We start from the raw sequence: 72,089 nt of genomic DNA on the forward strand, positions 1-72,089 counted from the left end.
CCAAACTGGTTCACAGCCCAGGAGGTAGGGACACCTCATCTAACTCATTGCCTCTCTGGCTTCAGACATTTGCATAACCTTTGCCATACTCACATTGTCCTTTCGCCATTGTTCACTCAAGTAGTTTTAGGTTAACTTTAAAATTTTAGTCATCCTAAAAAATGTCCACTAAATTATAGTCTTGATGCATTATTTTCTAAAAATGTACATTAGAACACATAACTATTTAAAAAATCCATCGCAGACTAACTGAAGGCAGCAACGGCTCCATTCCATGGATTCCAAGCTGTAAGTCTAGAAAGAATGAGTTCAGCTGCTTTCAGGCCCATGTGATTCAAACTTTGGCCCTCTTCTTTCAGGAGCGTCCTTCCTAGGCCTGGGCGCCCTCACACAGTGCTTTGAAAAGCCCCTCGATGCCAGGTCCACCCCCTTCCTTACCCTAGGTACCCTCTCCTGTCACCCCAACCAAACTGGATTTTTATATCTGAACTTAGAACAGTATCACCAAGCAGGTTAATAAATGTTAAAATGTAATCTGCAGGTTTAACTCTTGATAGCAAAAGGCTTTGATTTCCAAAATGGGGTTCTCCTCAAACAGATACATTCATACAGCCCTTTGCATCAGCGCCTGAAACGGCGCACGATTCTCCTGCTTCATTTCTTTTCAATCTTCCTCATTGACTCTGCCTCAGCCACACTAGAACACACCTCACTTTCTCCCTCTGAATAAACACGCTCTTCCTACCTCAGCACCTTTGCACTTGCTGGATTTCTTCCCTCAGCGGCCAGCTACACATTTCTTGGGTTTCACTCAAAGACCCTACTTTCTGAGAGGCAGCTCCTGACCAACACAGCTAAAGCTACACCAGTTCCCCACACCCCCACACCCTCCAGGCATCCTCTATCCAGCGTTTTTAAACCAAGGCTGACACGGCCTCACAGGAGACATAGGTGAGGTCTGCAGACATTTGCAGTTGTCACTACCTGGGGTGACACAAGTGCCCCCTAGTGGGCAGAGGCCAGGAATGCTAATAATAGTCCAGTGTGCACAGCACAGCCCTCCTACCATGGGTGGGGTGTGTGTGTGTGCTTAGTCGCTCAGTTGTGTCTGACCCTCTGTGTCCCCATGGACTGTAGCTTGCCAGGCTCCTCTGTCCGTAGAATTTTCCAGGCAAGAATACTGTAATGGGTTGCCATTACCTACTCCAGGGGATATTCCCAACCCAGGGATTGAATCCAAATCTCTCGAATCTCCTGCATTGGCGGGCAGATTTTTCACCACTAGCACCACTTGGCTGCTGCTGCTGCTGCTGCTAAGTCGCTTCAGTCGTGTCCGACTCTGTGCGACCCCATAGACGGCAGCCCACCAGGCTCCGCCGTCCCTGGGATTCTCCAGGCAATTGGCAATCCCCCACAAATGGTTAGCTGGCCCCAAATGCTATGTTTGAAGAGTTCCGCTCGGTCAGTGTACCTGTTCTTCCCTTAGCATCGTCAGCACCAGAACTGATAGTGCCACAGTTTGCCTCCTACTGAATGGAGTTTCTCGGGAACTGGAGGTCAGGGTTGTTCCCTGCTCCATCCCCAGCACCTGGAGGAGTTCCAGGCACCTTGACTCTCATCTCTGGTCCCACTTGCCCTTGTCCTGTGAAGCCCAGAGCTTCACAGAGAGTTGAAGATGCCTGGCCTCAAGTAAATGATGAAAATAAGAATACAAGTCAGTTTCCAAAATGAAAACAAAAGTGTGTTTAATTAATGAGTGTACATATGAATGAAAGTCGTGACGAGGAGTCTCTCACACTTTCATGTACTCATAAATTATCTTCATAGCCATTAGTGAAAGCTTGGTTCATCTACTTTTTAAAGATACACAAAATTTTCTAAGTTCAAATATATGATTTTAATTATTAATATACCAGTTTCCTAGTGCCCCAAGATCAACTGTATAAAATATAAGCTCATCATCTCAAAAGATCAAAAGCAAGTCTATATGATTGGTATATATACAGAAAATAATTTAGTATTAACTAAATACCTCCCTTCCCTCCTTATAAATCATTCTTCCCCTTAGTTACAAACAAATTTTTCCACAGTATAAGATAATAGCCAAATTACCCAGTATAGACTTTTCCAAAACAGAAATGTAATTCAAAAAATAATAAAAAGGGACCATATACCAAGAGATTTGCAACACTATTGAAATTATTTACTGAACACTGATGGTAGATCTCCTTCCTATCACTACAGACTTCACACAAACACACACAAAACCTTGCATTTCTATAGTGTTTTTCACTTTTATCTTTCTCCCCGAAAGAAATGTCACTGGAATTACCACTGAATACCAATGTGTGTGTGTAAATAATTGTAATATGTGTAAAAAAAAAAATCAGCACAACACTGTAAATTCACTATACTTTGTTTAAAAATATATTAAAAATTTAGGCATAAGGAAGGATTTACCATAATGTTACCCAAATATTACTGGTGTGAGTTAGGATTAGAACTCAAGTTCTGTCTCTAATTCTGAGTACCACCTGCTTTCTCCCACGCCCCAGGTCTTGTTCCACTGAATGCTACTGGGTATGCCAGGAGTCTCTATGCTCAGGGGTTTCAAACAAATTTTGGAAATGCTGGATGAAACAACATTAAGAAGATTTCCAAACCTGTAAAGTGCCATCATAAAAGTCCAGGAAGGAAAGGGAGAATAGAGCATGAATCATAAGTTCAAAGGTCCACAAGACACAAAGCAGGTACCAACATGAGGCTGTAGGTGAGGCAAGGGCTGAAGGATGCTGAGCATCTGATGGGCCCTGGCTGCATAGGGATGCCACCCAGTGTTGCTAGGGCTTTCCTGACAAGTTACAATTTGGGGCATTAATTTCAGATCTCTATGGTTATGCATATTCTCTTGAATTAAAGAAACAAACATCGTAGTTGGAACATAATTTTTTAAACTCTATCAGTCCTGTCCCATTTGTGAAAGCTAGTATACAATGTTTATCAATCTTCTTTGCCCAAACAATGTTTATTCATAGTCATATTAATTTCTGAGAATTCCACAGAAGTGTGAAAGCCATTGCCTTCAAAAACAACCATCCAGCCCTCATGGACCACTTTGGTGTCAGTAACTCTGAACACCCCCTAAATAACTCAAGCATGAGTTATGTCAGGGTTTATTCAAAGCGAAGTTCTTTTCCAGCCTTCTTAACTGTTCATGTAGAAATGCTTCATAGTGACTAAAACATCCTTACTTTTAGTCTTTGGCTAACTTTTCTGGAAAAAAAAAAATTTAATTGAGATGTGAAAAAGATACAACATGGGAATTAATTCAATACAGAAAAGACCCCTTATCCTTCCAAAAGAATTTTAAGAATAAAAGTGGTCTGAGGACAATTTAGCCTTTTGGTGGAAACTGGTTAGCACTCTCAAACAACACTACTATATTTGCAAACTCGCTTTTCTAAGGCAAAAAGCCTTTTTTGCTACTCTGCCCCTCTCCTTTTCCCTTATATTTATTTCTGCTCTGCCACATTCTTAAGATTCCATCAGAGCCTACCAGTTGTCTACATAAACACCTAGAACTGTAGTACCAATGTAGCAGAAATAGCGTGAATCACATGGCAATGGATTTTCTTCCCCTGCTGTCTCCATGGACCACTCACTTCCTTATCTTCTTCTAACTGCTAAAATACCATTCTGGTCCCAGGGAAAGCACTTAATGCCTTCTATTTCCAGAGCCCTGAGAAACAAGATCTATCTATAATGGCAAAATCACACTCACTTCTATTTTCCCAATGGGTAAATAAAAATCAGTACAATCCCATGATTTGAAACCCTTGAGGTCCTCAGGAATCTAACATTTGGAGTCACTTAAATAGAAAAAAGAATCATGAGATGCTTTCATGTTAAGTCCTTTAGTCCCAAGCTGGGTTTGCTGATTTTAAGCTGTATTCATTTCTTGACAGTTTGTTAACCAAGGTAGAAGTGTGTTATCTGTCTTCTCAATGAGAATTCTTGATGGGATAACAGGATTCATAGGGTCTAAAGAGAATGTACAATTCTAAAGAGTACATTTCATGTTTTGGAGAGGGATCTCCAATGACCAGAAAGATTGAGCCACTTTTAGTATAAAAAATTAGGACTGTGTGACAGAGGTTGACTGTGCACAGATGAGCTAGCCCCACTCTACCCAATATCCCTGACTCCTTGGAATGCCATGGGAAACTGACCAAAAAACTGTCCTGCTGCTTGAAAGGACTCTGACATGGTGATATCTGGTCACTATCTTCTACAGTGAAGGACATAAGACCTTAGAAGGCCACCAGATCTCAACCCGTGACTTAGAGAACTTCATCCATAACGTAGATGTTGTCTTCTGCTCGGACCGGCTTCATGGCTGCATTTTTCAAAGCTCCAATGTGAGAATCTTTCAATGGAATCATACTGCAGAAAGAATAACACGAGTAAGAGAAAAGCACCACTTCTCAAGCATGAGCTGCACAGTTGTTTATGTTCAGGCAAGACTAGGTATTTGCATTTCCCAGATGCCAATTCCATAGCCTATGGAATGAAAGCTTTCAGAGTTGTGAATATGAAGTTACAGGAAAGTCTTAATAATGAGGTGGGAAACCTCAGCAGTCATTAAAATAAATAAAAAAAAAAACCCTGAAATTGGTATCTGTCAAGAGACTCATATCACAGAATAAAAAAATGAAAAATCTAAGAAGACTAGTATCAGGCCTCAAATTAAAGTATTAAACTAGGATGCACATTCTCAAAAGATGGTCAGGAACTGGTTTGGCTGGTGTTTTTCCAACTGCAGACTGAGAATATTTAGTGAGGGTTAAATTAAATCTATTCAGTCATCTATATCTTATACTTAAGGTGAATATATATATATATATATATATATATATATCTAAGTATAAAAAATATTAGAGCTACTGGATATAATAAAACAGTATTGTTCCACATAAATCTGCACTGGATCATGGAGTCAAAAATCTTACCATGTCTTATGTGGAAAATTAGAAAGTCATGGGTTACTTGATTTTGTAACATGTACACTCACATACCAAGTACATGAAAAGGTCATTTGTGGAGGTTTGATATCGCTGCATTTTTAGGATGTATATATAGTCACAATTTTTATTACCTAAGCCTTCCCAGAAATAATATGTAAGGCGCTGAATTTTCATTAAACTCTGATCTTTAAATGAATTACTTATACATTTGTGGAAACAGTTTAAGTGTTGGTAGCTCAAAATAAGTCAATGTGATATAGCTCCTCCAAAAATAAAATTATGAGGAAATTTTCCTTTTTGTTTTGTGTTGCTTGTCTATATTATACATTATTTTCTGCAATAAATATTTTCTTTTCTAATTATGAGATAAAAAGTGAACCTTAAAAAAAACCTTAACAGTGAAAGGACAAAAATGAACTAAGAGGACGCTATTTTTCATACTTTTCGGTCCATAGGGAGTATTTCTTTTCTCCATTCTTGGAAGCAGATAGTCAAAAACTCCTCAAAGTCTGGGTTTTGGACTCTAAGAGACCTAAGATGGAATCTTTTACCTGCTGTGTGATGTGACCTTGGGTGCCACTTAACATCTCTAAACTTATTTTCCAATTTGTAACCTGAGATTAATACAAGTGCCTGTCTCACAGGTTTATTGCTGTGAAGGGCATGCCTGCAATAAAAAGCCAGCATTTATGGAACACTTGCAATATGCTGGGGACTGTTCAAGGCATGTTCTATGGACTGGATCATGTGATTAACTCATACATAAAGAAGGCTGTGTACAAACATCCAAAGAAGGAAAACTAGGAGTAATGGATGGCAGCCTAAGAGGGATGGATTTTATCAAAGACCTTGCTTAAAGCCTAAACTGGACCAGACGAAGCAGGAAGTAGGAAGTGGGTTGGAAGTTGGAAGTAGGTAGTGGGTTCCCACCTTTACAGGTGTTTGGGAAAATGACTACAGGGATGTATACAAAGAGGATTTAACTTTTCATTGGCCAGAGGGATAGATTTGCACAACTGTAAATTCTAAGGCCTATGAGGCCACACAGCTAATGTAATTGAGCAGAGCAGGCTGGGTATGGAACAAAGGGCAAGGCTGCGAACTATGTTTTGGAGGCTGCTGCCTTTGTGCATCTTCAGCCTGGAGCTGTCTTCCTCCAGATCTTTGCAGAGCTGCCTTCTGCTCCCTTGGGGCCACTCACATAGTCTCTTGTCTGTCTCTGTATTCCCCATGGTATTTCTCTGGAAGTTCTGTAAGTTTCCTGCTTATTCATTTATATGTTTCTGTCTGTTCTTCTCATCTCTTCAGAGAATATAATAAGAATTCAATAAACAAAGCACTGAATGAAGTCAAATAACAAACCAAACAACTCATTCAAATGGTCCATCAAACAAAATGCAATGTAGTCTCTTGTTTTAACAGGTACGGTGAGAAGTGCTTTTCTGTAGCAATTCTGGCACAATTTCAGGGAAATAGAGAGGCTAAAATCATTACTGGAAGGTCGGACAGCTGTGGAGGTACTCAATAAACTAGATTTTTCAGAATCCTAGAGTATAAAATGGAGAGCTCAAAAGAAAAAGAGGAAAGGAACAAAGAAATTTTCCACATTTTTATCAGAGTAAGAACATCAAAAAGCATTGACAAAAAATCTTTCAATCTTACCATAGTAGCCTCATCTTGTTACCCAGGCAAAGAGATCCTAAATTGTGGGAAAATGAAGAGAAAATTAAACTTGTAAGCCAAAGAGTTCACAAGATTTCTTTTTTAATCAAACAAGCATATTATTTCTGTTATTACTTTAATATGAACAAAATCTGTATGGACATCAGAGCCTAAAAAAGTTAACAGAAAGAATGTTTTAAAAAAGGGAAAACAAATCAATCTGGACCATTCTCTGATAACTCCAGGTTAACTTTTCTTGAATCTCTAGGAGTCAAATAAGCCCCTTGGTGTAAAGTATCTTGTGTTTATTATAATTAGTATATTCATCCATATGCCCTAGCTTACTTTAATATGATCATATTTCAGTGTAATTAAAATGGGGCATTGTTTTCTCCCATAGATGACAGGTTTTATACACACACACACAACTGGTGGAAGGAGACCAGGAGGCACCGGAGGACTCTTGTGAAACCCTTTGCTCTCCTCCTAGCTCTGAAATCAGGTGCCCTCCTAAAGTCTCATGAGCTTCTTCTGTTAAGTGGGTGCTGTAAAACCCTCAACAATTTTACCTCCTATAAGGACAGAAGTTGGTTCTAGAGAGAATGAGAAAAAGAGGAGTGAAAAGATCTTATATATTATACTGGTTTATTGACTTCCAAATCCCAACTCTACCCAACCAGTGCTAATTCCCCATATTTAATTTCTCCTATGGAGAATTCAAATATAATGTTTCTCTTTATGGGAAAATAGTTTTAAGATTAAAAAGGAACAAGGAAATAATCAAGGAAGTTGTGTGAAATTGAAATCGTGTGAGATGTAGGACTACAGGCAGCTTATCTCAAGAATACCCCCGTAGGCACAGTCCTGAGGTGACTTACTTTTGCTAATCATGAATACCAAAACCATGAGCAATAATACCACGACAATAACAGAGATTCCAATGTAGATTCCCTTATTGGCGATCATCCATGGATCATGTGCCAGCACCACAGGTTAATGAAACATCAGCAGATAAAAAAAAAAAAAAAAATCTTGTTAGAATTATGGACAGAAAACCTTTCTGAAAATAATGTACCCAGACACATTTATCTTTTTAATATTTGGTTAGTTCTGGATCATGAGGGGTGAGACCAAAATGATCTGAATTTATAACCATATGGGGAAATTCTAAGACAATTTAAAATTCAAAATGTATTTGGAAATGGTAGAAATGTTGTATATCTTTCTTGGTGTAGTATTTACAGATGTGTATACATTTGACAAAATTCAAACTATAAGCTTCAAATGAGTCTGCTTTACTATATGTAAATTACACATTTTTTTTAAATTAATAAGGTATTTTCATATATAATTGTCTTATGATATTAGAAAAGAAAACAATTTTTGTTTGTATATAAGTTAATATGGTGGTATTACATTTATGTGCTCAGTTACTGAATTTGGCCTTTTGTTAGAGAACTCTTTTTTTTTTTTAACCTAGAATTCAAGATTCTGTACATTTTTTTATAAGTAGACTTGAAGTAGCTGCTCATATACATGGTTCTGCTTAACAATTAAAATTCTGCACAACTGGAAAAAAATACAGTTTTATTTAAGCCTCCTGGTGTGGCTTATAAGGAATCACCTCTTGTGGTAAACCCCAAAATACACCAGGCATCATGTTCGACCCTTTATATAACTTAATCCTAATCCTAAAGATGTCCTGCAGGGAAGGTATCTTAACAGAAAAAGAGTGGAAGACCAGAGAAAAAGATTAAGTCCAAAGTCTCTTCCTGTGTTAGAGTTTAAACTCTGGAGCCAGAATTTCAGCTTAACTTTTACTTAGTTGCTAAAGCTATTTAACCCCTTTGAACCTCTGTTTCTCTGTCATTAGCAGATTAAATAAGGTTCTTGGGAAAGGTACATTATGTAGTTCCTGATGAACAAAATGAGGAATACAGATGAGGGTGATTTAGCCTCTGAGCTATCCTTGCTTAAAGGGGGAATGACCAGTGTCTTGGAAGGAAAAAGCTGTGTTATCACCTTACTTGTTGGGGGTAAAGTGGTTGGATGGAATATGGGATGACAGGAAGCAGGCTTTGCTTCATTTTAAAAAAATATTATGTTATATAAACTTTTCAGGTTCATTTTAGAATATGCGGCTCAGAGAGAAAAACAAAAATCAATCATAATTCCAACATCCAGAAAAGCCACTATCATCATTTTTCATTAAATATACTCCTCTAGAATTTTATTTCTCCAATATTTCTACTAACAGAAATAGTGACCATATTCAATATATACTACAGCATATACAGAATTTCATTTATTTTTGTATATATATATATATATAGCCATATCACACAGCATGTGGGAATTAAGTACCCCAACCAGGGATCAAACCTGTGACGTCTGTATAAAAAGTGTGAAGTCTTAACCACTGGACCGTCAAAGAAGTCCCTACACTATTTTAAAAGTTAGTTCTTTCACTTAACAATTGATACTATTTTCTCATGTCAGTAAATACACTGCAGTGACAACATTGTTAATGGGCATAAGAGGGCATGCTTAATTGACTAAGGAATTAATCTCATTATTGAACATTTAGGTTGTTTATAACATTTCATGATTATAAATAGCAGCAATGAACATCTTTTCTTATGCATCTTCGCATACTGGCTCAGTTCCCTGCTTAAGGTAGAGTGCAGGAAGCTGATTTAGTACTGGGACAGAATATATGCTGTGTGGTTTTCAGGACACCTGGGAGACACTGTGACACCTTCAAGTCAAGACACGAAAAAGCCCATGATTTTGCTACTGCCTATTGATGTTCAAGCTGGTTTTAGAAAAGGCAGAGAACCAGAGATCAAATTGCCAACATCCGCTGGATCATTGGGAAAAGCAAGAGAGTTCCAGAAAAACATCTATTTCTGCTTTATTGACTATGCCAAAGCCTTTGACTGTGTGGATCACAATAAACTGTGGAAAATTCTTCAAGAGATGGGGATACCAGACCACCTGATCTGCCTCTTGAGAAATTTGTATGCAGGTCAGGAAGCAACAGTTAGAACTGGACATGGAACAACAGACTGGTTCCAAATAGGAAAAGGAGTTTGTCAAAGCTGTATATCGTCACCCTGTTTATTTAACTTATATGCAGAGTACATCATGAGAAATGCTGGACTGGAAGAAACACAAGCTGGAATCAAGATTGCCGGGAGAAATATCAATAACCTCAGATATGCAGATGACACCACCCTTATGGCAGAAAGTGAAGAGGATCTCAAAAGCCTCTTGATGAAAGTGAAAGTGGAGAGTGAAAAAGTTGGCTCAAAGCTCAACATTCAGAAAACAAAGATCATGGCATCCGGTCCCACCACTTCATGGGAAATAGATGGGGAAACAGTGGAAACAGTGTCAGACTTTATTTTTCTGGGCTCCAAAATCACTACAGATGGTGACTGCAGCCATGAAATTAAAAGACGCTTGCTCCTTGGAAGGAAAGTTATAACCAACCTAGATAGCATATTCAAAAGCAGAGACATTACTTTGCCAACAAAGGTCTGTCTAGTCAAGGCTATGGTTTTTCCTGTTGTCCTGTATGGATGTGAGAGTTGGACTGTGAAGAAGGCTGAGCACCAAAGAACTGATGCTTTTGAACTGTGGTGTTGGAGAAGACTCTTGAGAGTCCCTTGGACTGCAAGGAGATCCAACCAGTCCATTCTGAAGGAGATCAGCCCTGGGATTTCTTTGGAAGGAATGATGCTAAAGCTGAAACTGCAGTACTTTGGCCACCTCATGCGAAGAGTTGACTCACTGGAAAAGACTCTGATGCTGGGAGGGATTGGGGGCAGGAGGAGAATGGGACGACAGAGGATGAGATGGCTAGATGGCATCACTGACTCGATGGACATGAGTCTGAGTGAACTCCGGGAGTTGGTGATGGACAGGGAGGCCTGGCGTGCTGTGATTCATGGGGTCGCAAAGAGTCAGACATGACTGAGCGACTGATCTGATCTGATCTGATTGCAACTTGCTTCTATATTGCTTGTGGGTTGTTGTGGTTTAGTTACTAAGTTGAGTCCAAGTCTTTTGCAACCTCATGGAGTATACCTGCCAGGCTCTTCTGTCCAAGGGATTTCCCAGGCAAGAATAATGGAGTGGGTTGCCTTTTCCTTCTCTAGCAGATCTTCCCATGTCAAAGCCATGTCTCCCACATTGGCAGGTGGATTCTTTACCACTGAGCCACCAGGGAAGCCCAGATATAGCTTTTACTTTCTGCTACACATACCTGTCTGGCAGGCAAAAACAATCTCATCATTTAGTATACTTGTTTCTTTTTTAAATCCAGCATAATCTGACTATGTAACAACAGTCACTTACATGGTGGCAGTTCTGCTATTTAACAGGCATAAACAAATTCTGTCCATATCCATCAGATCAATCAGTGCCCATACCATGAAAGTGATTAAAATCTTGTCGTGGTGTTCATATTGTCACTAAGGTATGCAGCATAGGCCATTTGATCTCATACTAAATAACCCCATTTTCTTGAGCTGGACTTTTACAATGGCCATGCTGCAATTACTCACCACTTATGATCAGGGTTACTTCATATCTAAACTCTTTTTGTTTATTGCTTCTAAGAGTTATTTGCACACAATAAAAGGAAAGTTGTTTCACCCAAAGGAGCCAAAAGAAAACAACCTATTAATAAATTCTTCAAAGAATTCTTCAAAGATGAGGCTTTGATGAACTTCATGAGACTAGAACTCCTTAGATTTTTCTCTCAAGCTAACTGTGAAAATGTATGAGAACATCCTACAGAATCACAAAGTTGTTCAAGACCTTAGGACCTTAATAAGTCATCATACGGGGAGGATTATACATAGAAAGACTTAGCCGTGGCCTCAAAATTTCTGTCTAGAAGGACAAATAACTTGGAAAAAGATATTAGGGGCATATATTTAAGCAAGCACATTTTCATTGGCATAAAATTTTGGGTTGGGATTGGTCCCATTCCACCACATCACTTCAAGGCATGTTATTTCTCTAACAAGGATCACAGTCTTCCTTGGTAGTAATGTTACTCACTATCCTTGAATTAATTCTTTCTTTTTTCCCTGATTTTCTGGCCAGGAGAAAGTCTGTAGTGGGTGTGTATACGTGTTTGTGTCATGTGTGTGTGTATGTAGAGTATACCATTTTTCAGGTGTTTCTAACAAACTAGTGCATCTATATAAAACTTTTTAAATTAATTAAAGCATCTCTGGGCTTCCCAGGTGGCTCAGTGCTAAAGAACCTGCCTGCCAATGCAGGAGACTCAAAATTTGCGGGTTTAATCTCTGGGTCAGAAAAATCCCCTCGAGGAGGAAATGGCAACCCACTCCAGTATTCTTGCCTGAATAATCCTATTGACAGAGGAGCCTGGAAAGTTACAGTCCATAGGGTTGCAAAGAGTCAGACATGACCCAGTAACTGAGCACAAAGTATCCCTATTTAAGAGTCAGATTCATTTCTTACTTTGTTTTATGGATTACAAAGAATCAATCTGTGGACTAGTCTAGCTTTACAAATAATAATCTCTAAATGTAACTTGCTTCCAGGGAGACATACAAGTGAACCCAGATAAAAAAATAGAAAGGAATATGCTTACAGTTTGAATGCTACAACAAACAGCACTTGGAAACTTTATCACAGTGTGATTCCCACCTGCTAAACAAGAAGGAAAATTAATTAGAATTATAAAGAAATATTAAATTTTCACCGCAAACACCAATGTATTCACATTGTCATCTGGTAATGAATGAGAAAAGTTGAATAATCATATGGCCAGATACTGTAGGCACTGCAAGAGTTATACCAAGTCAATGACTTTTATTAATTTAACCTGCAACCTGTGCGTCTTAACCATTTTATCATGCTGCTGCTGCTGCTGCTAAGTCGCTTCAGTTGTGTCCAACTCTGTGTGACCCCATAGACGGCAGCCCATCAGGCTCCCCCGTTCCTGGGATTCTCCAGGCAAGAACACTGGAGTGGGTTGCCATTTCCTTCTCCAATGCAGGAAAGTAAAAGTGAAAGTGAAGTCGCTCAGTCGTGTCTGACTCTTAGCGACCTCATGGACTGCAGCCTACCAGGCTCCTCCGTCCATGGGATTTTCCAGGCAAGAGTACTGGAGTGGGGTGCCATTGCCTTCTCCGCATTTTATCATGGTCCCTTCCAAAATGAAACCCTTTTTTGTCTCTATGGAAAAAGGTGCAGGTTCACAGAAAGTTTACCTACAATTTCAAGGAGACATAGTGGCCCATTCTCAGAGCTAGGTTAAAAATTACCATTTAAGGTAGGTAGTCAGATTTTTCACAACTGCCAATGAAGTGCTCAGAAGCCATTGCATACCAAAGAGCAGAACTACCCTGTGCAAAATGGATGTTACATTGGTTTTACATTTAAAATATGAGTGAAATGCACTAAGATATCCCAAACAGGTGGTATCCAACTCCTACATTATGTGCCAGTATGCCCAGATATTGATCCAAAAGTGCTATAAAAAACATGTTATGTCAGCCCCCAAGACAAATATAGTGTATATAGTGTGTATATATTTATATATATACTATATATATATGTATATAGTTATCCTATGTTGGCCTTGGGGCTGAGATAACATATATCATAAATATAACAATATCCTGTAATATAATGTGTTTGTATATTAAAGTTTTAAGTAGTATCCATATACATATTATGTCTTAAAGTTTTGAATATTCAGATTTTAATAGTGTTTTGAAATATCTCTTTTGTCACACAGAACATATACTGTTGACCCTCCTAAGCAACTACAGGTCAAATACAGAATTCTCTCTTTACTGAGTATCTATTCTATACTAAGCACTCTACAGAATGGGTGATGTTTTAAACACCAAGGATTTGAGTCAGATAAAATTTGACTTCAGTGTTGACAATGTCCCTTACCAATGTGACCTTGATTAAGGTCCTTTACATGTACATTACATATGTATGCATGCAAATGTATAATTTTCTAACTTGGGTAACCTTGAACTGCAAGCTGTTGATAGTACCTGTTTCAGAAAGTAGTCACATTAGATGATGAATGTAAGGTGCTTAATAGCATATTAGAAAAATATCAACTATACTATCTATACTATTATGTTGTTATATAATGATAGGAGCAATGGAGGGGTGGGGTGGACACCATGCAATGGACTTTCAAATATCCTGTCCTTCATTCCTTACAAAATTGCAGTGAGGAATGAAACAACTTGCCCATGGGTGTGCAGCTTGAAACTGCCATGGACGGGCAGTTGAATTGGAAGCTGCTTGGCTCCAAAGCAGAACTAAAGGTCCTTCCCAGTCTGGCAATGGCAAGAAGTAAACCTGCCCTGAAAGAATTAAGTGAAATAACGTACAACAGTTTATTGGCACATTTGTCTGAAAAGGTAGGTGGCAGGCCATATGGTGACCAAAATTCCTTCCAGACTAACACTGCTTGCTTTGTGAGGCTTTAATTCACTGAAGTGTGACTCGGGCACTGTGAGGATTTGCCTGAAGGGCTTCAGAGATGCTGTCAAGACAGCAGCAGTCACAGAAGTCGTGGGGACACAGCTGCTGCAATGTCTGTTCCATGCTGCCAAGTCTACTTGACCAGGTGGTAGTGCCATATTTTAGAGAATGATTTCCCATTTCCTACTTTGTTCTTCCTCTTAGCCTAAAAGTGTGGGGTGCAATTGCTCCAACTGCTCTTATCTGTATTTTAATCTGCTTTCTTTTTGATTTTGAGTTCACACCAAGGATTCCACTTTCAAAACCAAATGTAACTATTAGCTAATCCCAATTTAAATTGGTCCCATTCTGAGTCCCTGGAGAAGGCAATGGCAACCCACTCCAGTACTCTTGCCTGGAAAATCCCATGGACGGAGGAGCCTAGAAGGCTGCACTCCATGGGGTCGCTAGGAATCAGACATGACTGAGCAACTTCACTTTCTCTTTTCACTTTCATGCACTGGAGAAGGAAATGGCAACCCACTCCCGTGTTCTTGTCTGGAGAATCCCAGGGACAGTGGAGCCTGGTGGGCTGCCGTCTATGGGGTCACACAAAGTTGGACACGACTGAAGCGACTTGGCGGCGGCGGCAGCATTCTGGATTCCACTGCATGTTCATTTTCAATTAAGAGTTTCCTTGAATGATTGGCAAAAGGTAGGCCATACTTGGTGTCTGCTACAGATTAGCAACTCCTGATGAGTCATATGCATGAGGAGTCTTGCAAAGCCTAACCTTGCTTGGATGCTTCACAGGTGCAAGGACACACAAGCCAATTCTGCATTACAAAGGGGTTCACATGTGACACTCCCCAAATTTACCACTATGGGTAACAGAGTTAGCTGGGAAAGATGACAGGACTCAGCATTATCTTTCTCCATCACAGGAAAGACAGACAAATCTTACATCCCAAAGAATATAGAGCTGCCCAAATTAGGGAGAATAGGGAATACTTAAGGGGTGGAATAGCAGAATCTCAGTGGGGCATGCCTCTGTGATGCTGGTGTCCATGTCCTCAACCCATCTCAAAGGGCCCACATGGAATGAAAGCTCGACAAGGCAGCAGAGGAGCCTCATGGCTCTGTGTAGTTTCTGGAGGAAACATAAACAGGTGACTAATTTGGTCTGGACCAGCTTACTTTGTATTTAATACTTTTAAGGCTCTGTCCAGGGAAGTGAGCCAAGTAATAAGTTGAAAACAAAGCTGGTCCATTTAATTTAGAAAAATATGGATATGCATGTGAACATTTTCAGGTCAGATAAGTTTCCTATGTATTCAGTTAAACATACTTCTAGACATTCTAAGTAATAATCATAATTGCCACTCTATCACTTACATTTTAACTGTGCCCTAAGATTTTTATCTCAGTTAATCCTTGTAAGAGTAAGTAACATTCAATCCATTTTCCAAAAGGGTAAACACAGATTCAAAGATGGTAAGATATTTGTTCTAGTTGCATAGCTAATTGGAGTAATCAGTACTGGCACTCAATTCAGACTTGTCTTAATTCAGAATATGTGCTCTTAACAATGGCTAATATCTATCAAAATTTAAAAGCTCCCAGCTGTTCTGAAAAGACACTGAAGTTACCTGTTGTGGAAGAGTGCCATGGTGAGTGCGTTACATTTGTTTTATGTGGGCGGGTAGACTGGGTTCCTGTAGTCTGCATGGGAGAAGATGAAGAAGCTACAAGAATGACAAGAATGGGAAAATGGGATTCAATTTTATGGAGGAAAATTTCCACCACCAAGAAAAATAACAGAACTAAAATCAGGAATTACCCTTTTACACTTTCTTAGAGAAAAATTCAAGGATGGGCATGAGGGATTGCCCTGCCGTATAGATATTTCATTATCACGGAGAAATCTGTTCTAGATAATGAACTAGGGAACTTAACAAAAGACAGAATTATTTCACTTTATATACACTTAAAATTCCGCTAAAGCCTACAATCGTGCATGTTCAGAAGGACACCCAGTTATCTTGGGTTCATCCAGTGCTAGTAAAAGTTTGTGGAGCAGGGCCTTGGAGCTGGCACTAATACACTCCCTTCACAAGAACCCCAATCTGGATTTCCTGACCTTATTCAAGTTCCTAATTATCCATCTACACATCCTTCCAGGGAGATGCACATATTAACCAGCACAGAAAATAAACTAAGAATATCCAAGTTCTTGAGGTTACATTAAGGCAAAGTACTGCCCAAAGTCTGAGTCTTGGTAAAGAGCCACAAAGCAATGTTCCTGGTACGCTGGTTCCTTCTGCAGTTGTGCTCCAGTCACTCCTTTCATAGGACTGATATCCTGTGTTATTAACTCATCTTTCATTTCTCACCAAAAAACCTCACTGGGATTTCTCAGGGCTATGTTTCCTTTTTCCTTCCTTGAAATCTCTCCTTTATTTTCTATCAGACATCTCAGCTGATCTGCAGAGTTGACCATTTGTCTCTTAATAAGATTCTTATATCTCTTCCTCCAAGAGCACTGAAGAATTTACAGGCAAATTAGTAGTGCTGCCTGAACAAGAGTTCCCAAACCTGAACTTTCCTTATTGCTTCTCATTGGTCTTCTTTTCACTTGCTCACCGTGGACTTCACATTTCAACACCTTTACTCTTGTTCTTAGTAGTCTTTGTTTTTTGTGGAATTTTTCATTTCTTTGTTTAGTCATTGCTTCTGGTAGTAGCATTTTGGTTTTCTCTTTTGTTTGCTTTGCTTCCCCCAATGCTCAAATCTACAACAGGATGTGGCTCACTTTAGGAACTAAAACAGGGCAAGAAGAAATTCAGGTGATCAGAGTCTTTATTCAACTTAAATCTGCGAAAGACCTTTTTTGCTTAACTTCTTTCTCTAGTTTGGGTCTTTGTGGGTATCTTCCTTTTCTCCACTGCTCCTATGACTTAATTTTTGTTTATTTAAAAAAATACATTTCTTTTTAATCAGAAGATAATGTAGAAAAATGGCTTTGATGAACCTATTTGTAGGCCAGCAATGGTTTTTCCAATGGTCATGTATGGATGTGAGAGTTGGACTGTGAAGAAAGCTGAGTGCCGAAGAATTGATGCTTTTGAACTGTGGTGTTGGAGAAGACTCTTGAGAGTCCCTTGGACTGCAAGGAGATCCAACCAGTCCATTCTGAAGGAGATCAGCCCTGGGTGTTCTTTGGAAGGAATGATGCTAAAGCTGAAACTCCAGTACTTTGGCCACCTCAGTGAAGAGTTGACTCATTGGAAAAGACTGTGATGCCAGGAGGGATTGGGGGCAGGAGGAGAATGGGACGACAGAGGATGAGATGGGTGGATGGCATCACTGACTTGATGGACATGAGTCTGAGTGAACTCCTGGAGTTGGTGATGGACAGGGAGGCCTGGCGTGCTGCGATTCATGGTGTCGCAAATAGTCAGACACGACTGAGCAACTGAACTGAACTGAACTGAATAAAGACACAGACATAGAGAAGAGATTTGTGGACACAGTAGGGGGAAGGAGCAGGTGGGCTCGTGTGATTTTACATCCAACCAGTGCAGGAGTATTTTAGGTGACCAGCATGGACAGGGTCGCAGCATAGAGAGAGAATGGATGTAAGGACAAATACCCCTGCAATGGATCTTCTTCAGTGTTCTCCTCCTTTCTACCCTGTAAAGCTCAACTGTAATCTCAGACTTGGAGGGAAATTATCAGGATACACGTAATACTCAGTGAGTTCTATTCACGCAGAGGTCCGATGGACAAATACACCAAGACTTTCTTTCTGAACCTCTGCTTTAAACAAAGGCCATAACTTACACGTGTTCCCCAAACCAGGAGCACTAATCCATGCACCTCAGCAGACACAAACTATTAAGAAGTAAATCAATATTGAGAAAGTCAACAGATGCTCTAATGTGTTTGCTGCCTGGAAGAAAACTTTTTTTTTTTTTTTAATAAACTTTCATGACTCTAAATTCACAGTTTTAACCTAAAGTCCTCGGTTACAAACTCAGATCAAAGTCTAGTCCTTCAGATCCTTCCTAGTTGAATACACACATGGTTCAATGTGAGTGAGTTGAAATCAGTGTGTTCCATCAGACGTTTTTGGCTAAGAGGTTGTGGTATTTCTGTTACTTCTCATATTCCAGAGTCACTTCAAAGTGTCAAAGAGTTGCAGAGGCTTTGGGAATCTTCAAAGGTAAAAGCTATCATTTTAATCCAAAAATAAATGGGTCCTCTGAATGGCAAGCTATTTCCCCACCCATAAGTCAAATTATTCTCCATTTGTATTAAACCTAAACTTTTATCTAACAGAAATCTGAAGTATAAACTCTGGACCCTGAATTGAAAAAACAAAGGTGTGCATTTTAAATCTCTTCAGTCCTTAAATCTGATGTTTACTTTATTACAGTATGAGTACATTTCCTGCTACATAAATATATTAAAGGGTGCTAGAAGCAAAACTGTGTAAGTCATTGACACCCTGGAAAGACAGGGCAATTGTATAAAGGGGCTTCCAGTGAAGATGTCAGATCAGGCCAAACTCATCCAAATACATGCTCTATGATCAGGATAGAATGCAGAGAGGCCCCAAATTCAAATTAATGGGACAATCTAGACTCAACCATTTTCTATTCATGTGATTCCCAATGATGAACTTAGACACTGTGTCTCAGTCTTCACAAATATAAAGTAGGCTTCAGTCACACCTACAGTGCATAGCGTTATCATAAGAATTCAGTGGATTAATACTTCAGAAGTGGTTAGGCTGGTTCCTGACTCAGGAAACAGAATAAATATTATCTTCACAATAAATATAATCCTCAAGTGTTGGATTAGGCCTCAGAATGGATTCAGTGATCTCTATTCACAGCTCATTGTAAGGACAGATTCTCATTTACCTGACCTTGTTTTGGCATTTCTACTTTTCCCTCATAACAACATGTCAACTCAGCCAAGTCTGCCTTCCTTAGATGTCCAAGATCAGTGGTCTGACTTGTTTTGTATTAATGAATTCCTTTGAGAATGAGATAGTCACAAGTCCCCTTCATTCTGATATGCTTGTACTTCCAAAAGGTGAATGTAACAAGGTATAGTGAAAGTGAAAGTTGTTAAGTGGTGTCTGACTCTTTGTGACCCTATGGACTATACAGTTCATGGAATTCTCCAAGCCAGAATACTGGGGTAGGTAGCCTTTCCCTTCCCCAGGGCATCTTCCCAAACCAGAGATCGAACCCAGGTCTCTTGCAATGCAGGTGGATTCTTCACAGCTGAGCCATAAGGGAAGCCCAAGAAAACTGGAGTGGCAAGCCTAGCCCTTCTCCATCAGATCTTCCCAACCAAGGAACTGAACCAGGGTCTCCTGCATTGCAGGCAGATTCTTTACCAACTGAGCTATCAGGGATAGGAGTTCACAAAGTCTAAAGTCAGATATGGAAGCCTGTTAAGAATCCTTACCCTGAACTATACCTCAGCCTTAACACTGTGCCCAGGATGGTCTATATCCAATGCTTTAAGGGCTTCTGGGCTCAGAAGCACAACCGTTTACCTGGCTTGTCGTCGTCTGTGGGTGTTGGCATTGGAAGAGCAGAGGTAGAGGCCCCCGTTGTCATGTGAGTATCCGTGACTACTGTGGTAGTGCTGTCCCCTTCTGGAATGGTGGTGCTCCTTGTTGGAGGAGTGGTGTAGGTTGTGCTTGGAATATCGGTAGTACTGGTCCTTGTGCTTTCAGAAGTGATATTGGGGCTCACTGTTGTCATAGGTGGAGCTAGAAATCAACATGAAAGCAAGGGTTCATCACACTGCAGGAAAGAAGGGCCTGGGAATCAATACAACCAAGGAGACTGTCCTCAGGCAGAAATGAACACTTATCTCCCATGAACCCGGACTTCACATCATTGGTCAACTAGAATCTCTGACTGAGAAGTGAGTGAAGACATGGTCACAACAAGAAAACAGCTGCATTGAAAGGATAAATATTGGGGACGTATGGACATAAAAACAATGATACCTGGGATTTGTGCTGAACACTTTGTAAAAACTAGCTATGTATATTATATTTATGTATCTAAATAAACATCTGTGAGTAAGGGGAAGATGTCTAGATCCTGAAGCTGCATTTGTTTTTTCAGTGGTAGGACCTAAATAGTAGCTCCTAAGAAACAGACTATTTACCAAAGAAATGCCATTCAGTCAGTCAGCATTATGAGTACCCTTCCAAAAGACCTGCATCCTAAATGCAGATTAACTCACACCAAGGGCATATGCTAGATAACACAGATGCATTATGCACTTGGTTAGAAGGTGGACTAGATGTTTTAAGGTTCCTTTCTACATGAAAGATAATAACCACAGATAATAACGTTGGCACTTTCCAGAATCAGAAATCCTGTGGGATTCCAAACCACTTATTGAAGTCCTCAGAGATACCCAGAGGAAGAACTGAAATTAGAAGTGAGCCAAAACACAGTGCCTGGCACAAGAGCCAAAGCTATAGGGTAGACTCAAGAATGTGGACTTTCTCCCTCAAGGGACATCTATTTTGCCCACAAGCAGTATTCTCAGTTTTCAACTCTACAAAATATAAATTAGAACATCAAGTCTCTTTAATACGAGACAACTGCCATTAAAATTCATTTGTGGGATTCAAGTCAGCTTAATTTAGAAACTAGCCAATTTTTCCCTTAAGAACAAAAATTTTTTTCAACGAGTATTTATGTACAAGGTATTAGTAAATATTTTAGTCTTTGGGAGTCCTGTGATCTCAGTGATAACTGCTCTGATCTCTCAGTGTGAAAATATCCATTGATAGTATATACGTGAATAGCTGAGTCTGCGTTTCAATAAAACTTTATCAAACTTTTGATGAGCCTGTTTTACAATCTGATCTGGTCCTAGAGCTACAATTTGCCTCAGTTCAGTTCAGTTGCTCAGTCATGTCCGACACTGCAACCCCATGAATCACAGCACGCCAGGCCTCCCTGTCCACCACCAATTCCTGGAGTTCACCCAGACTCACGTCCGTCGAGTCAGTGATGTCATCCAGCCATCTCATCCTCTTCCGTGCCTACCCAAGTCTAAAAGTGTAGTCAGAGGTTTTGATGAAAAGCACACCCAAATCCCCTCCTTTTTTTTTTGAAATTTAATCTAGACAAAAAGAGGAAGCAAGCAAAAAAAATCTGACCAAAGGATTATAACAAGGAAGAAGTCTACTTGGCTTTTTTAACTAACTGTCTTCCTTGGTGGTAAATATTTCCTGAGGAAGAAGCTAGGAAGCTAAGGGTAGAAGAAGATGCTGAGGAAGAGCCTTAACAGAAGGTTGAAAAGTTCATCCTGTCAAAAGTGCAAGAAAACTTAAGCAAAGAATTGGATTGGAGGCAGAGAGTCACTTTGGCTCAGTTATGGACTGGTTTCCCTCTGGACAGGGCAGTGAATTTGTAAATATTCATGTATTAAAGATTTCTGAGCACTAAAAAGTTTCCCTAATTTCCTTCTATGTCATTTAAAAATATATTCAGCTAGACCAATCATATAATATCACAACCCCAAAAATGATCTCTTCACAAGCTGTCTCTTTTCCACACATCTCTATGGTCAGCCTCTTTGGCTTCCGTTAATTGACTCCTAGAGGCAGTTTCCCTAGAGTCAGTGTCTTCTGCATCAGAATTGACCTTATTTTACTTGCCTTCATCAAGGACACAGAGTACAAAGTTGGAAGACTGCAATATCAAATTCATTTAAAGTAAAAAAGAGACATAACTTATGACATCCTGGGTACAGTGTTCTATTTTCAATAGAAGACTTTTGTGGGAGAACATTCATTAGGAAAGAGTACCAGAAACCAGGAAATCCTGAAGAACCTTGTCCTTTCATCAAGAGGTAAGAAAAAGTAGGATGTCTACACCAAGATAGAAAAATGTAAACTTCCCTGATTTTTTTATTTCACAGTATTCTTAAAAAGTACCAGTGAACATTTATTGATATGCAAGTGTTTTCATATTGCAATAAGCCCGTTTTAATTTTAAAGAAGTAATTTAGTGATATGGTGTGAAATGTGCTTCAAAAAATCCAAGACAAGGCAGAAGGAAGAGGTGAAACTATATAGTATAAAGGCCCATACAATGTATTTGCAACAAGACTGAACTGGCCCCTGTTAAAGCCAAATTATACAAATACTTGACCAGACATTATATCGCCTATTGTATACATGTGAAATTCTCTGTAAGTCCTAAAATGTTAGAAAAGGATATTTAAATTTTCTATTAAGAAATAATCTCAGAGAAAAGGACAGTTCAAGTGGAATAAATTCAGCTCCATAAAAATGTTTGCTATATCTCATTGTGGAACAGTGAATGCTTTTTCATGAACCAGCTAGCACTACTGAAGGACTGCTTTAGGAGATAGCAGTCTTTTCTGACGGGGAAGTTCCTCTAGCTTAAGGTCTTGAATCAAGTTTAGTGTTAACACCTCATTCTACACAAATACAGTTATTTGTGTAGATAAAGTTATTTTATCCCAAGAGTGATTAGAAAACAAGATTATAGGAACCTCTTCTTTCCTTATTAATGAATTAAGAAGTTATATCAAACAAAAAACCATGGAAGCTCACAGCAAGTGATCAAAGTAAGTAGAAATACAAGCTCACGTGTCTTGATACACAACTCTAGGATGTTTTTTATGTCATTGAACTACCCTCTCTTCTCAATACGGCAGCAATGCAAGCCACTGTCAAGAGGAACTGCACTCTCTGTGCTCAAAGAAACATTAATTTCACAAATATTTCCTTTTAGCTCATAATGTTTGGAACAAGAAAAGTTTTGGGCATAACGAGGGACAAGAAAGGAAGATTCATGTGTAATTTGCATAGGAAAATTTCCACTGCCAACAAAAATAACAAAACAAAAATCAGGAATTACTCTTTGACACTTTCTTAGAGAAAAATTCAAGGATGGCCATGATATATTACCCTGCCATATAGATATTTTATTATTATTAATAAATCTGCTCTAAATGATGATGTGGAGAGCTTAACAATAGACAGAATTATTTCACTTTTTATACTCTGAGAAATCCCCTAAAGCCTACAACCCTGCATGTTAAGAAGGACACCCAGTTAAACTTGGGTTCATACCAGTGCTATTTCATGTTTGTGGTGCAGGGCCTTGGAGCTGGCACTAATACACTCCCTTCACAAGAACCCCAATCTGGATTTCCTGACCTTATTCAAGTTCCTAATTATCCATCTACACATCTTTCCAGAGAGATGCACATATTAACCAGCACAGAAAATAAACTAAGAATATCCAAGTTCTTGAGGTTACATTAAGGCAAAGTACTGTCCAAAGTCTGAGTCTTGGTAAAGAGTCACAAACCAATGTTCCTGATACCCTGGTTCCTTCTGCAGTTGTGCTCCGGTCACTCCTTTCATAGCACTGATATCCTGTGTTATTTAACTCATCTTTCATTTCTCACCAAAAAACTTCACTGGGATTTCTCAGGGCTATGTTTCCTTTCTCCTTCCTTGAAATCTCTCCTTTATTTTCTATCAGACATCTCATCTGATCTGCAGAGTTGACCATTTGTCTCTTAATAAGATTCTTATATCCCTTCCTCTGAGAGCACTGCAGAATTTCCAGGCAAGTTAGTGGTGCTGCCTGAACAAGAGTTCCCAAACCTGGATGCCAAGGTCCAGCCCCTGCTGATCCAGGGTATTCGAAGGAGAGACAGCGTCAGTGATTTATTTATATATTAATTAGAGATATAAAGAGTAATAGCATGAGGATAGCTCAGTAGGAAAATTCAGTGGAGAAAAGAGGCTGAGTAGCTTGGTTTACGTGGAAAATCAATATAACCTGTGACACCAGGCTAGCTCTGACCACGGAGGCTGCAGGTGCCCTCTCAAATAGCGGAAGGCGTCCCACCTTAGACACCTTCTCGAGTGGGTCTTAGAAGCCCAGGCAAATAAATGGTCACAGAGGACCTCCATGCTCCAGATGGAGACTTAGCTGGAATGTGAAAAGAAACAATGACATGGGGAGACCAAACTTTGGTAAGCAAGGCCCGTAGCTTTATTTTCAACAGGGGCTTTTATACCCTAAGTTACACATAGAGGATAATAGGGGATGTGAAATCATGCAAAGTCAGCAGTCTTTGATCCTTATCAAAAACCAGGGTTTCTTTCCTGCAAATTTATCGTATACAAATGGTTTAGGTGATTTACATCATCTTCTAGCCAGAAGGCCTATTAAAATTTTATGACTCTTGACAAAGATTTGTCAACCGTAAGACTTATTTTCTCTAAGAGTAATTATTTTAAGGTTTGGCGCCATCCTCTGAAGGTGTTAGATAAAGTTGCATTCCTATAGGGCAGAGGTGCAGTGGGTTTACAACAAAGGAAAGAATTTATTACCTTAAGGGTCTAAAGTTGCTAACACCAAGGCCACTACTTATTTTTTCTACATACCAAGTATATTAATTAATACACATTCAAGGATACAATACAGGGGATGTGGAAACTTGGCAGCAAGCATTGGCTCATCAATGAAATCTTTTACTAGTTTTATTCTGACAGTTACTAACTCTCTGAGAGGCTCTAAGCTACTTGAATATCTTAAGCTTCTGGTGCCTCTGGAGGCTGGGAGATTGTAAACAATCGTATGCACAGCTGTAGGAGTCTGGGTAAACTTGTCAGGCGAGTTAGAGAGCTATCTGAGGGGTTTGGATTTAAACACTCCTAATTGCCCAGGAACTTTATTAATTGGAGCTGTAAGTTAACTCTTTGTCAGAGAGAGTGAGATGGTGGTGGGGGACAGCCCCCAGTAAAGTCAGAGATGAGAGCACAAAGCAGTAAAGTAGGCAGACTCTGGTTTTTTTGGGGTAGATGCTCGAGAATATCCAGGGGGACTCCTGAGGCTTGATCCCGCCTTTGCGTATGCCGAGCCTCCTTCCTCATGACCTTTGCCATGAGTGGAGTGCCTCTCACCGGCTCCCAGCACCTGGACTTTCCTTATTGCTTCTCATTGGTCTTCTATTCACTAGTTCACCGTGGACTTCATATTTCAAAATCACCTTTACTCTTGTTCTTAGCAGTCTTTGGTTTTTGTGCAATTTTTCATTGCTTTGTTTAGTCACTGCTTCTGGTAGTAGCATTTTGGTTTTCTCTTTTGTTTGTTTTCTTCCCCCAATGCTCAAATCTACAACAGGATGTGGCTCACTTTAGAAAATAAAACAGGGCAAGAAGAAATTCAGGTGATCAGAGTCTTTATTCAACTTAAATCTGCGAAAGACCTTTTTTGCTTAACTTCTTTCTCTAGTTTGGGTTATTGTGGGCATCTTTCTTTTCTTCACTGCTCCTCTGACTTAATTTTTGTTTATTTATTTAAAAAATACATTTCTTTTTAATCAGAAGATAATGTAGAAAAATGGCTCTGATGAACCTATTTGTAGACCAGCAATAGAGACACAGACATAGAGAAGAGATTTGTGGACACAGTGGGGGGAAGAAGCAGGTGGGCTCGTGTGATTTTACATCCAACCAGTGCAGGAGTATTTTAGGTGACCAGCATGGACAGGATCACAGCATAGAGAGAGAATGGATGTAAGGACAAATACCCCTGCAATGGATCTTCTTCAGTGTTCTCCTCCTTTCTACCCTGTAAAGCTCAACTGTAATCTCAGACTTGGAGGGAAATTATCAGGATACATGTAATACTCAGTGAGTTCTATTCACGCAGAGGTCCGATGGACAAATACACCAAGACTTTCTTTCTGAACCTCTGCTTTAAACAAAGGCCATAACTTACACGTGTTCCCCAAACCAGGAGCACTAATCCATGCACCTCAGCAGACACAAACTATTAAGAAGTAAATCAATATTGAGAAAGTCAACAGATGCTCTAATGTGTTTGCTGCCTGGAAGAAAACTTTTTTTTTTTTTTTTTTAAAGTTTCATGACTCTAAATTCACAGTTTTAACCTAAAGTCCTCTCTTCCAAACTCAGATCAAAGTCCAGTCCTTCAGATCCTTCCTAATTGAATACACACATGGTTCAATGTGAGTGAATTGAAATCAATGTGTTCCATCGGACGTTTTTGGCTAAGAGGTTGTGATATTTCTGTCACTTCTCAGATTCCAGAGTCACTTCAAAGTGTCAAAGAGTTGGGGAGGCTTTGGGAATCTCCAAAGGTAAAAGCTATCTTTTTAATCCAAAAGGTAGAAAATTTGATCATAAATGGGTCCTCTGAATGGCAAGCTATTTCCCCACCCATAAGTCAAATTATTCTCCATTTGTATTAAACCTAAACTTTTATCTAACAGAAATCTGACATATAAACTCTGGACCCTGAATTGAAAAAACAAACGTGTGCATTTTAAATCTCTTCAGTCCTTAAATCTGATGTTTACTTTATTACAGCATGAGTACATTTCCTGCTACATAAATATATTAAAGGATGCTAGAAGCAAAACTGTGTAAGTCACTGACACCCTGAAAAGACAGGGCAATTGTATAAAGGGGCTTCCAGTGAAGATGTCAGATCAGGCCAAACTCATCCAAATACATGCTCTATGATCAGGATAGAATGCAGAGAGGCCCCAAATTCAAATTAATGGGACAATCTAGACTCAACCATTTTCTATTCATGTGATTCCTAATGATGAACTTAGACACTGTGTCTCAGTCTTCACAAATATAAAGTAGGCTTGAGTCACACCTATGGTGTATAGGGTTATCATAAGAATTCAGTGGATTAATACTTCAGAAGTGGTTAGGCTGGTTCCTGACTCAGGAAATAGAATAAATATTATCTTCATTGAAATTTTCTCCTCAAGTGTTGAATTGGGCCTCAGAATAGATTAAGTGATCTCTACTCACAGCTCATTGTAAGGACAGATTCTCATTTACCTGACCTTGTTTTGGCATTTCTACTTTTCCTTCATAACAACATGTCAACTCAGCCAAGTCTGCCTTTCCTTAGATGTCCAAGATCAGTGGTCTGACTTGTTTTGTATTAATGAATTCCTTTGAGAATGAGATAGTCACAAGTCCCCTTCATTCTGATATGCTTGTACTTCCAAAAGGTGAATGTAACAAGGTATAGTGAAAGTGAAAGTTGTTAAGTGGTGTCTGACTCTTTGTGACCCTATGGACTATACAGTTCATGGAATTCTCCAAGCCAGAATACTGGGGTAGGTAGCCTTTCCCTTCCCCAGGGCATCTTCCCAAACCAGAGATCGAACCCAGGTCTCTTGCAATGCAGGTGGATTCTTCACAGCTGAGCCATAAGGGAAGCCCAAGAAAACTGGAGTGGCAAGCCTAGCCCTTCTCCATCAGATCTTCCCAACCAAGGAACTGAACCAGGGTCTCCTGCATTGCAGGCAGATTCTTTACCAACTGAGCTATCAGGGATAGGAGTTCACAAAGTCTAAAGTCAGATATGGAAGCCTGTTAAGAATCCTTACCCTGAACTATACCTCAGCCTTAACACTGTGCCCAGGATGGTCTATATCCAATGCTTTAAGGGCTTCTGGGCTCAGAAGCACAACCGTTTACCTGGCTTGTCGTCGTCTGTGGGTGTTGGCATTGGAAGAGCAGAGGTAGAGGCCCCCGTTGTCATGTGAGTATCCGTGACTACTGTGGTAGTGCTGTCCCCTTCTGGAATGGTGGTGCTGCTTGTTGGAGGAGTGGTGTAGGTTGTGCTTGGAATATCGGTAGTACTGGTCCTTGTGCTTTCAGAAGTGATATTGGGGCTCACTGTTGTCATAGGTGGAGCTAGAAATCAACATGAAAGCAAGGGTTCATCACACTGCAGGAAAGAAGGGCCTGTGAATCAATACAACCAAGGAGACTGTCCTCAGGCAGAAATGAACACTTATCTCCCATGAACCTGGACTTCACATCATTGGTCAACTAGAATCTCTGACTGAGAAGTGAGTGAAGACATGGTCACAACAAGAAAACAGCTGCATTGAAAGGATAAATATTGGGGACGTATGGACATACAATTTGTAAAAACTAGTCATGTATATTATATTTATGTATCTAAATAAACATCTGTGAGTAAGGGGAAGATGTCTAGATCCTGAAGCTGCATTTGTCTTTTCAGTGGTGTATGACTAGGACCTAAATAGTAGCTCCTAAGAAACAGACTGAGTGCTGAAGAATTTTTGCTTTTGAACTGTGGTGCTGGAGAAGACTCTTGAGAATCCCTTGGACTGCATGGAGATCCAACCAGTCCATTCTGAAGGAGATCAGTCCTGGGTGTTCTTTGGAAGGAATGATGCTAAAGCTGAAACTCCAGTACTTTGGCCACCTCATGTGAAGAGTTGACTCATTGGAAAAGACTCTGATGCTGGAAGAGATTGGAGGCAGGAGGGAAAGGGGATGGCAGAGGATGAGATGGCTGGATGGCATCACCAACTCGATGGACGTGAGTCTGAATGAACTCCTGGAGTTGGTGATGGACAGGGAGTCCTGGTGTGCTGCAATTCATGGGGTCTCAAAGAGTCGGACACGACTGATCGGCCGATCTAACTAACTAACTAAGAAACAGACTATTTACCAAAGAAATGCCATTCAGTCAGTCAGCATTATGAGTACCCTTCCAAAAGACCTGCATCCTAAATGCAGATTAACTCATACCGAGAGCATATGGTAGATAACACAAATGCATTATGCACCTGGTTAGAAGATGGACTAGATGTTTTAAGGTTCCTTTCTACATGAGAGATAATAACCACAGGTAATAACTTTGGCGCTTTCCAGAATCAGAAATCCTGTGGGATTCCAAACCACTTATTGAAGTCCTCAGAGATACCCAGAGAAAGAACTGAAATTAGAAGTGAGCCAAAACACAGTGCCTGGCACAAGAGCCAAAGCTATAGGGTAGACTCAAGAATGTGGACTTTCTCCCTCAAGGGACATCTATTTTGCCCACAAGCAGTATTCTCAGTTTTCAACTCTACAAAGTATAAATTAGAACATCAAGTCTCTTTAATACGAGACAACTGCCATTAAAATTCATTTGTGGGATTCAAGTCAGCTTAATTTGGAAACTAGCCAATTTTGCCTTTAAGAAGAAAAACTTTTTTTTTCAACGAGTATTTATGTACAAGGTATTAGTAAATATTTTAGCCTTTGGGGGTCCTGGATCTCAATGATAAGTACTCAAAACTCTCAGTGTGAAAACAGCCATAGACAGTACATAAACTGAGGCACATATATGTGTATATATACACACACACACACACACACATATATACATATATAGAATAGTTGAGGCTGTGTTTCAATAAAACTTTATGAAACTACTGTTGAGCCTGTTTTATAATCTGATATGGTCCTGGAGGTACAGTTTGCCAAGACTATTTTGAAATGTCCTTTCCTAACATTTTAGGAGTTATAGAGAATTTCACACGTATAAAATAGGTAATATAACGTCTGGTCAAGTATTTGTATGATTTGGCTTTCAGTTCAGTTCAGTTCAGTCGCTCAGTCGTGTCCAACTCTTTGCGACCCCATGAATCACAGCACACCAGGCCTCCCTGTCCATCACCAACTCCCGGACTTCACCCAAACTCATAAGCATCGAGTCGGTGATGCCATCCAGCCATCTCATCCTCAGTCGTCCCCTTCTCCTCCTGCCCCCAATCCCTCCCAGCATCAGGGTCTTTTCCAATGAGTCAACTCTTCTCATGAGGTGGCCAAAGTATTGGAGTTTCAGCCTCAGCATCAGTCCTTCCAATGAACACCCAGGACTGGTCTCCTTTAGGATGGATTGGTTGGATCTCCTTGCAGTCCAAGGGACTTGCAAGAGTCTTCTCCAGCACCACAGTTCAAAAGCATCAGTTCTTCAGCGCTCAGCTTTTTTCACAGTCCAACTCTCACATCCATACATGACCGCTGGAAAAACCATAGACTTGATTAGACGGACCTTTCTTGGCAAAGTAATATCTCTGCTTTTTAATTTGGCTTTAACAGGGGTCAATTCAATCTTGTTGCATATAGATTATATGAGCATTTGTACTATATAGTTTTATCCCTGCCTTCTGACATGTCTTGGATTTTTTGAAGCACATTTCACACCGTATCACTAAATTAGTACGTTCAGTCACTCAGTCGTGTCCAACTCTTTGCGACCCCATGAATCACAGCACGCCAGGCCTCCCTGTCCATCACCAACTCCCGGAGTCCACCCAAACCTATGTCTATTGAGTCGGTGATGCCATCCAACCATCTCATCCTGTGTCGTCCCCTTCTCCTCCTGCCCTCAATCTTTCCGGGCATCACAGTCTTTTCCAATGAGTCAGCTCTTCGCATCAGGTGGCCAAAGTATTGGAGTTTCAGCTTCAACATCAGTCCTTCCAATGAACATGCAGGACTGATCTCTTTTAGGATGGACTGGTGGGATCTCCTTGCAGTCCACGGGACTCTCAAGAGTCTTCTCCAACACCATAGTTTAAAAACATCAATTCTTCAGTGCTCAGCTTTCTTTATAGTCCAACATACACATCCATATATGACTACTGGAAAAATTAAAATGGGCTTATGGCAGTATGAAAACATTTATATCTCCATAAATGTTCACTGGTAGCTTTTAAGAATTTTGTGAAATAAAAAAATCAGGGAAGTTTACATTTTTCCATCTTGATGTGGACATCCTACTTATTCTTACCTCTTAATGAAAGGACAAGATTCCTCAGGATTTCCTGGTTTTCTGGTCCTCTTTCCTAATGAATATTTTCCCATGACACAGAACCCAATACTCAGGCCTACATAAGTTATGTCTCCTTTTTGCTTTAAATGAACTTGATATTGCTGTCTCCCAACTTTGTACTTTGTATCCTTGATGAAATCAAGTGAAATAAGGTCAATTCTGATGCAGAAAATGGAGTGGATTTGGATGTGCTTTTCATCAAAATAAAACTTTATCAAACTTTTGGTGAGCCTGTTTTACAATCTGATCTGGTCCTAGAGATACAATTTGCCTACCCTAGTCTAAAAGTGTAGTCAGAGGTTTTGATGAAATGTTCAATCCTAATCCCCTCCATTCTTTTTGAAATCAAATCTAGACAAAAAGAGGAAGCAAGCAAAAAAAATCTGACCAAAGGACTATAACAAGGAAGAAGTCTACTTGGCTTTTTTAACTAACTGTCTTCCTTGGTGGTAAATATTTCCTGAGGAAGAAGCTAGGAAGCTAAGGGTAGAAGAAGATGCTGAGGAAGAGCCTTAACAGAAGGTTGAAAAGTAAGTTCATCCTGTCAAACGTGCAAGAAAACTTAAGCAAAGAATTGGATTGGAGGCAGAGAGTCACTTGGGCTCAGTTATGGACTGGTTTCCCTCTGGACAGGGCAGTGAATTTGTAAATATTCATGTATTAAAGATTTCTGAGCACTAAAAAATTTCCCTAATTTCCTTCTATGTCATTTAAAAATATATTCAGCTAGACCAATTATGTAATATCACAACTCCAAAATGATCTCTTTACAAGCTGTCTCTTTTCCACATGTCTCTATGGCTAATCTCTCTTGGCTTCCATTAATTGACTCTTAGAGGCAGTTTCCTTACAGCCAGCATTTTCTGCATCAGAATTGACCTTATTTCACTTGATTTCATCAAGGATACAAAGTACAAAGTTGGGAGACAGCAATATCAAGTTCATTTAAAGCAAAAAGGAGACATAACTTATGTAGGCCTGGGTATTGGGTTCTGTGTCGTGGGAAAATATTCATTAGGAAAGAGGACCAGAAACCAGGAAATCCTGAAGAATCTTGTCCTTTCATTAAGAGGTAAGAATAAGTAGGATGTCCACATCAAGATGGAAAAATGTAAACTTCCCTGATTTTTTTATTTCACAAAATACTTAAAAGCTACCAGTGAACATTTATGGAGATATAAATGTTTTCATACTGCCATAAGCCCATTTTAATTTTTCCAGTAGTCATATATGGATGTGTATGTTGGACTATAAAGAAAGCTGAGCACTGAAGAATTGATGTTTTTAAACTATGGTGTTGGAGAAGACTCTTGAGAGTCCCGTGGACTGCAAGGAGATCCCACCAGTCCATCCTAAAAGAGATCAGTCCTGCATGTTCATTGGAAGGACTGATGTTGAAGCTGAAACTCCAATACTTTGGCCACCTGATGCGAAGAGCTGACTCATTGGAAAAGACTGTGATGCCCGGAAAGATTGAGGGCAGGAGGAGAAGGGGACGACACAGGATGAGATGGTTGGATGGCATCACCGACTCAATAGACATAGGTTTGGGTGGACTCCGGGAGTTGGTGATGGACAGGGAGGCCTGGCGTGCTGTGATTCATGGGGTCGCAAAGAGTTGGACATAACTGAGCGACTGAACTGAACTGAACTGAACTGAAAGCCAAATCATACAAATACTTGACCAGACGTTATATTACCTATTTTATATGTGTGAAATTCTCAATAACTCCTAAAATGTTAGGAAAGGACATTTCAAAATTCTTCTAAGAAATAATCTCAGAGGAAAGGGAATTTTTTTTAAGTGGAATAAATTCAGCTCCATAAAAATGTTCACTATATCTCAGTGTGGAACAGTGAATGCTTTTTCATTAATCAATTAGCACTCCTAAAGCATGCCTTAGAAGTCATATTTTGCTGACTGGAAAGTTCCTCTAGCCTATGGTCTTAAATCAAGGTTAGTGTTAACACTTCATTCTACACAAATACAAGTTATCCTATGAAGAGTTATTAGAAAACAAGATTATAGGAGCCTCTTCTTTCCCTAATCAAGGAAAAAGAGGTTAATATCAACTAGAAACCTCTTTATCTAGGGAAACTCACAGCAAGTGATCAAAGTAAGTAGGAAGAAAAGCTCACCTGGCTTTATAGTCAACTTTATGATGTTTTGTTCATCATTGAAAAGCCATTTCTGAATACGGCAACAATACAAGCCACTGTCAGAAGGGACTGCATTCTCTATGGTCAAAGACACATCCCTTTTACCAATATCTCCCTCGAGCTTATAACGTTCATTCTTCTGTTTAGTGATTTTGTATCCATCAGTACTGATAACAGTATTTCTGCAGTCTATCCAAGAACATTTCCCTCGGCCCCAGCACATGGATGTGACTTTTCCTTCATAGAAGCAGGGTAGCGTGACTGACTGGCCCACCACTCCAATCACTTCTCGGTAAGACATTACACCATCTGTAAATAAAGAGAAACCAGAGCATGAGGTCTCAATATTTTAACTTTACTTTCATTTTTTTCTTTATATAGCTTATTTGGTTTGAAATCATCTGAATAACATCTTGAGTTTTTAAAACTTAGTATGAGCATTTTTCTACATTCACATATTCTTTAGCAGCATTATCATTTACTAGATATATTTCTAGATGAAACATCATATAAATGTTTTTCTGTATTCAGAATTACTTCCTAATAGGATAGATTTCTGAGAGAAAGTTTCATGATAAAGGGCAGAAATATGTTCAATCTCTTGGTAATAAGACCAAATTTATCTCCAAAAGGTTTGAAATAAATGGTATTACAATAATACATGAATATGTGTGTATTTCTTTCTATTTTTGACATGTATCTGCTTATTAAATAGGTAATACATACATGTAGCTTTTCTTCTCCCCTGATTGTCACTGTCTCAGTTGAAATCTCTTTTAAAAACTCTTTTGCATTTTTAGTTTTGATTTTAAGTCTTTACTTCAAGTTTTTAAATAGCTCTTTCAAATTAAATTACCTCATAACCCTGCTCTTAATTAAATTTAAAAAAAAAAAGCAGAGTTAAAGTTTTACTTAAAGCATCATTGGTTAGAAGGCCAAAGCCTTGTAAGCTGTTTAGAAATCAGTTCTTAGGAAAATGAGTTTATAATACTTTCAGGAGAAACTGAGGCTTATCATGGGCTTACGGATCAACCAGATAAATTCAAGCAAGGATCCCTTCTTGAGCAATGTACAATGGAACACAGTCCACTTACCTAAGTGAAACCAAAAAATTGGAGAATATTCAGTCAAATACTAAATGTTGCCTCTTAAAAAACAAACAAACAAACAAAAACACCTCTCTCCTGAGTCAGCAGCTTAAAAATCCCTACATTGTCAAATGCAGTCCGAGTGGTCTGTAAAAGAATCTGAGACTCAGTGACTAATCATGGGGCTGGGCTGTAAGTCTGGGAAATGCTCTGGGAATAAAACACTCATTGATACATAAAATAAGAGTCTAGTTTTTTCATTGGAATTCTGGTAATATTTAATTTTGCTTAGTATCATTTTTGGATTACAAAGGTAATACAGGCTAACTATAAAAATTTGTTCTGGAAGTATAATTTAAAAAATACTTTTCTTCAGATTCCCAACTCTAGAGAATGTTTTAAAATTTAGGATATGCATATTCCTAAATTTCCCCTGTCTCATGGAATATTTTTAATTAAAATATTTTATTTATTAAAAAAATTTTTTGGCCACATGGCATGGTCTGTGGGACCTTAGTTACCCATTCAGGGATGGAACCCTGAATTGGAAACACAAAGTCTTAACAACTGGAAAAGCAGGGAAATTAAAATATTTTCTTTTTAACAGAAATAGTTGCCCCAGTTGAAGAAATCAAAAAGCACAGAACGGTAAAGTAAAGGACTCTTTCCTTCCCCACTCACCCCCATTTCTTCTTCTCATCCCCTTCTACACTCTGATAACAGCTGTTACTGTTTCCTACCTACACATGAGCAGTTCATGCATATACAACCATCTACCTACCCACCCCTCCATTTATTTTGTTGTTGTTGTTTAAATACAAGCAATGGCATAAACCACACTGTACAGCAACATGACTTGTAACCCACTCACAGATTTTGTAATTCTTAGCATTTAAGCACTTTCTTTGGCTTAAGCCTTCAGCCTGGTTCTTTGCTCATTTGTTGACCCCATTACCTTCTGACAAAGCCCTAGCACACCTACCCTGCCTCATCACTCACACAGCCCCTACATTCCCCATCCTCAGGCTTCCAAAGCACAGCCCACCTGTTCACTTACCTGTCAGAAGGAGTAGGAAGCCCAGGATGGCTACCCAAGGATGCATGATGCTGTCATCCTGAAGGAAAGAGAAAGCAAAGTGATTAGTGTGTCTTCCAACCGTATCGTATCAGAATCAAAACAGTTAGGTGATGTTTTGGGGGCTCCAAGAAAGGATTGCTGCTGCTGCTGCTAAGTCACTTCAGTTGTGTCCGACTCTGTGTGACCCCACAGACGGCAGCCCCAGGCTCCCCCATCCCTGGGATTCTCCAGGCAAGAACACTGGAGTGGGTTGCCATTTCCTTCTCCAATGCATGAAAGTGAAAAGTGAAAGTGAAGTCGCTCAGTCGTGTCTGACCCTCAGCAACCCCATGGATTGCAGCCTACCAGGCTCCTCTGTCCATGGGATTTTCCAGGCAGGAGTACTGGAGTGGGGTGCCATTGCCTTCTCCGCCAAGAAAGGATTAGCCAGAGGCAAAGTGATAGAAGAGATTTATACTTGTGAGGATTCAGATCCAGCAGGTGAGTGTTGTGCTGCCCCAAGTACTCAGTGAGTTACATTTTTATCATCAAAGGAGGATAGAGGAGGGGAGAAAACCACCTTCTTTGTCTTTCTTTGAGTCTTCCATCACTAACTCCTCCTACAAGTTGGGTAGGGGAGTTTTTGGCCCTATACGGTGCATCTGGGACTGTCATGGAACTATGGAGAAATTATTTCAGGTCTCAGAACAGTGAGGGTCATTCACTTTGAAATGTACCCTTCCATAAATTATGTGTGTGTGTGTGTGTGTGTGTGTGTGCGTGTGTGTGTGTGTGTGTGCAGAGAGCATGTCCTAGGGGTCATTACCTTTTTCACGTCACTGGGCAGGTTTTAGACCCTATTTTCCACTATTGTTTTACAGTTTGAGGGCATGTCTCATGCTTCTGTTAAATGGTTTTATGGCTAAGCAAGTTAGCTTGGATTTGTTGTTTGGCAAGCAGATCTGGCTTTGATGCTAAGTGACTTGCTCTGCTTTATGAGACAAGTAAGCCCACATTGTTTCAGGATTTTTCCATTTTGTTCTTGGGTGATCATCAACTTACAGGGGTCTCTCTTATTACTTTTTTCTTTACATATAATTACTTCATGGGATTAACTATTAAATCACTATCATGTCCCTTTACTTTGTCCCTATCATTTCCTACTCCAAGTATTTACCATTTTATGCTTAAAAGTGGGTAAGAAGTAACAATGAGTCATTAACTGCTTCTGTCTGAGATGGGATGTAGGCCTGCCTAAGGAAGGAGTGAAACGCCTGGCTGGCTGTCTCTTTTCTGCGGTAAGAATTATAAACCAATTAGTATCATCCTTTTAGCTCTCTTAGACGTTAAGCTTTGGAGGATGGATTTACAAAAGACAAAAATGAAAAGAAATTAGCATTAAAAGAGATTATAACCATGATTTGGCAATCCAAAACATTTTTCTAAAAAAATTTCTAAATCTGGAAAAGGGTCATTTAAGTCCTTAATCTGTTTGTTTTTTATTAGGCCCATTATCTTAATATTTTATACTTCAGGGCTTATTAAGTCTTCTATCTCTGTAATCTGTTCTTTATTTTCTATGAATATCAATTGGTGATAGAGTTGCTTCCTTGTCCCTCAGGAAACAGAGTGGCCCCTAATTTAGTTAAGTCCCTTCCATTACAGAGATAGGACTAGCCTGGTGGCTCAGACATTAAGGAATCCGCCTGTAATGCAGACCTGAGTTTGATCCCTGGGTTGGGAAGATCCCCTGGAAAAGGAAATGGCATCCCACTCCAGTATTCTTGCCTGGGAAACCCCATGGACAGAGGAATCTGGCAAGGGTCATGGGGTTGCAAGAGTAAAACACAACTTAGCAATTAAACCAGCATACCACCTTCCATTAAAGAGAGGACAATTAGGCGCAAACAGAAAGGAATATAAAAACAACTGGCCATTGATGTTGTACAAAAGGGGTTTCAGGAAAACTTCCATTACATATTTCTTATGTTTGTTAAGATTTCTAACCTTCTGGGTTAAGAAAGAGGTTGGCACCAATATCTCTAAGAAATTCTACTAAGTGGCCTTTCACATCAATGACCACCCGAAGTTTGGCATTAGTTATGTAGATGGCCTCTCTAGGCAAAGTCACCTTTGGCTTCAGGCCACCTCAGTCTTCTGATTATGAAACTGTCAATAGCCAAGGGCCCCCTGTCACTCACTGGCATCTGGGGCATTCTCTCTTTCAATGTCCTGGATGTTTTCTAAAAGCTCATTGATCACAATCTTCCTTCGAGTGTCCCTTCTGTTCACACCTGGCACACTGATTTTGGATACCCATGGGTCTTGCACAGTCAAATGACCCAGGAAGTCTGGCCTCCCTTTCATGGTCTGTGAGTGGACAGGGCCACTGCCATCATTTGGGCCTTTTGTGTATTTCTCTGGATGCATTCAGCCTTTTCAGCCATATCCCTATTATTGAAAACCAAATAAGAACTGGAGCAAATCACTCAAAAGGTCTGAGGACCTCCTCCTTCCAGCAGTTGCTTTTTGAATTTTGCGTCTAAAGTCTGGGGCAGACTGGGTTATGAAATGTATAGCCAAAAGGATCTGTCCCTCAGGAGAGGAGGGATCCACATTTGGGTGCTATTTAAAAGCTTCCATTAATCTCTCTTGAAAGACTGCAGGATTTCCCTCTGGTTCCTGTTGGACTTCTTTCACTTTTTTCATAATTGATGGGTTTCACTATAAGCTTTTTCATACCCGCTAATAAATAATTAATCTTATGGTCCTACTTATTTCTATCATTACAATTCATCTGGAGACTCCAATGCGGATCTGCCTCGGGGAAAGCATTGTTTTCCACCTGATGCACTGCATGGCCTTCTTGTGCTTGGGCTGCTACTCGGTCAGCGTGGGCTCTGGCTGCCAGTACTGAGTGCTGTTCTTTCTTAGGAGGGTAGCGGTGGGATAAAATCTGTAAATACCCCCAGGTGAGATTCCCCCCAGGTAAGCTTCTTTGTGAAAATTTCAGAGTCCTCAGAAAAACCTCTCAATTTATCCTCTGCCAGACTTAGATCAGACATCAAAGAAAACACATTTGTTTCTTGATTTTTATGAGAAAGTTCTCTCAGAGGAAGAACCATAGGCGCAGTTGGTCGGTAACATACTCTGGCATGCTCTCAGCCAGCTAGGCTGGGATTGGGTCCTTTGGGTAACTTGGGGTACCTAGGAGCTCCTGATAGTGGAGGTCGTTCCTCAGCCTTGGGTGTGTTTTCCCCTGGGATAATAGCCTCTGCTAGAGCAAGGGCTCTGCCTGTAAGATAGCTCCTGTTGCAGCAGCAGGGTGCACTCGATCAGTAGTTAGCTATCCAAGTTTCCTTCCCATGTCAAAATCCCCTGTGTAATTTAATCAAGATTTGTACTTACAACTTTAGATGTTGCTCCTTCCAAAGTGGTCTCCCAAGCAGGTGTTACTGCCTGAGAAATTGCCGCAAAGGAATAGTAGAGAAGGTGTTCCAGTGGTGTTGACAGTGAGTAGACACTAGTCTTGCTGAAAATTGAAAATAAAGGATCAGCACTTATAAGGGTTGAGAGAGAGGGGAAGACTGGGAAATCCTCTGCTGGGCACTTCAAGTAATTAGGAGGAAGTACCTTAAGTCTTGAGCTTCCCTGGTGGGTCAGCTGGTAAAGAATCTGCCTGCAATGTGGGAGACCTGGTTTCTATCCCTGGGTTGGGAAGATCCTCTGGAAGGCATGGCAACCCACACCAGTATTCTTGCCTGGAGAATCCCCATGGACAGAGGAGCCTGGTGGGCTATGATCCCCAGGATCGCAGAGTTGGACACAACTGAAGTGACTTAGCAGGCAGGCAGGACCGTAAGTCTTGGAAGATGATTCCCATCAGTTTTCTTGTATATCATATACTTAAGAAAACTGATAAGAGGCCTTTCATCTAGGTTGGCCATAGTCCTCTAAATGATAGTATGTATAATCCCCCGGGAATAGATTATGGGCATCTAGTCACAATCCAAAGACCAGCTTCAGAAACAAGCTTAGAATCAGTGACCAGCTTCAGAAACAAGCTTAGAATACCTTCTTAGTGACTCGTTTAAGCTTTATAATAATATAACATAGTAACAAAGAGCTATTTGAAAAGTAAGTTTTAGACAGTAGATACATACCTCAAGTAGCAAAACTAAAATTTTATACCTATTAAAACAATCTTTTTCTCTAAAATTACTCTCATTTTTATCAAATATAGCCAAATTAAGATTAATCTGTTCACAAAATAAGACTGCCAGATCGATCACATAGGCCTGTATAATTTTTCCAATAAGGTAGGTACCTTGGTTACTAAAAATACAAAAGTATACCTCAAGTGAAAAACACATTTTTAATCATTCTCTTTTCACTGTGAGGATACCAGTCTTATAGCCAAAAAAGGCTTTAACCCATTAAATGAAGAATGGGGTTTGCCAGGGAGCCAGGAAAAGCCAAGTGGTCATCTTGGATTTCCCATATTCCTGACTGTTTAATTTACAGCTTTTTAAAAATCTATCTTAATTTTTCCCATTTAGGAGCAGACAATAGTCATGCTTCAAGGACATCAGACTGGCAAAAGTCTGACAATAAGGGGTTAATTTTCTTGCTGACAAATTTTACAACAAATATAAAGTTAACTTACTAACTTTTAGAAAACCCAGGTATGATAAAGTATTATACTTAAGGTTGATGATGCTAAAAATATGTCTGCATTAATTAAAAAATGTAAGTTTACAGACTTGAGTTTTAACAGGGATACACACAAAATGTAGAAGAAAACTCTCAGAATTAGGAAGATGAATATAGATTGCCAAATCCTGTCAGAAGCAGCCCAAAAGGTAAAATTTCTTCCTCTTAACATATCACACTCCTTGTCACATGTGCCAACTGTAAGATCCCTTTCACATCTCCAAATATCCATACTACCTTTCTGTGGAAACCCATGTTGATTGCCACTGTTCCCCTGGTTCCCTGTCTTTACACATCCAATAATTATTTCTATAGTCTGTACCTAGGTACCCAGAGTCCCAAATCATTCAGGGGTGATCGGCCTGCTTAATACTGGCAGCATAGGTAGAGTGTCCTTCCCAGAACTTTTGGACTCTGGAATGGCACCCCACTCCAGTACTCTTGCCTGGGAAATCCCATGGACAGAGGAGCCTGGTAGGCTACAGTCCATGGGGTCACGAAGAGTCGGACACAACTGAGCGACTTCCCTTTCACTTTTCACTTTCATGCATTGGAGAAGGAAATGGCAACCCACTCCAGTGTTCTTGCTTGGAGAATCCCAGGGATGGGAGCCTGGTGGGCTGCCGTCTATGGGGTCACACAGAGTTGGATACGACTGACGTGACTTAGCAGCAGCAGCAGTCCCTTGGCCCTACTAGGACCCATCATCGACCTCCTTATCTACTGTCAGTTGTGGTTGTCAGTTGAAACCACTAGGTGGCAATCTGGGAGCTCTGAGGAGCTCCAGTTCCCTAAATAGCACAGAAAGAATTCAGCCAAAGGCAGAAAAGGGATAAATCAGAAGAGATTTATAAGAATAGGACGCTTGTGAGACTCATAAGCTGACAGATGAGTGTTGTGCTGCACCAAGTACTTAGTGAGTGACATTTTTATAATCAAAGGAGGGAAGAAGACCACCTTCTTCTTTATTCTTTGAGTCTTCCATCACAAACTCCTCCTGCGTGAAGGAGAGAGAGTTTTTACCCTATATGGTGCGTCCAGGACCGGCATGGCAGTATGGAAAACTTATTTCAGGTCTCAGTACAATCAAGAGAGTTCATTTTGAAACGCCACCTTTCTAATTCTGACAAATGTCTTAATTTCTGCAAACTTCAGTTTCTTCTCCTTTATTATGAATGTAATAATAGAATCTTCCTCAAACATTTGGATGAGGCCTCACAATAAGATAATGCCCTCAAAAGCATCAAGCCCAGGCCTTTCCTATGAAAAGCACTCGGTGATTGTTTTTTATTATCAGTGACTCCCACAATTACATAGATAGCCCAGAACTCTCCCCTATGAGGTAATAACTATGAAAGCTTTGGTATAGTGGCAAGTCCCTATTCAACACTTACACTGTATCATCATAGTAATGATTATTTGATCAGAGGGAAGTGCCAATTATCAGACACTAATCCCCACTTAGGCATCCAAAAGTCCACTCAGCCCCACATTTCCAACTGCCTGCTAAACATCATCCAGGAGCACTTCAAACTCAAGATCATCCAAATGATTTTCACTTCTTCTCCCAGGGTTCTTTTACCAGTGAACCCATCACATCAGCTAATCTCCCAAGTACAGAGACTCAGTCATCCTTCCTTCTTACTCCAGCCACCAAGTCCTCACAATTCCAAGTCCTAAATGGCTCTGACTCTGTCCCTTCTCTGCTGTTACCGCTGCTATCACTCTAGCCGAGACACTCCTCTCCTGTCTGAATTATAGCAGGAACCTCCTGGGGAGCCTCTCTGCATAGAGGCCTGTGGAAAGTGAAAGTATTAGTCATTTAGTCTTATCCAACTCCTTGGGACTCCATGGGCTGAAGCCCACCAGGCTCCTCTGTCCATAGAATTCTGCCAGCAAGAATACTGGAGTGGGTAGCCATTCCCTTCTCCAGGGGATCTTCCCGACCCAGGGTTCCAACCCGGGTCTTCCGCATTGCAGGCAGATTGTTTACCATCCTCTCCCCTCCAACATACCTTCCATAGACTTTACAGGAGCAGTTTTTCCTAAAACAGAGCTGAAAATACCATTTCCTAATCCAAATACATGAATGGTTCCTTAAGACCCTGGAATGAAATCTAAATTCTTCAGCCTATCAATGAAGTCATTTAAGAACCGAGGCCACTCCTAGCTCCCTAGTCACCATTAGATTAAACCAGGCTCTTAATCAATCACCAAAGATTTTACACTCTTATCCATCCCTTTATTTCTGTTCAGGCTGTTCTCCCTATTTGTTCTCTCTGCTCAATGAAATGTTCTCATCCATGAAGAATCAATTCAAGGATTTCTGAGAGAAACATCCTGGCCCTCCTTTCCCACTTAGAATCCTTGTCTCCCTTTTTTGGGTCCCCAGGGCACTTTTTCATAACTCTACCCCAAAGTAAATCCCACAGGATGGTTGTTTGCTGTACACAAGCCTGCCTCTACAACCCCTTTAAAGACAGACGTCAAGACTTCCTCATTTTGGTATGTCTGGGCCCTGCACAGAGAAGCAACCAGTTAAGCCATGTTTAATGAATCATAGATTTGAAAGGCCTTTACCAAGTATCATGCAACCTATTTCTATGTATCCAAATGAAATGCCAAGATGAAGATATAAAAATCTCATCTCCAACCACTTTTCCCTCTGAGAATCCTTCGATTTGCTAGAAAAACCAGCTTGCTCTGAACCGTGAAGCTTGGGCTGGTTTTGTAAAACAGAGAGACACAGTAAGAGAACAAATGCTCCTAAAAGTCCCCCATTTCCACTCCCCCACCATCCAACCCTGGGACCAAGAAAAAACTACTGTAACAATCACCAAGAAAGGAAAATTTGATGATTACCAGAGCAGGTTTCACTGTTTTCCAGTTTTCCTCGGTGAACAGCCAAGTCCTCACACGTATTTGAATGTGTGGGATTTGAAATGATTTACCGCCTGGACTTCTTGCTGTTGGTGAGCATAATAAGCCACCTTGGGTCTGAGAAAAACTGAAGCCTGATATTTGAGGAGCAAATAGGAAAATCTGCCCTCAGGGAGCTCTATTGAGAGAGAGAGGCTGCTAGTCCTGGGACAAAGGTTAACTATGTGGAATAAGAGAACTGGCCTCTGATCAGCAATCTCCCCAACTGCAAGCCCTCTCTGAACTTGGTGGCCTTTTCCGAGCCTCAATTTAGCATCAGTTTCCCACTGTCAACACCACTCCTAGGAGTCCATAGACTCAAATTTAAAGCCTCTGAAACATGAGTATGAGTCTCAGCTCTTCCTCTGCTTTGCTGTGTGATCTTGGGAAAGTCATTCCACATCTCTGAGCTCCACTTAGGCAGCCACAGAGTGGAGGTGAGGATTTGCCAACCTAGGTAGGGTTTATTCAGATGATGTCTGCAGACCAAACACCTTCAAAGCAGAGGAAGGCACTGGAGCAGGAGATCTATACTTGGAGATATCTTATAAAATAAATAATACACATCAGGAAGCCCTTGTATGACACACTTGACCACAGCTCTTTTTCAAGCAAAACTTGATTTCTGAGCCTAAATTATAGAGTGGTATCTGCCTGTGTGCTAACTTGCTTCAGTCCTGTCCAAATCTGAGACCCTATGGACTTCTCTGTCCATGGGATTCTCCACGCAAGAATACTGGAGTGGGGTTGGCATTTCCTACTCCAGGGGATGTTCCTGACCCAGGGATTGAACCCGCCTCTCTTAATGTCTCCTGCAGGCAGGTTCTTACCCCTAGCACTACCTGGGAAGCCCAAATTATAGAGTATAGGCCCTCTACATTGAGAGATGTGAATATTACAAAAAAAAAAAAAAAAAAAAGCCTGAGGGCTATCAGAAAATTAAAGATGTCCACCCAGAGAAACAAAACCTGTAACTGAGAGTTCTGTAGAGCCATGCAAAAAGGAGTCAGTTAAAACCTTTCAGAACCTCAAGTTTATTCTAATAGTGAGTCAAGAATGACTACCATGATGTTTTTTAAAAAGGTTTTTTCACTTCCCTAAGTGAAAGTAAGTTTGCCACTCATCACTGATATTTCCCCTGGTGTGATCAGCAGTAAAAATAAACAAACAAACAAACAAAAAGCCATAAAACCAAAAAAATGTCTCCGTACTTGGAAGGAAGCTTTAGTCAAAGCTATGGTTTTTCCAGTAGTCATGTATGGATATGAGAGTTGGACTATAAAGAAAGCTGAGCACCAAAGAATTGATGCTTTTGAACTATGGTGTTGGAAGAGACTCTTGAGAGTCCCTTGAAAAGCAAGGAGATCCAACCAGTCCATCCTAAAGGAAATCAGTGCTGAATATTCATTGGAAGGACTGAGGCTGAAGCTGAAACTCCAATACTTTGGCCATATGATGTGAAGAGCTGACTCATTGGAAAAGACCCTGATGCTGGAAGGGATTGGGGGCAGGAGGAGAAGGGAATGACAGAGGATGAGATGGTTGGATGGCATCACCAACTCAATGGGCATGAGTTTGAGTAAGCTCCCAGGGAGTTGGTGATGAATAGGTAGGCCTGGTGTGCTGCAGTCCATGGGGTTGCAAAGAGTCGGACATGACTGAGCGACTGAACTGAACTTGGAAGGAACCAACTCAGCTGGGAGCTGGTAGATGTGGCCTCTTGCTCCCCAGCCAGCCTGGCCTGAGAATGAAGGTATGTGAGTAGGAAGATCAACAAAGATGTAGTGAGGAGAGGGGATGGGAGTCCCGCCTGAGGGCTCTGATTCACCACCAGGAATTACAGACCAGGCACTGTCCTCATGCATTTCCTAAGTCACAGCCCTGTGAAACATGTACTGTCATCTCCATTGTAGATTTTGAGGCAATAGACCTAGAAAAGGCTAGAACAAGAACCTGAATTCTAAAATTAAAAAAAAAAAAAAGCATACAATGGTGGAGCTGGTGCATAACCATGAGTCTTACACTTGCCAGCTGAGGTCTTTTAACCTCCACCTACTGCTACCCAGAAGACTGGGAGGGGAAAGAACTAGACAAAAAGGATTTGGGATGTTATTGAGGCAGTAAAAATGAGGCTAAGGCATAATCTTAAGGGAGTTAATCTCATGTCACTGGATTTTATTTAGGAAATTACTTACTGAGATGGGTTTCCTCGTGCTGTATTCAGGGTCTGGACCCAAGAGAGAAGCTAGGACTATAAGGAGCAATTTGGGACCATTCCACACATTCCTGTAGCCTAGTGAGAAATGAAATTAATCCACAGGCTCGACAGAATGATCTGAATTCCCAGCTACTTAGAGGGACAAGAGTTCGTATTCCCCTAACAGACTGCCTTTACCTGGGGGTAGGAAACCTATGAGAATTGTAATTGTGGTTGTTCCTGTTGTTTGTGTTTGAATTATGGTTCCTTATTTGGGGCTTTGCAGAAATTTTAGAGAATCTAACAGGAGTTCTAGACTTTTTCCACAGAAAAATGTGTGGATACATACACACTATATACATATATAGTATATGTATATGTATGTATATATATATATAAGTATGTGTGTGTACGTGTGTATATAATACACACACATATATAATTTCAGGTGGTTCTTGCATTCCCCCCTGAGTTTATCCACTGAAAACTCCATCTTGGCCCCATGGACAGTAGCCAGCCAAGCTTCACTGTCCATGGGATTTTCCAAACAAGAATACTGTAGTGGGTTGCCATTGCCTACTCCAGTGAATCTTTTTGACCTGGGAATTGAATCCAAGGGTCTTTTGACTCTGGCATTAACAGGCTGATTTGTTACTACTACACCACCAAAAGATATTAAGAAGAGATGGCAAGAATACACAGAAGAACTATACAAAAAAGATCTTCATGACCCAGATAATCACGATGGTGTGATCACTGACCTAGAGTCAGACATCCTGGAATGTGAAGTCAAGGGGGCCTTAGAAAGCATCACTACAAACAAAGCTAGTGGAGGTGATAGAATTCCAGTTGAGCTCTTTCAAAGCCTGAATGATGATGCTGTGAAAGTGCTGCACTCAATATGCCAGCAAATTTGGAAAACTCACCAGTGGCCACAGGACTGGAAAAGGTCAGTTTTCATTCCAATCCCAAAGAAAGGCAAAGCCAAAGAATGTTCAAACTACCGCACAATTGCACTCATCTCACATGCTAGTAAAGTAATGCTCAAAATTCTCCAAGCCAGGCTTCAGCAATATGTGAACCGTTAACTTCCTGATGTTCAAGCTGGTTTCAGAAAAGGCAGAGGAACCAGAGATCAAATTGCCAACATCCGCTGGATCATGGAAAAAGCAAGAGAGTTCCAGAAAAACATCTATTTCTGTTTTATTGACTATGCCAAAGCCTTTGACTGTGTGGATCACAATAAACTGTGGAGAATTCTGAAAGAGATGGGGATACCAGACCACCTGATCTGCCTTTTGAGAAATCTATATGCAGGTCAGGAAGCAACAGTTAGAACTGGACATGGAACAACAGACTGGTTCCAAATAGGAAAAGGAGTTCGTCAAGGCTGTATATTGTCACCCTGCTTATTTAACTTATATGCAGAGTACATCATGAGAAACACTGGGCTGGAAGAAGCACAAGCTGGAATCAAGATTGCCGGCAGAAATATCAATAACCTCAGATATGCAGATGACACCACCCTTATGGCAGAAAGTGAGGAAGAACTAAAAAGCCTCTTGATGAAAGTGAAAGTGGAGAGTGAAAAAGTTGGCTTAAAGCTCAACATTCGGAAAACGAAGATCATGGCATCTGGTCCCATCACTTCATGGGAAATAGATGGGGAAACAGTGGAAACAGTGTCAGACTTTATTTTTCTGGGCTCCAAAATCACTGCAGATGGTGACTGCAGCCATGAAATTAAAAGACGCTTACTCCTTGGAAGGAAAGTTATGACCAACCTAGATAGCATATTCAAAAGCAGAGAAATTACTTTGCCAACAAAGGTTCGTCTAGTCCAGGCTATGGTTTTTCCTGTGGTCATGTATGGATGTGAGAGTTGGACTGTGAAGAAGGCTGAGCACCAAAGAATTGATGCTTTTGAACTGTGGTGTTGGAGAAGACTCTTGAGAGTCCCTTGGACTGCAAGGAGATCCAACCAGTCCATTCTGAAGGAGATCAGCCCTGGGATTTCTTTGGAAGGAATGATGCTAAAGCTGAAACTCCAGTACTTTGGCCACCTCATGCGAAGAGTTGACTCATTGGAAAAGACTCTGATGCTGGGAGGGATTGAGGGCAATAGGAGAAGGGGACGACAGAGGATGAGATGGCTGGATGTCATCACTGACTCTATGGACGTGAGTCTCAGTGAACTCCGGGAGTTGGTGATGGACAGGGAGGCCTGGCATGCTGTGATTCATGGGGTCGCAAAGAGGTGGATATGACTGAGTGACTGAACTGAACTGAACTGAATTAAGGGGCCAAAAGAAGCAATCATCTGATCTTGGAAAGGAGTGGCTTTCTCTGCCAAATCCAGTTCCTAAGTTCCCATCTTTGGACCACTTCTGCTCTTCATAAGGTTGCTCTGTGCTTCCCCAGCATTTCATTCACACAAGCACAGCTACTCTGCTTCCAACATGGCCTTGTCTTTTCAGCGAAATTCATGAAAACCATTGTTTGCTTAAACACCCAGGTAATTCATCTTGCACGACTGATTGCTGTGATGACTGTACAAGCTGGTACAAATGATCAAGCACTACTCAGTGGTTTAATGCCTTGGGCTTGCATTCTGATTAAATACAGAGTTGGAGAGGTGGTCTTAGAGGCAAAAAAAAAAAAAGATGTGGGGATTCAGCTCACATTAACCTGTCTTGGCTAACACTGTGGTATTTGCCCAAAATGCAAATATAGTGGCAGGTTCTATTGACAGAAGTATGACACACAAAAGAAGGAAGGTGATGTGTCATTGTACCCATTATTTGCTCAACTCTGGGTGACTCACTTCAAAAGGTCATTGTTAAACTGGAGTTCATTGAAGGAGCATTAACGGTATGGAAAATGAAAAAACATGTATGGTATCATTCCTGGGTTTTAATTCCTCTACCAAATTAGGCAATGGGAGCAGATTTTTTGTTTTGTCTTTTTTTTTTTAATAATTTTAAAACTCTCTGGAAAGGGATTTTGCATACCTGTTCTCCTAAATAGCTTTTTAGAAAAGAAATGAAAGGATTTGGTATAAACTGTGATAAAGACCTTGCTTTCTTAGTAACTGACCAATATCACAGTATCTATTAGCAAGTAAATATTAATAAGTAGGGAAATTGAGGGTTAGCAAGGTAACTTTTCAAAGTCATACTTGGAGATTCTCCTGGTAAAGAAACACATTAAGATCATGGTTTTATGTTTTGCTAATACAGAAACTTTAAATCCCCTTATTATACTAGATCGGCAAATGCCCTTTATCTCCTGTGGCCTCAGTTTTGCCATCTGTGAAATAAGAGGCTTGGACTGGATGGACTCTGGGCCATTTTAACTCAAACAGCCCTTGGTTAGTCATTTTGTAATTTAGCAGCATCCATTGGTTACTGGTCTTGGTGTTCTCATCATCAGGCTCTCTTCTCTCTATACAGGCTAGACAATGTTGGAGAAAGTAAAAGATGTCCTCAGTGGAACAGAAGATGAAGATGGTCTTTTCACACTGTAATGTACCTCTTTTTCTTAGGATTGATGATGAGGGTATGACATGTGAATCATCAAAATATATCTTGGAAGTTTTTGTTTAAAAAACAAACACCCACCTATCACATTGATGTGATGTGAGTCTGAGTGAACTCCGGGAGTTGGTGATGGACATGGAGGCCTGGTGTGCTGCAATTCATGGGGTCGCAAAGAGTCAGACACAACTGAGTGACTGAACTGAACTGAATCCAGTCATGCTTTAATTTCACAAGTGAAAGCTACTTTAGAGACTAAACTTTGTCTGTCTCATGGTTTAATATATGTAGCATCACTGCTGAGTTATCTTCCACAGTATACTTGAATGTCTTTAGTGACAGTGGACCTACTACCACACCTAAGGAAGTCTATTCAATCTCGGGGCACTTCTGAGACTTAGAAATATTTAAAACAAGGTCTGTGTCCAGATAGCACCTGCCCGTTGGTCCTGTTTGAACTCTGTGATTACAAAGAACGGGTCTAAACTCTCTACTGCCTGGTAGCAGTGCTTCCAGTACCTAGAGGAGAACCTCATGTTTCTCCAAACTGCCTTGTTTATGGAACATGATTTATGGTCCCTTCCCTACCCTTGTTAACTTTGCTTTATATTGCTCTTATATCTCTCTTTATGTCCAGCATTAAGAATTCAGTGCCTCACTCTGGGTATGGTGTGAGCATCCCTGGGTTATTGACTGTCCTCAGCAATGACTGAAACAACACGGAATCACACCATCATTTTGACTGACCTCTAAAAGGTCCCGATTTTCTATTATTTTTCCATTCATATTTTGTCACATCTTAATTCTTGCTTGAGAAATTTAATTTTGGAAATAGCCAAGAGTTCATCATAGTACACTAAGGTGAATGATGTGGGTGTTCATAGAGAGCCGGCCGTGGTTATGACTGTGAGGCAGTCCAGATCAGTTTCGCTAAGTACAGTCCATGGGAACTGAACACTTTCAGAGCCGGTAGCATGAGGAACCATGGAGAGAGGTTAAAACAAGCAGTCATTGACTGAAGGAAAGAATGTACACCTCAGTGAGAGGCCTCTGGCTGGGAAGAAATGTGGAAAGTCAGCTGGGGCTGAAAGAAATTTGCCAGAAATACTTCCTGGTATGTTTGGGGCAGTAGACACACTCATGAAATAGGTGCACAGTCTTTCCAGGTAGCCATGCTTTATATTTTGACTCTCTTGACATTACTTTAAGAGAGGGGAAAAAATACCAGTTTTATGACCTGTCCACAACAGCCTCTAGGTTCCTCCATTGTTGCTACTGCTAAGTCACTTCAGTCGTGTCCGACTCTGTGCGACACCATAGACGGCAGCCAACCAGGCTCCCCTGTCCCTGGGATTCTCCAGGCAAGAACACTGGAGTGGGTTGCCATTTCCTTCTCCAATGCATGAGAGTGAAAAGTGAAAGTGAAGTCGTTCAGTCATGTCTGACTCTTAGCGACCCCATGGACTGCAGCCTACCAGGCTCCTCCGCCCATGGGATTTTCCAGGCAAGAGTACTGGAGTGGGGTGCCATTGCCTTCTCCGTCCTCCACTGTTAGTTCACACAAATAGAGCAGTTAATAAAAGCACCCCCTCTCACCCAAGCACTTGGAGAACCACCTGCCCAGGGCAGCAAGCCTTCTGCCTCACTTACCTGGTGCCAAGAGGAGTGGCAGGGTTGGACTAAGTGAAGGAAATAACTAGCAGCACATGGGTTGCTTCTTTATTAGGCTTGGCTTTCCGCTCTGTGTTAACTCAAAATACTGGAAATGACCAGCAGGCTCAATTGAGATTTAGAACCTGGGGATGGGTGGGTGAGGGGCTATGGATCTAGAATCAGGTACAGGGCTTCAGTGTCCCCATCTGGAAAATGGGGTGGGACTAGATGACCTTGTACAGATGGTCAGGTTTTAATATTTTGTGGGTTAATGAGACACCGCATTCCTAACTTAGCTCATGCTCCCTACTCACCTTCCCAAACCACCACCAATACCACCACGGACTTGGGTCTGACTAGAAGAGATGACAGCAAATATCATACCCCCTAAATGGAACATCTCAGCTCAATGAGTATCTTTGCAAGAGGCAATCTTCAGTCTTTACTAAGTTTGTTTCTAAAACGCCTTGGTCAGATTTATAAACACTTAAATGCATAATCATAGTGTTTTACAACTAGTAATAACCTCCTAGTAGCCTCCAGCCTAGTAGCTCTCAACCTTAGCTGAACACTGCAATTATCTGGAGAATTTTTTTTAAATGTCAATTCCTGAGTCCCACCCTTTAGGAGATTCTTTTGTGATTGGTCTGAGTGTAGCCGGGGCCTCTGATTTTACTTTATTTGTTTATTTTTAATGCTCCAGGTGGTTCTAACATGCAACCAGGGCTGAGAAACACTGCTGTCACTCTGTGGTTCTCAAACAGGGCACTTCAGACCAGCAGCCTGAACATCACATGGAACTTGTTAGGCACACATTCTTGTCCCCACCTCACACCTTGCTTGCTTGCCAAGTCATTTTAGTCGTGTCCAACTCTTTGTGACCCTATAATTGTAGCCAGCTAGGCTCCTCTGTCCATGGGATTCTCCAGACAAGAATACTGGAGTGGGTTGCCATACCCTCCTTTAGGGGATCTTCCCGACGCAGGGATTGAACCCGTGTCTCTTATGTCTTCTGCATTGGAAGGCAGGTTCTTTACCACTGAGTCACCTGAGAAGACCATCCATACCTACTGACTCAGAAACCCCAGGTTGGAGCCCAGTGATCTGTATTTTAACAAGTGATTAAGATGAGTCTTAGAGTTTGAGAACTCTGGCTGCATATAATCCCTAAGAGGAGGGTGGAAATGTTAAGAAAAGACTCTTCTGTAACCAGGGCCCCATGATGATTGGCGTGGCCACAGAGGTGGAGTGGGGAGTAGGGGCAGAGTTTCCAGCAACTGGTGCCCAAGGTCCCAGTGGAGTCATCAGCCCTCAGTCAAGCTAACATTACTTTCTGCTGGATTCTTAGGGTAGCTTCTAACTACACTCACCAACTAAGCTCCTTTCCCTCTCCAATTTGTCCTCCATGCTGTGGCAGAGGAATCTTCCAAATGCAGATATGAGATTCCTGTCTCCTATTTTCCACTCAAGGGGACTTAGAGGAAACACCCTTAGGCTCTGCCCCAGGCTGCAGTGGGGAACTCAGAGGCCAGGCAGCTGATATGGAGGAATGAAGACGTGGGAGTGAAGTGGCCTAAACTGACATGGAATGTTGTGTGTCTACTTACAGGCACTCACACCACACTTAGTAAATAACATCCTCGAACTGGATGGCCACGAACTGGAACAAGGCAGCCAGTGTGAGATTCAAAGGTCTAGGGGGTGAGGGTGGGAGTCACAGGATAAAGAATGAATACATCCAGAATTCTTACCCTGAGACTCCTTGATCAGAGCAGACAGTTGGGGTACTGGTTCCTCTTTCCCTCTCTGTGCCATCAGGATGAATTGGTAGCATCTATAAACAACTCCCTCGGAGGAGCCTGGTAGGCTGCAGTCCATGGGGTCGCTAAGAGTCGGACACGACTGAACGACTTCACTTCCACTTTTCACTTTCATGCATTGGAGAAGGAAATGGCAACCCACTCTAGTATTCTTGCCTGGAGAATCCCAGGACAGAGGAGCCTAGTGGGCTGCCGTTTATGAGGTCGCACAGAGTCGGACACGACTGAAGCGACTTAGCAGTAGCAGCAGCATAAACAACTCCCTAATATCCACTGTGTTGGGAGCCTAGAAGAGAGAATCACTTCCCTGTGGTGGTGGTTTAGTTGCTAAAGCCTGTCTGACTCTTGTGGCCCCTGGACTGTAGCCTGCCAGGCACCATTGTCCATGGGTTTTCCCAGGCAAGAATACTCGACTGGGATGACATTATTTTTCTCTAGGAGATCTTCCAGACCCAGGGATAGACCCCAGGTCCTGCATTGGCAGGCAGATTCTTTACCACTGAGCCACAAGGGAGGCCCTGGTTCTCCAATGCCAATCCCTTTATAGTTTAGTCTTCCCTGCTCCCATATTATTTACTCAGAGTCTATTTGCATTTGTGGAGGAAGCTGCTAGTGGAGAAGCTGGCAGTAACCTTAATGAAGCCAAGTGAGACCCATTGAAATGGGAATGTACTGAACTAAGTTATAAAGAGCTGAAGCCAGCTGTTAGCAAGCTTAATGAAAGGTTAACAGGAATCCTGCAGTGGGTAGCTGGGGAGACTCTTTGTCCATTTAAAGAAAAAATGTTGAGAACTGGGTCCCTGTTGTGGAGGCAAGAACAGAAAGAGGAAGCCACTTGTTACCAAAAGGTTGTATCTGAGATAGAGTTTCATTTAGATTTGTATACATGCTACAGTCTTAAGGAAAAAAAGCACTATGAGTTCTTGGCTCTCTGAACATCAGAGGCCAGAAAAGGGAAGTGTTCCTGAATATGATAAATGCTAATGCTGTTGTGGAGGTGCCTGGGGAGCCCTGGAGATGGTTGCTCCCAAATCAGAAGGTTCATTTTCTAATTGCACTAAAGATGTACTTCTGCAGTGGTAGTATTATCCATGTTGCATAAGGAGCTAGGGGGTATGGGAGCAGGAAAGACCCTTCACATACTTCGACTCAACACCCATTTCTTAGCTCCTGAAGTTGAGGCCCAGAGACGGGGAATAAGTTACCCCAGAAAACACAGGAAAGGAATGCTAGAGCAGAAACCTAAACCATGTACCCTAGACTTATCTCTACGCCCATGTGATAATATTGTCCTTGAAATTTTCTAATTCCATCTGGGTCTGCGTGATTCTTTACTCTTTTGAAGTCACATTCTTTAAGTTCTTGTTGGGCCTGCAACTCTCATTTCTTTTCCTTAAGCTGTCTTTCCTAACAAACACTTGACCCTATCGCACTCCCTCCTGCTCCCAGAAGGACGAATCAGATGCTGAAGTGCAAAACTTGGCTATTGCTCTTTGCTGCTTCTAACTATGGTGACCAACTTGTTCCAGTTTTAAGACTCAAAATCCTGGCATTTGAAAACCTCCCTCAGTCCCCTATAAAGTGGGCTAATTTGTCAACCCAAGTCCATAACTAAATTGGAGATCAACAACACTTTTCTGACTTTTTCAATTCAGTGCCCCTGCTCTTGGCTTTATTACAGGCAATATATTTTCTTTTTTCCTGTGACTTTGTAATTAGACCTAAGGGGAATTTAATTTCAGATCCAGCATTAGAATAGACTACTAAATCTAGATTCAAGACCCTTTCTCTGCAAAATGTGGGCCTCAGACAACTGTTGTCATCACCTTGGAGCTCACCAGGAGTGCAGAATATCAGTGGCATCCCAGACCCTCAGAATCTGCATTTAAACAAGTGCAGATTTGTGCACTTGTTTCACATGCACATTAAAAATCAAGAAGTACTTGTCTAAAGCACTGATATTCACATGTGACTGTACACTGGAATCCTGTGGGGAACTTAAAGAAATCCTGAAGCTGGATTTCCCTCTGCTCTCTTGGTTTAATTGACATGGAGGAGACCTGGGCTTCAGGAGTTTTGAAAACACCTCAGGCAATTCTGCTATATAGCCATGTTTGCAAAGCACTAGTCTATAGGGGCCTGGAGAAGGGCATGGCAACCCACTCCAGTATTCTTGCCTGGAGAATCCCCATGGACAGATGAGCCTGGCAGACTATAGTCCATGGGATTGCAAAGAGTTGGACACAACTGAGTGACTAAACGCAGCACAGCACAGTCTACAGGCAGGGCAGCTTTGCACCAGAAAGCAATGTTGCTAATTAATCAGGATAACTCTTGGCTAAGTTACAAGTTTACATGGGTCTAGAACCCACACGTGATTTTGCTCCAAGAAATGATCAATAAGATTGCTCAGGAAGATCTGAGGAGGCAAGGTAATGACTTCAATGTCCCAACTGCTGTGGATGAGACCCATTAAAGTAATTAAAAACAAAGATATAATATTTGGTCTGTGGAAAGTGATAATGAGAAAACTTCAAAGATCAACAGAGAAAGAATGTCTGCGGGGACAAGGTGGTGCATTAATCTGTTCAAAGATATGAGAGGGACAATGAGGAGATAGCACTAAGATAAGACAAACGTGGAGGAAGGGTTCAGTGGAAACCTTTGTGCAGAACAAGGAGCTTGGTCAAAGGGCAACCCTGTGCCCTCTGGTACCTAAACATAATAGGAGTCCCATGTATGTGTGAATTTGGTGAAGGAATTTGTCAACCAAGCACACATCTCTGTAGAAGGTCACGGCTAGTCACAGGGAACAGACACCTTAGTTAATGGTTTTAGTGCTTTTCTAAGTATGTGAAAATGCAAGAATCCTGGTTCAAAAATTTTCTCCTGGACGTATCCCTCCGAAGGCCTGTTCTGCTCTTTTCCCCAGACACAGAGCACCTCATTCCTGATCTCCACCCTGAACTTCCTTTGGCTATGCTGAAGGACAGAAGCTGGAGGAGCAGTTACTCAATCCTCGTTGAGCCAGATGGGGAGTGACATTTTTTAGTTGACAATGAGGTGTTAGAGTCTCTCTGACTTTCCTTGGTCCCAAGATGGCTGCCACAGCTCTAGTATATGCATGCACAAAAGCATCCCAAGCAGGAAGGAAAAAGAAGATGGGAAATGGGACTTTTCCCCTTGCCGGGAGCTGGCATATTGCATATTGAGTGCATATTGCATATTGAGTGCAGCACTTTCCACAGCATCATCTTTCAGGATCTGGAATAGCTCAACTAGAATTCTATTACTGTCAGGAGCAGGAGCTCCGCCCATGGCAAAGGTCATGAGGAAGGAGGCTCGGCATAAGCAAAGGCAGGATCGAGCCTCAGGAGTCCCCCTGGAAATTCTCGAGCATCTACCCCCAAAACCAGAGTCTGCCTACTTTCTGCTTTGTGCTTTCACCTACACCTCTGACTTTACGGGGGGATGTCCCCCACTACCTCTCTCTGAAAAAAGAGTTAGCTTACAGCTCCAGTTAAAAATTCCTGGGTGTGACAATGTTTCAACCTACAAACTCCTTTGGAAATCCTCTAGCCTTCCTGAATAGGTTTTTCTGGCCACATGTGATTGTTCAGAGCCTCCCAACTGTGAAAGGCAGTTGTTCTAAACTGTCTAAACACAGATTCCTTTGAGTAGTTAAAAGATCGATTAGAAATTGTATTGGTGAAGGGTTTTTCACTTATTGGGCCAATGTTTGCTGCTAAGTCTCCCTACTGTGTCCTTGGCAGTGTGTTGATATAATGGGTGTATAGAAATGTAAGTAGTAGCCTCAATGTTTGTAACCTTGGACCCTTGAGTTAATTCTTTTACTTGTTATAGCCCACCTCACCTTTGCCCTATAGGAATGCAGCTTTGTCCAATGCTTTTTTGGAGGCTGGCGCCTGACTTTGGAATAATCACCTTTAGAGAAAAATAAGTTTCTTAAAATGTTAACAGGCCTCCTGGCCAGAAGATGATGTCAATCACCTGAACTTTTGCATATGATAAGTTTGAAAGCCTGGCTTCGATTAGGACCAGGAACTGCTGTCCTTGCATGACTCCACCCCTTCCCCCATTATCCTCTATGCACAACTTAAGGTATAAAAACTACTTTGGAAAATAAAGTACGGGCCTTGTTCACCGAAACTTGGTCTCCCCATGTCGCTCTCTCTCTCAAATTCTGGCTGAGTCTCCATCTGGAGTGCGGAACCCTCCATGCTTGCTAATTATGCCTGGGCTTCTAAGATCTGACCAGGGAGGCCTCAGTGTCTCCTCTCCTTCGGGAGAACGGAAGGACGCCTGCGGCCTACGTAAGTGGTGCAAACTTCTTGTCTTGAAGTTTTATTGGTCTCCCGCGTAAACCAAGCTACTCAGCCTCTTTTCTCCACTGAATTTCTTCACTGAGCTATCCTCATTCTATTACTCTTTATATCTCTAATTAATATCTAATTGAAGCTATTGTATCCTGATCCTTGCCGACGCCGTCCTCGCTTCGAATACCCTGGATCAGCTGGGGCTGGACCCTGGCATCCCCTAATATGATACTTACCTTTTATCCAAAAGAGAAATATTTCCTAGAATCAACCAGAAGACTTCCCCATATATTTCACTGCCCATTCATTTCATTGGGTCACAGACCCACTCTTTAGCATGGGGGACTGAGCTGCCTGGAACTATTTTACAAGAATCATTACAGGCTGTGCACATTGCCATTCAGCCAAAACTTAGGATCAGTCTGTATGGAAGAAACTGGGAATGGCTGTTGGGTAAACAATCTTGATTTCAACCACATTCATTCATCTGACAAAAGTATGCTGGATGTCTCCTATGTGCCAAGGGCCCTACTGTGTACTGGGGTCTAAGAATGAACTAGACAGACCTAGTCCTCGTTTCCAGACAGCTTACAGTCTATAAAGCCATTTCTGTCTTTATTAGGCTAAATGCATAATATAGAGACTTGAATCACTTCTAATGTACCTGAGAAGCAAAAAGAATGATGAGAGAAAAAAGAATGAAAGTTTGGAATTCTGCCTGCACACTTCCTCGCAGCTCTGCCTTTGATGCCAGTATCCAGGTCAATGCAGGAAGGAGCAAACATTCCACCTTAGAAGGTGAAGGCAAATTATAGCAACTAATAACTCTTTTTACTAGTTTTTCCAGTAGTCATGTATGGATGTGAGAGTTGGACTATGAAGAAAGCTGAGCACCAAAGAATTGATGCTTTTGAACTGTGGTGTTGGAGAAGACTCTTGAGAGTCCCTTGGACTGCAAGGAGATCCAACCAGTCCATTCTGAAGGAGATCAGCCCTGGGTGTTCTTTGGAAGGAATGATGCTAAAGCTGAAACTCTAGTACTTTGGCCACCGCATGCAAAGAGTTGACTCATTGGAAAAGACTCTGATGCTGGGAGGGATTGGGGGCAAGAGGAGAAGGGGACGACAGAGGATGAGATGGCTGGATGGCATCACTGACTCGATGGACGTGAGTCTGAGTGAACTCCAGGAGTTGGTGATGGACAGGGAGGCCTGGCGTGCTGCGATTCATGGGGTCGCAAACAGTCGGACACGACTGAGCAACTGAACTGAACTGAATGATTCTTAGCTACAGGAAGTTTGATAAGCTCAGTAGTCAGTGGTCAGCTTGGTAAAAGTGCAGTGACAGAGTAATGGAAATTATCACTTCTGTATTTGTATGCTGTCTCACACTGTCCTAAGCATTTTTAAACACACAGCAGTTTGTCAGAGGAAGGGCATAGCTCCATTTTATAAAGGAGAGAAAGGAAAGCACAGAGGGGTCCAGTGACACCCCTGGTTCCCTCTACGTTGAATGAGATAGAACTATAATCAGGCATCCTCAACCCAGGGGGTCAATATCATCTTCATGGGGTTCCTGCCATGTGCACCCAGCTTTGCGCTTGGACCTACTAACAGGACCAGCAGTCAGACGAACATGATTTGAGCACTTCTGTGTGCCAGGCACTGCCCTAAGCACTGTACGTGCATTAATTTGTTTCACCATATCAATCTCTCTGTGAGGGAGCTTCCAGTCTTATCCCTGTTTGAGAGATGAGGAAATGGGAGCTCAGATACACAGAGTAACTCATCTGCAGTCGAGCTGGGACTCAAGCTGTGGAGAAGCTCCAAAGCCGAAGGTTCTGTGCTGTGCTTTGGCCCCTCCAGGCACACAAAGTGCTGGGGTGACCTCCAAGGGATTATGCTAGTGTGTGAGGTGGGAAGGATAGTCAGCTGGGAGTTGTAGGTCTCCCCCTAATAACCTCAGTAAAATCAGGTGTTCTTTCTGCCTACATCTGTCTGAAACCAACCTGGAAATGGATTGTTGTTGTAGTTGTTGCTGTTCAGTTGTTCAGTAGCGTCCAACTCTTTGAGGCACCATTGGACTGCAGCACACCAGGCTTCCTTGTCCATCACCATCTCCCAGAGCTTGCTCAAACTCATGTCCACTCAGTCAGTGATGTCATCCAACAATCTGGTACTCACAATTTCAAGTAAAGTCTCTGCTTTTTAATATGCTCTCTAGGTTGGTCATAGCTTTTCTTCCAAGGAGCAAGTGTCTTTTAATTTCATGGCTGCAGTCACCATCTGCAGTAATTTTGGAGCCCAAGAAAGTAAAGTCTGCCACTGTTTCCATTGTTTCCCCATCTATTTGCCATGAAGTGATGGGACGGGATGTCATGATTTTCATTTTTTGAATGTTGAGATTTAAATTAGCTTTTTCACTCTCCTCTTTCATCTTCATCAAGAGGCTCTTTAGTTCTTCTTCATTTTCTGCCATAAGGGTGGTGTCATCTGCATATCTGAGGTTATTGATGTTTCTCCCAGCAATCTTGATTCTACCTTATGCTTCATCTAGCCTGGCATTTCAAAGGATGTACTCTGCATATAAGTTAAATAAGCAGGGTATCAATATACAGCCTTGACATACTCCTTTCCCAGTTTTGAACCAGTCTGTTGTCCCATGTCTGGTTCTAACTGTTGCTTCTTGACCTGCATACAGGTTTCTCAGGAGGCAGGTAAGGTGGTCTGGTATTCCCATCGCTTTAAGAATTTTCCAGTTTGTTGTGATCTACACAGTCAAAAGCTTTGGTGTAACCAATGAAGAAGTAGATGTTTTTCTGGAATTCTCTTGCTTTTCTGTGATCCAATGGATGTTGGCCATTTGATCTCTGCTTTCTCTGCCTTTTCTAAATCCAGCTTGAACATCTGGAAGTCCTCCGTTCATGTACTATTGAACCCAAGCTTGGAGGATTTTGAATATTACCTTGCTAGCATGTTAAATTAGTGCAAATGTGTGGTAGTTTGAACATCCTTTGGCATTCCCCTTCTTTAGGAGTGGTATGAAAACTGATCTTTTACAGTTCTGTGACCAATGCTAAGTTTTCCAAATTTGCTGGAAATGGGAGTAGGGGGGCATGTAAAGGACATGATGCCAGAGGGTCTCGGGTCCTGGGTCTCACGGTCTTGAAGAGATGAGAATTTAGATTTACCAGAAAATGTGACTATGTTTTCAGGCACAGAGACCGAGTATCAAAATTGAATTTAAGATATAGTACAAATATACTACAAAGATGGCCTCCTTCCTCCCTTTTAAGATATATTCTGAGAGACAAACAAGAAAGAGAAAGGCAGAGTCCTGGATAGACTCCAGACTAGAAAATCCAGTCTGGTCTTCTTCCCTGGCCTTGCCTCACCCTGCCTCTTATCTCTGCTCTCCACCCAGTTATCTCTTCCTTAGGGTTCTCTTTCCCAACCCAGGCCCCCTTTCCCTCTAAGATGCCTTCAGTGTCTTATCTTCCTTCAGCAGCTCCATCAACAAAGTCCTGTCATTTTTTCCCCTCGTGATTCAGGATGCCTCGGCATCATTTAAATCTATTCCTCTGAACTTTGATTTTCAATCTCTTCCCAAACTTAATCTCAGACCCTTCTTCACTGAGATTAAAAAAAAAAAGAGAGATTATGTAACTTGATAATACCTCTGGCTGGAGGATCAAGAAAAGACAGCAGAGTCTTGCTTCCCCATTAATGCCTTGGGCTTGCTGTGAAAAACATGTTTTTCCATTAACCAAAGACTCACCATCAACTAATACTGCAACCTCCTCTTTGATCTCCCACATTTTTCTTCCCCCAACTTTTTAAAATGATGTCTGAAACATTTTGTAACACCTCGGTGTATGCAAAGAGTCTTGGAGTCAAACCGGCCCAGAACCTGAAGCTGCTCCAGCCTGGCCAGGAGGCCCAGGATACACTCTTTGCTTCTGTTAGTCTCAGCTTCATCATCTATAAATTGGGACTGATCATGGGACTCTCCTCATAAGTAAGCATTAAATGTAGCAATGCCAGGAAAGCATGGCACGGGGTGGGTGCTCCATGACTAGTAGGCGCTAGGAGGCGCTGCTGTTATAGCTCCCTCTCCAGCCCTACAAGCTCAGAGTCTGTGTTTATCAAAGCTTGCTGGCAGGACCTGCATGCCCCCGATGAAGATTGATCCTGTGGGCTAATGTTGAACCTAGGGACTGGTGGTCTATCTAAGAAGCTGTGGGAATGTCCCCTTAACTACATTTCTCATACTCTAAGGAGCCTCAGAACCATCTGGGAACATATTAAAAATGCAAATACCTGGTTCCAACCTCCAGGAGATGCTGAGTGTATGAATATGGAATTGGGTCCTGTTACCTGTGTTTTTTATAACCTCCCCAGGTGGAGTTCTGAAGCAGGGGGCAACAGACACTCTAGGGTGGCTGCGACGCCCATGCTCCACAGTTGTCCTATTACCCATCCCAGCTCCTGACCCCTCTGCGTCACCAGCCTCTTCTGAACTCTGACCCTGCTTTACCTTTGTTTATCTTTGGGCCCGGTGCTTGGCCCTGATTTTGCTCTTCTGTGGTCTACCATGGTCAACTCCAGGGCTTTGCCCGCTTTGTCTGTGGTTCTTACTCTCAGCTATCACTCCTGGTTCACAGGCAATTTTCTTGAACACCTCTGAGATTTGGCTTTTGGCTTCATTCTGTTTTTCATCATAAATTACTCTGAGGTGATGCTGGCACTCTGTGGCTTCTGTGCATCTGCTGATGGTTATCATCTTCTGTCCTTTCCTGCCTCTCATTTATGTTTTTGGTACCAGTCACCTCTTTGGATTTCCAGTATGATGGAGAATCTTGGACCATGGTAAGGGCACCATTTTGAACCTGAATCATGATTTTAGAACATCAGGAACGTGCAATGTAGACAATGCATTGAATGTTTATGTTAATATTAACTGGGCTATTTTCTATTTGAATTTTAAATCCATCGTGTATATCTTAGTTTATAGTGGGGGCTTTCCACCTCCACCAAATGATGACGCCTCTATGAAAAATGCTCTGGTTTCTACCTGGATTCTAACTTTTTAAAAAATGCCATAATATATATATATAACATAAAATTTTCCATTTTATCCATGTTAATGTATAATTCAATGGTATAATTACATTCACAGTATTGTACAACAATATGTACATTATCTATTTCCAGACTCTTTTCATCATCCCAAACAGAAACCTGGTAACTGTTAGGCAATAACTCCCCATTCCCTCTTCCCTCAGCCCCTGGCAACCACCATTCTACCTTCTGTCTCTCTGAATTTGCCTATTCTAGATATTTTATATAAGTGAAATCATATAATATTTGTCCTTTTACATATGACTTATTTCACATACTGTAATGTTTTAAGTTTCATGCATGTTGTAGCATGTATCAGAACTCCATTCCTTTCTTTGGATGAATAACATTCCTTTATATGTACACAGCATGTTTTATTTATCCATTCATCTGTTGAATAACACTTGGTTTTTTTCCCACTGTTTGGGTATTGTGGATAATGCTTCAATGAACACTGGTGTACAGTATCTGTTAAAGTCCCTGCTTAAGAATTTTGGAGTTTTACACCAAAGATGAAATTGTCAGGTCATGGGGTATCCTATGTTTAGCTTTTTGAGGAACTACCATGCAATTTTCCTCCATGGGTGCACCATTTTATATTCCCACCACCAATGTACAAGGGTTCCAGTTGTTCTACATCCCAGCCAACACTTGTTACTCTCCTTTAAAAAAAAAATAGCCATTCTAGTAGGTGTGAAGTGATATCTCTTGGTTTTGATTTGTATTTCACTAATGGCTAATGATGTTGATCCTATTCTCATCTGTTTATTGGTCATTTGTGTATCTTCTTTGGAGGAGTATCTATTTAAGTCCCCCATTCATAGATAAGGAAAAATGAGCAGCCAGTAAATTTAACCTACTAGACTGGAAAAAATTTAGAACACTGATATAGCAAGTATTGGCCTGGCAGAGGCCTAGGAAATGCCTTGGCCTCCTGGAGTGAAATGGGGTATGAATTAGTACAGCGACACCCTGGGGCAATTTGGCAGTTTTGGTTAATTGACATGCACATGACCTAGCTAAGCCAGAGCAATTTTATGGTTTGTTATCTGTTCTAGAAAAGCACACGTGCACAAGGAAACCTATTTGCAAATGTTACCAGCAGTGTCATATGTGTGGGGATGGAATGAATATGTGTATATGGGGAGTGGCTTACCCATGGCACAGTTTTTCCAGGGAACCGCATGTACAAGGATAAGAGAATTAGACAGATTTGTATCCATTGGCGTGAAAACTCCAAGCCTTACTGAAAACAGGAGACTTCAAAACATCACATAGAGAGGGAGACTTCAAAACATCACCTAAAATACAAAACCATTAAAAGAAAAATAAACTAGTTTGCAGAATTTTCAGGCACAGACATATAAAAGTAAATGTATAGAAAAGTGCCTGACAGGACATACACTCAACTCACTGTGTCAGCATCTCCTTGATCAGAGGAAAGAGACTGGGCTTGAGGGTAGTAGTCAAAGAGGATTTTAGCTTTATAACATTTTAATTGTTATACCAAGGGTGTTTCTGTATTACTCATTTGATTAAAAATCAACGTTAAAAAAGAAAGCAAGTGTGGCAGAAAAAAAACCATTACACTTAAAATGAAATCCTCATTCTGTCAGTCACTGCTTTTGTGTTCTCTGGAGGAAAGCCACAATAATCCTGACCTCATTATGCAGCAAAGAGGCGAGATCATGTTCGCCTCAGAAATAGTTCTCAGGTTCACATGAGGTGGAGCATTAAAGGCCACATGAAACAAATAAGCTATTAGTACAAATCACCAAGCATATCAGAATGTAGAAATAGGAAAGAGACTGTTATTTTCAGCTGCAAAATTGTCCTGGAGTGCAGGAATCAATGGTGCTAAATCAATTTCTCTTTTCAGGAATTACCCAGAATGGTGGGTACAACCTGGGTTCTGGGGCCAGCTGGGTTCCTTTTCTAGCTGGTGAACTTAACCAAGGCCTTTCCCCAATCTGGGTCTCAATTTCATCATCTACATAGTGAAGAGTTTGATTTTGCAACTTTTAAGAGCACATTTAGCTCTGATCTTTGATAAGCCCGAGCAGTCACTACCTTCAGAAAAGGCACAAAAGAAAAGCAGACACATTAGCCACCAGGCACAGCCTTCTTCAAGGAGGGTTGGAGAAGCCCGCTCAGTGTCCAGCCATCACCAAACCTTTCCCCACACCTCCAGCCCATAGGAGAATATATAGAACAGGGAAAAAGATGAGAAAGTGACAGGAACTGCTTTCATTCCATTAGCTACCACAGGATATCTGGGGATAGAAGCAGTTCAATGAATAATTACCTCAGGGTGACAAGTTCTCTGATGGGGGATCTCCAGGGAGGACAGTAGACACATGCAGACCAGTTTGGCAGCTGTAGGTGGACTGGAAAAGCCTAACTTACATGGAGACCTGAGGATGTATGGAGTTACAGAGGACAGAAAGGAACAGAGAGCAGCAGGACAAGGGCTTGTTTTTTGGAATACAGGTGTTTTCTCATGCAGCACATCTGAAAGATTCATGTGCAGGAATTATGAACTGTTAAAACTGCAAAGGACATTAGATACTGTCTCATCCTAGAGTCATGGATTATTAAAACTGGCCCTATCCATGTTCCTCCTTTCTTATCTGGAAGGGCCATAGATGTCAGTGTCAAAAGATAATAACCAAGATGTGACTGCAGCTCAGTTCAGAGCATCTCACCCTATAGCATCAGCATGTGATGGTCTATTCTGGCCCACACTGAGTGTGTACATTTGCACCCTCCAAAGCCTGGAAATGATGTGCGGAAGAGGTAAACTTCACCTTGATGCCTGACCCCCAGCAAAATAAAATGAACCAAGAAGCAACAAAAACTCCTAAAATAAAGAGAAAAATAAGAATTATAATAAGAGCTCTTAGCAGAACAAATTCCCCTTGTTCTGGCAGTGCTAGCAACACCTGCAAAGGCAATTTCTTTTTCCCATGTTATCTGAGCCCATATCTCTGTGTCTTCGATTATCATTTCTGGTATGAACATAAATATCCCCACCCTAAAACATCCAAACCAGTCTCGGGATAAACAGTGTATCACAAATAAAGGGAGAGACCCTCCAAGAAGAGAAGCTGAGTGGATGCAGGAATGCATGGACTTCGGCTTTACAGATCAGCCATGGAAATTCATCACAGGGTGCCAAGCCTCCTGGGACTCCTGGATGGAAAGACTGAGAACTCTTACTCAGGTAAACTCACCCAAGTTCAATCACCAGCTAGAGAATTAGAAGCCCTTTGAACATTTTAGCTGTTGGCAGATGTCAGGAGTTTGTCTGTCTGTCCAAATTCTATTTCTTACATTCCAGTTAATGCTGACAGGGCAGAACCTCTAGGTTTCATTTCTCTTTCTGCCTCATAATCTTCCCTTTCTTTCTCCTGAATGGCCTCCCTCAATCTGAGATGTATGATCAAATGTGCTGAGCACTTTCCTCCTGGCCATTAGTGTATATGTAGACACGTGGAGTGATGGTGTGGGCATGCATGGACACTGCTGTCCACGCATGTCGGGGGTTTCCCACACATACATGAGCACCTATGCTGTGTGTATGCTTGCTCGTAAACTGTGCATCAGCCATGGTCCTCCTGGCTACTGTGCAATTCACACTCGAACGCAATTAACTCTCCCTGCTGGCAGTAGTTACACACAGACTCCTCATGGAGCCAAAGGGAAATTAGGCAGGAATTTGGCTCTGCTCCCATTCTGGATTCTCCCTTAACCAGCCCCTTGGCCTCCTTGCCCTGATAATGGAGAAATAAAAGCAGGGCTGCTATCAACCATCTCATAAACCAAAAATACCATTAGAGTTTATTGGGCAAGGAAAGAAGAGGTTCAATAGAGGAAGCATATGGTGATAGTTACCAGACAGGCTCAGGTAATAAACAAGCCAAGGTCTGGGCCCAATTCCACCACTTTGGTGAAACCACTTGATGGGGAAGAGCACACATTTCATGGACCAGATTTCAGGGCTTGAACTAGGTGATATTTATGGCTCTTCTGGACTCTATGGATTCAACAACATATCCAGGACCGCAGACTCAGAGGAATCAAATCAGTGTTCATCAACCAGATGTATTTTCTTAAACAGATTTATCTCATCATCATTAATCATTGAAGACTTTATGTCAGGCACTCTGCTATGTGATATAGATATATTATTTAATTCTCACAACCCTAAGAAATAAATATAATTATTTTTCCCATTTAACAGATGAGGGAACTGAAGCTTGAAGAAACTGAAGCTTAAGGGAACCAAGTACAGATATTCACAGCAAAAATGTAGAAACAGAGCTGAACCAAGATTTTCTGATGCCAAAGCCCTTGATCTTAATCACTACACACTCCTTTGATCTGTGACCTTTAGGGCAATGCACCCCCAGGGGCTAACACCTGTCTATACCAGAATGGGAATTTAAGGATGCACAAATGTTTTAGATTTTTAAAAAAATTTCATTTGATAGTAACCAGCCAAATGAGCCTTAAATTTTCAAATTTCTCACACTGAAGTATGCATGAAAATACAAATCTTGGGTGAGGCTCTGGACTCAGAGAAGGCAGAAACAGTGGGGAAGGGAGGGAAACAAAGGGATTCAGAGAAAATCTTCCCACTGAATGCTCAATAAACTGTGGAATCCTTTTCCCACCCCACTCCCCACTCCAAACCTGGGGAATGTAATCTCTGAGAAAACTGAATGGCCCAAATAAAACACTCAAAGATACTGAGATTTGCGACTCCCCACAACAATATACCCAATCCCCTTTCAATAAAGTCATCAGATTAAGAGTCTTAGTCATCTATGCACCCCTCCTAATTAGTGTTTAGGCCATCACTTTGAGATATGAATGGAGGACTGAGGATCTCTGAGATCAGGAGAGTATACAGTGTGAAAAAGATATAAAGACAACAGAGATCGCAGAAGAAAACAGAAAACAAACAAACAAACTAGTATCTTCTAAGAAAAAAGAGAAGGAAGGGAGAAACCACACAAATAGGAAAAATCAGAGAAAAGGAAAGAGCTTTTGGAGTTTAAAAAGATTATAATCATCCCAAATTATTTTCTTTTAGAAGTTTAGTACTTTAAGGTTTTAATTTTTAGCCTCTGATCTATTTTAAATTAATTTCCTGTGTGGTATGAGGTGGAGACAATTTCTTTAAAAAAAAAAAAATAATAAGGTTTTTCCAGCACCATTTGTAGAAAAAAAAAGATTTCTTTTCCCCATTCAAACTGCCTTGACACCCTTATCAAAAGTCAACTGAGTCTATATGTGTGCTGGCTATATATGTTTGAGTCCTTTTTTGGATTTACTACTTTGTGCTACCATTCAGCATGTCAGTTCTTTTGCTAATAGGATACTATATGAATAGTATACTGTCTTGATTCTGTAGCTTATACTAAATTAGGTAGTATGAGCTCTTCAACATTCTTCTTTTTCTAGATTGTTTTGGCTTTTCTTACTTGTGTTTTGTATAAATTTCAGATGTGTGTCAATTTCCATAAATAAACAACAACAACAACAACAAACAAAAAGTCCTCTGTCATTTTGATTGTGATTGCATTAAACCCACAGATCAACCTGTGGAGAAATGCAGAAATAGCATTGCAATAATATTAAATTTTCCAGTGCATGAGTATGGTATATCTCTGTATTTAATTATGTCTTTTAAAATCTCTCTCTTCTAAAGAACAGTCTCACTTCATCCCATGCAGGTCCTATGTTTGGCTATCATACTGACACTCTTACCTTAGCAAGGGTTAAAAAGTCATTCATCTAATATCACCCAATTAATTCCCTCTTTGACGAATTTAAATTTGAAGAGCTGAATTTTCCAGATTCAGCATCCAGAAAACAAGATTTAAGGTTTTAGACTGAGCTCCCCAGAGATAATCCAGCTCCTACATTTCTGCAGACTTTTTGAGCTTTTCTTTTAACTTCGAAGTTACCAAATATGCTTCAAAAAATTTCTTTAAGTAAGGTAAACTACTGCTTCCTACTTTTGGTTAGCAAATATAATGTAGCATTTAATATTACTACAGATGAGCATAATTTGAAACAAATTAATCCTTGTTATATAAAACAAATTATGATTATTTTCAGATACTCTATGTTGGTTCATGTTCAAATGTTTTAACACTATCCAAATTTGTAACTTGACAAAGATATGGTTTTGAGAAAATTCAGAGCAAAAGAAATAATAGAAAGATCTGAAAATATCAATCACTTTATCAATTGTATAGTATTCCTTCAAAGTTCATTAAAAACGTAATCTGTGACATAATTCTTCAATTTTAATATTCTCAAATAATATCCCAGAAATAAGCTGAGAAGTCCGTGGTGAACATGCCACTATTTTCATATTTTCTCTTAGAAAGTGCTTGAAAAATAAGTGAATCTGAGTTTAGAGAAAGCTTGTTCACATCCAGAAAGACACCATTTCTCCATATAAGCCAATTTCTTTTCCCTAGCCTCGGCTTGGCAGTATTGTATGTAATTTATAGGTAACTATGAACATGGGAGACTCCAAAACTAAGAGCATTAGAGAACTCCACTTGACCTGCCATGTCTTTACTTCTCGGGATGTGTTTTTGTACAGCACTGATGCTCATAGCATCTCTCCTTACAGCAAGTGAGTCGAATACTCATTACTAGCAATAGCTAAGGGGCTTCCCAGGTGGCGCTCGTGGTAAAGAATCCGCTGCAACGGATTGCAATGGATTGCAAGGTAAAGAATCTGCTGCAACCCAGGAGACAAAAGAAAAGCAGGTTCCATCTATGGGTCTGGAATATTCCTGAGAGGAGGAAATGGCAATACATTCCAGTATTCTTGCTGAAAAATTCCATGAAGAGAGCAGCCTGGCAGGCTACAGTCCATGGGGTCGCAAAGAGTTGGACATGACTGAGCACCCACGCACTTAGGCAGCAATAGCTAATGGAATCAATTCTGTCTTTGCAGCTGCTTTGAACTGTGAGGACATGAGCCTGAAGCCAATGTTAGTCATCAAGCTACAAATGGGTGAAGCCTGCCTGATAAGAGAACCAGTCAGGCAGAAGGCAAGTGGACATAAAGAGAAACCCTGGATCTCTGACGTGGTTTGAGCCCCTGAAACAAGACACATCAATGTGACAATAAATTCCCTTTGGGGCTTCAGGCAATTTCTGTTGAGTTTTCTGTCATTCGGAATCAAAAGACCCCCGTCTAAACCAAAAGGACGTCTACATAGTGGCAATTTGGCTGGATGACAAGTTTTTCCAGTTTTAAGGGGTTTTACCATTATATGGTCCAACTACCTGCTTCATCAAACATCTGTTTCACTCCAACTAGTGTTTGTCATTCTTATACTCTAGGCATGTAGGAATTCTACATTCTGGGCTCAGGGAGTGAAGACAAATAAGACATAGATTTAACCATAAGGACCTGATAGTTTCAAATCTTTAAGCAGAAGCAGTATTATGAGGTGCTATTTTAAAGACAAGGCCCTGGAGGCCACAGAGTACACAAGTTTTTTAAGAGAAAGAAAATAGAATCCAAGTTTTCTGATAAAGGGCTCTTTGTGGTAGCCAGTAATTCCTCTCTGGTTAAATGTAATCCCGCTCATTCATTTTCATTTGTTCTTTTCCTCATCAATTACAGTGGAGGGGCGATCAGCCCATGGACCACATCCAGCCCATCCTCCATTTTTGTAAATAAAGTTTTATTGCAATACGACCATGCCTGTGTGTCTACTTACTGTCTATGGCTGCTTTCACATGGCAATCACAGAATTGAGTAAATGGAACAAATACTGTATGGTCCACATACCCAAAAATGTTTACAATCTTAGCAGTAAAAACTGTCAATCTCTGAACCATATATTGAATTCTTGCTTTGTGCCAAGCTTCAATGTTAGGAGTCATTATTGTTCTCAATAAACTCATAGGCTAGTGCCTCCTAGAGGGAGATAATCAAGTTAACAAACACTAGAGCACAGTGTGAAAAGATGTGACAGGAAAAGGACAAAACTCTATGGGAGTGTTAGGAAAAGAAACCTGCTCAGTGTGAAAGGTAGAAGAGAGTCAAAGACACTCTATTAAGTCTAGATCTAAAGGACATTGGAGAGGACTGGGGTGGGGTAGAAAGAATTTCAGGCAGAGGGAGCAGCTTATCAGGGGTGATAGTTTCAAGGCACTTCAGACTAACAGAAGAATTTCAGGTTTTCAGACATTTATTACATTACTTAAACCATTTAAAGGTGTATATTCTAATTTTAAAAGTAGAACTTAAATGCTCTCTCAAAAAAAATTTAAAAATTCCCTGGTGGCTCAACAGTAAAGATTCTGCCTGCAGTGCAGAAGCCAGAGGAGATGCAGGTTTGATCCCTGGGTCAGGAAGATCCCCTGGAGAAGGAAATGGTAACCCACTCCAGTGTTTCTGCCTGGGAAATCCCATGGACAGAGGAGCCTGGAGAGGTACAGTCCGTAGAGTCACAAAGAGTTGGTCACGACTGAAGTAGCTTAGCACACGTTTAGACTAATGATGAGACCATGTAGTGATCCTAGGATTATGATTGATATATATGTGCCTATATTTCACTGTAACTGGACTTGAAATCAGGAGGGAAGAAGTGGAAGTGCCAAGTGAGGAAGTTGGAATACAGATTGAGTCAGATTACCAAGAGCCTGAAAAGCCACAATAAAGGAGTATAGGCATTGTCATGAGAGTGAAGAGGTACTCATTTTTTTTTTTAATTGAAGTGTAGTTGATTTCTGTCATTTGTATATGATCCTTGAACCTCAAAGTAAAACTTGTTTTAAAAAAAAGAGTTTCACAATTGGAAGCATTTTCAAGAACTAACTAGTTACAAGATCACTAAATCTCTTCCACCTTGTACAGTATGACTCTTGAGATCAGGAAATGACTTTAACCTGAGAAGAGGGCTATTTTTATGGGCTCACTTAGTGAGAGGATAAGGGTAGCCTCTCCTGCTTACTGTCAACTATGAGGACCCCTCAGCAAGCTTCCTCTCATCTATGACCCATGCATCAGCTTCTGTAATTTCTCTGATTTCCTGTGGGAAATCCAGCTGGCCTGGATTCCATCTTGACTACATACCAGCTGTGTGGTTATGAGCAATTTACTTAACTTCTCTGTGCACAATTACCTGTTTATATAATATTATCTATTATATGATATTACCTATATCTCTAATTGCTGTTAGTGCTAAATAAGATGGTCTATGGAAAGCATTTAGCAGAGTACCAAGCAAATAGTAAGCACCCAACAAATGTTACTTATTATCCAAGTAGCTATTATTCAGGTAGTGTTGGAGGAGCACAGAAGACAGTATGACCTGTTGCAGTATGTATCTTGTCATTGCTTGCTCAGCAGCCCTTCCTTTGTGGAACCATCCCTTCCTCAATCTGTGTGGATCCAGTCCAGCATCTGAGGGTGGGTAGAGTCAATCATTTAACCTATTCCTTTGTAGGGATCAGTACAAGGCAAACAAAATAGACTGATTTACTTGGAGAAGCTAGTTCAGAGATGTGGAGAATCATGAATCTTAGAAACAAAGTCAAAGGAAAGAGCACTAATTTACCAACCTTCCAAGCTTGATACATGTGGTCAAGCCTTTGCCTGCATCTTTTTTCCAAGTAGTCCTTTCTAGCTCCACAGAATCCTAGTTGTTAGGGAAATGAAAGGAATTCACATTCATGCAGCTGCCACTATGTGCCAAGTACTGTTTGTTCATATATAATCCCAACTACAAACATGGAAAGAAGTATTACCTTTTATACTATAAAAGCAAGAAAGAAGGGTTGGAATTGTTAAAACTTTAACTCACAGTATAGCTTTTGTTTTCTAGTATATTAGCTAGAGCTTCTAAGAGGAGAAGGTCAGAAAGTCACTTATATGGAAAATGAGTCACCCAGAAAAGAGCTGACTCCTGACAAGGGCTCTCATGGTCAGGAATCACTACCCCATCAGATACTCCCAAGGCATAACTTGCTCTGCATTTCTCTCAGGTGTCTCTCTCTTCTTGTCTCTGAACCTCTCCCCATGACCAGGCTCATCATGACTTCAGCTTGCTCCTGGTCCACATCATACACCCCAGCCCCAAGTCCTCTCTGCCACCTATAACTCACCTTTCTGAATTCAATGACTCATTCTCTCATTTATAAGTTCACGGCCCTGAAGGAGGACTCTAGTTCCTCCAGTTATCATTTCCCATGGCAGACCTGAGGTTACAGTTCACCAGCAGGTCTGTGGTTGGCACCCTAGGATCAGCCATCACCATGAGAAGACTGACCCAACTGGGCAGAATACAATCATTCAATTTGTAGTTTGAGCAATGAGTGCTATGAATGGGGTACAGTCCTGGGGTAAATCAGCTATGACTGAGAACTCTACCACAAATAAATTTGTTTATGTATGTCACCAAAATGGTCAGTTGAAACCATTCAACTGTAATAGAGAATCCAATTCATAGAAGCCTAAACATACAAAGTATTTGTTTTTCTTCTCATTAGAGACATCTGGATGTAGGCAACCTACAGATTAGAAAATATCAAGGACCCG

At 41.0% G+C, this 72,089-nt stretch overlaps 1 protein-coding gene and 2 long non-coding RNA genes across 3 annotated transcripts; 1 reads left to right on the forward strand and 2 right to left on the reverse strand.

The window, feature by feature from the left end:
* Window positions 1-1,762: 1,762 nt before the first annotated feature.
* LOC129642265 (uncharacterized) lies at window positions 1,763-12,370 on the reverse strand. Its single transcript, XR_008709582.1, has 4 exons — window positions 12,322-12,370; window positions 7,565-7,637; window positions 6,687-6,723; window positions 1,763-4,443 (listed from the first exon to the last, which is right to left on the reverse strand). It is a non-coding gene; the product is annotated as an uncharacterized LOC129642265 (long non-coding RNA).
* A 3,397-nt stretch (window positions 12,371-15,767) lies between these two features.
* On the reverse strand, window positions 15,768-42,905 carry LOC129631413 (hepatitis A virus cellular receptor 1-like). The gene is made up of 7 exons (XM_055552421.1): window positions 42,785-42,905; window positions 38,618-38,741; window positions 35,210-35,267; window positions 33,044-33,373; window positions 27,742-27,960; window positions 19,741-19,959; window positions 15,768-15,910 (listed from the first exon to the last, which is right to left on the reverse strand). Exons 3-7 carry the CDS (start codon window positions 35,253-35,255, stop codon window positions 15,768-15,770), a joined length of 957 nt encoding a protein of 318 aa, XP_055408396.1. The 5' UTR covers window positions 35,256-35,267; window positions 38,618-38,741; window positions 42,785-42,905.
* Window positions 42,906-64,525: 21,620 nt separating this feature from the next.
* On the forward strand, window positions 64,526-68,995 carry LOC129642266 (uncharacterized). Its single transcript, XR_008709583.1, has 2 exons — window positions 64,526-64,727; window positions 68,490-68,995. It is a non-coding gene; the product is annotated as an uncharacterized LOC129642266 (long non-coding RNA).
* Window positions 68,996-72,089: the final 3,094 nt, after the last annotated feature.

The sequence above is a fragment of the Bubalus kerabau genome, chromosome 1, assembly GCF_029407905.1.
Source record: "Bubalus kerabau isolate K-KA32 ecotype Philippines breed swamp buffalo chromosome 1, PCC_UOA_SB_1v2, whole genome shotgun sequence".
NCBI classification, from domain to species: domain Eukaryota; kingdom Metazoa; phylum Chordata; class Mammalia; order Artiodactyla; family Bovidae; genus Bubalus; species Bubalus kerabau.

Excerpts from the sequence above, each read along its gene's own strand:
- LOC129631413 (XM_055552421.1), bottom strand. The coding sequence starts at position 35,255 with ATGCATCCTTGGGTAGCCATCCTGGGCTTCCTACTCCTTCTGACAG. Across the intron at positions 27,961-33,043 it reads AAAGTTGACTATAAAGCCAG|CTCCACCTATGACAACAGTG; the intron begins GTGAGCTTTTCT and ends GTTGATTTCTAG. Across the intron at positions 19,960-27,741 it reads CACAGACGACGACAAGCCAG|CTCCACCTATGACAACAGTG; the intron begins GTAAACGGTTGT and ends GTTGATTTCTAG.